General features: G+C 42.2%; 1 protein-coding gene across 1 annotated transcript; it reads left to right on the top strand.

Moving 5' to 3' along the window:
- Positions 1-12047: 12047 nt before the first annotated feature.
- Positions 12048-38629, top strand: LOC124259211. The gene is made up of 4 exons (XM_046693308.1): positions 12048-12116; positions 13337-13602; positions 36852-37097; positions 38095-38629. Exons 2-4 carry the CDS (start codon positions 13452-13454, stop codon positions 38328-38330), a joined length of 633 nt encoding a protein of 210 aa, XP_046549264.1. The 5' UTR covers positions 12048-12116; positions 13337-13451; the 3' UTR covers positions 38331-38629.
- Positions 38630-72089: the final 33460 nt, after the last annotated feature.

The raw sequence follows: 72089 nt of genomic DNA on the forward strand, positions 1-72089 counted from the left end.
TTAGTTTGGATTTCGAAGAGCATAAATGAGCAATCGGTGTAAATTTTACATACTTTTGTAGTCCAATGATTGGTAAAGAAAAGAAACAAGAACCAATCCAGCAAAACAGTGAAGTTTTAATTCAGCTGATCATGAAAGAAAGATGGAGTCAAATTGGAAAGTCAGTAACGTGTATGACCACCGTTAGCAGCAACACAAGCTATGCAACGTCTCCTGCAACGTGTGCGCTCGAGCATTGTCCTGCTGGAATGTGTGCAGATCTTGATGTTGGTTTAAGAAGGGAACGACGTTGTTCTGAAGAATGGTGTCACGGTAGTAAAGGGCATTCACTCTGCCACGACAAACTACCAGAGCGGTTTTTGTGATGATAATTGATCCCTCCCCACACCATAATGCTGTCTCCACCCCACCGATCTGTTTGCACAACACAGTCCTGATGGTAACGTTCTCCCCGTCGACGCCATACCCGTAGACGCCCGTCAGCATTTCGCAAGTGAAAACGTGACTCGTCGGAGAACACAACACCATGCCAACGTCGTATCAACCACAAACGATGCTGTTCAGCCCATCGTCGGCGTTCAGCTAGTTTTAACTGATTTTGTGATAATCTAGTACTTTTACTGTCCTTCGTTGGCAGGGTTCTTTATATTATATGTATGTATTATGAATTTAGAACTAGTTTTAGTCACGAAATGGCTGAGATATTGCCGATGTGACTTTAAAATTTTAACTCACTCACTCACCCATTCATCACTAACAAGTTGCAGGCACATTAAATACTTGACAAGAAAAATAATATATATATCTCCTTGAGTGGTGTATAGTTTCAGAATTGTCTGAAACAAAAACTTGCCCAATTTACATCGTTCAGATTACTTGGTATTTTAGAAAATAATGGTATCACATGCTATGTAGAATTTACGTGTAATAATACTTCCCTTCCACTGATCTTATTTCTTTAGATGGAAGGGACTTCTGTTGAAAATGTTTGTTGAATTACAGTTGTGATGGCATTTCACTACCAATTAACTAAAAGCCATATGTGGTTTATTTTCTAAAGACAAAAATGGTTTATAAACAAAATAATGTCGATGTTATTTGGAAAATTTTAGCTTCAGATTTCAAAATCATCTAGGTGTACAAGTTCAAATCATGTCCATGATAATAACTAATAAGTGTAATATTTCTCTTATCAATATAAATACAGCAGGTTTTCAAGTTATTCAAATTCTAAAAATATCAATCATGAGGATTAGGTTTTGACAAGAACAGTTACAAATAGATAGATCATAGTATCATGTCATGAAATTAATTTTTATTTTGGTCAGTTCTCCAGAAAATAATAGCTTTATTATTTTCCACAGTCCACAGATGCTTCCAAGATGAATTGGCGTCTGTGTATATTTTGCCAGAAATACACAAAGGATCCTGTTATCCTGTTCGTGCCAATGCTAAGAACCAATCAGGAAACGGTTACGCCACAATGGCTAGTAACTTACAAACCTTTTCTGAACTTGGACAGCTGCCAATGGGTAAAAATTTGAGTTGTTTTGGAGGTGTTCCGAATATTGTCACCACCTTTGAATCTCACAGAGCACGCTGGCACAAGTCATGTAGTCTCAAATTCAACAATAACATGCTGCAGAGGGCAAAGAAAAGACGATTATCAAATCAAATCAAAACTTGAAACTTGAAACACTGAATGCGGTGACTGCCTTTCCCCATCACAACATAGTGAAAGTAAAGTCGTAAGAAGTTCATCTCATGACAGGAACAAAACTTCAGATAACAGCAACCTTTGCTTTGTTTGTGAGCAGTCAGGACTGCAATCAGAGTTAAGATGTGTATCAACCTTTCAAGTTGACAAACGTGTACACGAATGTGCTTTAAAGTTGCAAGATAGTCAGCTGTTAGCTAAGCTCAGTACTAGGGATTTGATGGCACAGGATGCAAAATATCACCCTGGATGTCTTTCCAATTTATACAGAAAAGCAGCCCAAAGCGAGGAACTTATACAGTCAGATGATATCAGTCATTCCCAAAGACTTAAAGAAGGTCTAGCTTTTGCTCAGCTTCAACAATATGTTGACGAATGTAGACAAGAAAATCTTCCTGTACTGAAACTGTCAACACTGTCTAAAGTGTATTCAAGCTATTTGAAATATCATGGCCTGAAATATGACATTCACATCACAAGACTGAAGACTGACTGACTGACTGAGTTTGGTTTTACGCCGCTTTTAGCAATATTCCAGCAACATCACGGCGGGAGACACCAGAAATGGGCTTCACACATTGTACCCATGTGGGGATTCGAACCCGGGTCTTCGGCGTGACGAGCCAACGCTTTACCCATTAGGCTACCCCACCGCCCCACAAGACTGAAGAACACGTTACTAGATGAGTTTCCAGATCTCCAAGCCCATTCAAGTGGAAGGAGTTTCTTAGAAGTGACAACAACAAAACAGAATTGTTCGAATTTCTTGGAAAAGAAGCCATGAAAATTAATACTGACAAACTGATCATCACTACTATGAATGAAACAGTTCTCTCAAATAAGCCATATGATGTTTCAGATCTCTCACCGTGCAACCATGAAGAAGCAGACACCAGGATGATATACTGCACTTGTCAGAAGCCAACAAGAGAGGATTCCTGCGATTTATGATAAGAACAGTGGACACAGATGTTGTGGTGTTAGCCATTTCATCAGCAGCAGTTCTTGATATCTCAGAAGTATGGCTTGCCTTTGTTACAGGAAAACAGTTTCACTACATACCTGCGCATGAAATAACCGCTTCATTTGGTCCAAGGAAATCACTGTGTCTCCCTCTCTTCCACAGTTTCACAGGATGTGATACTGTATCTTCCTTCAGTGGATGTGGTAATGGTTTCATCTAAAGGAGGCAACTGATGCATTTGAATTTCTGTCCAAGCACCCTGATCAAGTTACAGATTCTTTGATCAGCACAAATGAACTTTTCACAATATTGATGCATGATAGAACAAGTGACCATGTGAATCTGAACGAAGCAAGAAAGTACATGTTCTCTTCGAAGGGTAGAGCAATAGAAAATATACCTCCAACATCTGCAGCTTTCAAAGAACATGTTAAGAGAGCAGTTTATCAGGGAGGACATATATGGGGACAGTCAACCATCCGTTGTCCTGATCTGCCTGATCCATCTAAATGGGGTTGGCAACGCAATGCATCCAACATTGCTGAATTTACATGGAATCTAAGTCTCTGACGGCGTAATTTTGAGTGGAAATTGGCGGCTATCTTGAATTTCAATGCGTCTTTATCTGTATCTTATTTTCATACATATTATATTGTATTTCTCCAACAGTTTCAATACTTGGAAATGTGTACATATACATATAAAACAACATTTCTCCAAACGTCAGGAAACGGACAAATGCTATTATTGAACTAATGATGAACTGCAGGCCACCGGCGGAAACATCAACCCAGTTCAAGTAAATATGAAACGTCAATACAAAAGAATACCGGACCGGATAAACACTTGACTCGGCATAGAGATAAATGCAACTGAGCTTGTCTTGCCATTCCACCTGCAATAAAATCCAAATCTGCAAAAGTTACCTGACTATATATAAACGTAACAATAAGGATACTTTGTGGGTGACTTCTTTATTATATGCAGGGATGTTTCGGAACAGAGTCTTATACTGTTGTCAAATAAGCATCCCTTGCCATTATTCTTTTCTCCAACTTCTGAAAAGCCAGTCAAAGAGATTATACAAACATGATCAAGTTATATACACTACAGAAGCTATCAGGTTCAAATTCGTTTGATAGTATTACCTTATGGGCTTCTTAGAAGGCTTTTTACAATGATCTTTGAAATTAATGCCTCTCACGGATGTGGTGTTGTTTAAGGTTATGGCAAGTTATTTAACTATACTCAGTTGTTATGGAATAAATGCATGTTGACATGCACCTGTGCAATATTATTCGGAAACCGAACTATGTCTGAAGAGTCACCATGGTTACACTATGATAAATACCCTCAAGATTTGAATGATATTATTGCATCGTAGAAGAGAAGTTCATTTTGGAGGACGATGACCAATGCCTTGTTGTGCTTACTGGTGGCTACTCTGCTATGTGCGACAGGTTTGATTCCTTTTCATATAATAATGTGTTAGGTGGTTTATTCCCGTGTTAGACATATGTCAGTTCATATTTCGGGTTTTTTTCTGAAAAGAAGATATGAGGATAAAACTATTACGTTTTCTTGTAAGGGCCTCATACGATTCTTGTTTAAATATTATACGACCTGGGTTGCACATCTCAAGATGTGAGCAAGGTTTTCAAGGCCCTTCGGTCAGGGTTATATTCTCAGTGATACATACACACAGACATGTGGGAAACCTATTGTGGAAATGGATCTTTGTCCTTTTCATTCTCATGGTATTGATTTTCGTTTGTATCCTTAACAATAAACTTTAAAGTGACACCACACCGTTGATTGGTGTACGCTTTGGGGCAGCGTGGCAGCCTCTTCATCAGTGCCTAGTCTTTTTAGATAGTTAATACAACTATCTGATAACAGATTCTCATGACCGCGGATATTGTTGTTCCTTAGATTTGCAAACCAATTCTTATTATCAGAAATATTCCCAAACCAATCCAGATGTACATCGCCGAGGCTAGCATTAAACATAGAACCTATCGCATTGTAATTATGATATTTTAAAATATGTAATCAAACAGAAATAGTATATAAGAATCACTGACTGTCATCTAAAGCCACCAAAATGTAACCTTTATGACAAGCCGATGGCCATCTATTCCGAAAGAGTTACTGATCCCTGCTTGAGTGTCTTTACCTGTTCGGATATGAAAGTCTTCACTAACAATTTGTATCGTATATTCCTCGCACAATATTCCACTTGTCTGGTGCATCAGGAGTAACACTAAATAACAACTACAGTACACTTTCCATAATCGCATGAATTCCCTGCTACACGCATAATCATAGTATGATTCCGACTATATCATGAGCATGTAATAATGAAGCACAACAAAAGTGGTAATGCATGATGTTAAAAAAGAGTTGAGTGTATCCTGCCTGAACGGTTGCATTGTCGGTGTTTTGTTAAAACGGGACACACTTTCTAATCTCGCAGTAATATGACCGACTGTGGTCTCTGATTTTCAGTCGTCTATTCATGTGAATTTCGTTACTGGTTTTGGCTTTTACGACCAATATATTTTGTTTCGATAGATGATCGAGGCTAATATTTCTCTGGCTTTAATTTCATAGCATTGTAATAAATGGGGATTAGAACAGAGTTTAGATTTAAAAAGGTTGCAATGAATGGTTATCATTTATTAAAATTAAAATCTCCAGAATACAACCAGCCCAGGTCATCCACAGAACAGACCCCACAGGAATGTAAAACAGCGGCGAATAGACTATTTGTTTGTTTGTTATTTAACGCCGCACTCAGCAATATTCCTGCTGTATGGCGGCGGTCTGTAAATAATCGAGTCTGGACCAGACGATCCAGTGATCCACATCGTCTCAACTGAATTATTAAATTTGTCTCAAATGGATGCATATCAACTTGCTACTGAGGGAGACTTTATTTGATACTTAACATTCTCACCACATTGTGACAGTCCACACAATGCCAAGGGGCAATTTTCTGTCAACGTGTATTCAACATCACTTTCACTCTTCCGGAACGTTAGCACAATAATTACCAAACACACAATGAGTAGAACAACGTCTCCAGCATGCTTGACAACGGTATAAGCATCTATACCGAAACGTCGCTATCATACAATACAGAAGTTGATCATCAATAAAGACTTGTGATTCCTATTACTTACCACTTCGAGAATGCCTCCCAAACAGTTCAGATGCACGATTGTTCGAAAACAGTGGAAGTGCATCTTCATGTCATTAATGCTACATATTAACATAATAACCTTGAGCACAAAAAGTAGTCCATCCGGGGAGATTTGGAACAACACAGTTGCGTTGGAAAGACATGGGATGCCTTGTGTGTTAGCCAGGAGAGAGGGTATTCATCATATTCAAAAGGTTTTCCAATTATTTCATATGGAGCTGATGTTTGGGGTACCCACTATTGTAAAACCATTGAAAGAGTACAAACTAGCTTCTGCAAGCGAATATTAAGGTTACATAAGAACACATGTGATGTTATGACACTTGGTGAATGTGTTAGAGTACCACTTCAGTATAATTATATGCTAAAGCTAATAAAATATTGGTGTAGAATAATTCAATTAGATTATAATCGTTTATCTTGTCAGTCTTACTTAATCCTGAAAAACATTGACGATGTGGGTAGAACTACTTGGGCCTCTCATGTGAGAAACATTTTTTTTCAATTCGGTTTCGGAATTGTGTGGATAGGTCAAAGTATTGGCAATGTGAAAATGTGTATTTCTATTTTTAAACAGCGATTATTTGACTCCTTGTGCCAGGAATGGCACTGTATTACTTCACAGTTGAGCAAGTGTCAAACTTATTGTCAATTGAAAACTATGTTACATGTTGAGTCTTATCTTTCAATTGACATTCCACAGCATTTAAGAACTGTTCTCTGTAATTTCAGGGGTAATAATTTCAGGTTAGCAATCGAAACATAAAGGCATTGCAATTTAACTGCTAGTGAAATATTTTGCTTATATTGTCATAGTAAAAATTTATTTCTTGTTGAAGATGAATTTCATGTCTTGATGATCTGTCAGCGTTATGAAGCCGAAAGAAGAGAATGTCTTCATTACAGCATAAGAAATAGCCCTTCTATGGACAATTTTGTTACAATTATGTCAAGTACTGATAAGAATGTAATATTAAGTTTGGCAAGTTTTTGTATAAAGTCTTTAGGATAAGAAATACAACAAATTATAATTAGATCCTCAGTATATATATGCTGAAATATTGTTTGATAGTTTAGTGTAGCATCTCTATTGTTATTTTACGAGAGCTTTTTTTTGCCTCGTCCGTAGACAGATACCTGTAACATGAACAGCATGAATACACTTGTTAAAACCCTTTTGTAATATGGACATACTCTGTCTGTCTGTCTGTAAAAGGTTTTTGTTCATTCCTAACATCTTGCAGAAATTAATATCTTACATAACACTCCGCCGAAACTTGGTCGTGCAGTAAACGTGCTTTCCTGTGTGATATATGATTCCGACTACATCATGAGCATGCGTTTCTATGTATCACCCTCAAATAGGGACGTTACCAGGTGCCAGTCGTGCAGTAAACGTGCTTTCCTGTGTGATATATGATTCCGACTACATCATGAGCATGCGTTTCTGTATCACCCTCAAATAGGGACGTTACCAGGTGCCAGTCGTGCAGTAAACGTGCTTTCCCGTGTGATATATGATTCCGACTACATTATGAGCATGCGTTTCTGTATCACCCTCAAATAGGGACGTTACCAGGTGCCAGTCGTGCAGTAAACGTGCTTTCCCGTGTGATATATGATTCCGACTACATTATGAGCATGCGTTTCTGTATCACCCTCAAATAGGGACGTTACCAGGTGCCAGTCGTACAGTAAATGTGCAGTCATGTGTGACATGGTGTTTGAATTCGTCGGAGTCGTCAACAGTGAGTAGTTAGAAAACACATAAACAAGATAAAAGTCAAGGTTATATCAGTTATTATACATCTTTTAAATGGGGTTACATGTGTAAAGTTGTAAACATGTTATTATAGAATGAAAACGTCATCAAATTTCCTTTCCCATCACAAACAATGCTAGTGTCATCGCCGGGCGTGGGACGCGAATGCGAATTGACGAACCGAAAAAGACAAACCAGCTCGGACAATATTCTGCGTTGCAGTGATATCTTTTTAATTTCACTACACATACTTCGACTTTTGTGAAGCAGCCCACTAAACATCTGACAGGAAGAAAGCACATAGAAATATCTGAACACTGAGAGTATACAAAGACATATCTGTTGACATTTAGCGTGTGCGTCAAGGGAGAAACTTTCTATTTATTTTCTCAGATAGCCTGAGACGCCAGCTGAGGTAAACATATACACATTGCCATTTTACGTTTATATTTGTACATGGTAGATTGCAACAACATACGTTCATCAAGATATACGCTCATGTTGGCAGTGTAATGAACGTCTGTGTTCGGGAAGACTGAATTATTCACTATTTGCTTTGGAGAAGACCTACCCTATTAAAGATTACAAACATAGATATCTGGGTTGGAATTGGTCTTCAGAAATCCATGATTGTCTTAAGAAAGGACTAACATTATCGACAGGTCAGGCTCGCTCACTGTGAATGACTTGTATGTTTTTGTTCTTTTGTGTTACCTGCATGTATTTGTTTAACGTTCACTTGTAGACAGGTTCAGTTGTTTGCAAGGAAACAGGATATTGAATTTTCGGATAGCATCAAACATCCCCCTGTGCCTTAGGCCTGGGCAGAATCGTTCTCCTAAACATGCAGTGTCAGCTCCAGTTGTGGAGTACAAACTGTGGGATCCTTTGTAGTTTTTCTCTGCATTCCAAAAGCGTCCGTCAGTCCATGAAACCTTCGCTGTTCTACATGCACTTTGTTTACTTAACTAAAAAATATTATTGCTAAATATAATTCCTTTTCTCTGATTTTCACGGAAACGCCTTGAAAATGTACACATTACAACGTTCCCCGTTTAATGGACAAAATGGATCTTTAGTAAGCATAATGTTGTGATTTTGATGTAATTTGCATAAATGAAGCACGGCGTCAAAGCGACAGTCCGGATATTTCAAAAGCTTGTTTTCATTTGTTTTTGTGTTTTAGGAAAAACGACCACGTCCAAAAGGAGGAGTTGCAGTATATGTAAAGAATAATCTTTATGTGAGATACACAATGTCGATCAGTGGAATATAGAGGCTTTAGAGGCACTGTGGATAGATGATAAGTGTAAAGTAAACAATTATGTTCTTGGCATCTTCTACCCGGCAGACAAAAATGAGGCTTGTTGGGAGTTTACTGACCAATCTGTTGGCAAACGCTGTTGAAAATAATTCACAATAATTGCTGGAGACTTTACGTTAGATATTTTCACTGAAAACAATTGTTAGGTTATAGTTTGGAAAGTATTATATTGCTAGTCTCACGAAATCTCGTAGGCGAGATTTATATCCAACATGGCGGTCTCCATAGTAACTAACGAATACTGAGGAAAGATAATTGTGTTCTATCTGTGACGTTACAACGATTATTAAGTATTGTTATGAAGTGTGCATCGTTAGGTATCTAAGTAATTGCTAGGGGTCAGCGGACGTTTCAGCTGTGTACGCAAGTATTTTGGCAGTTGTAAGCCTGTACAGAATAAATACTCACGATTCTTCAATACGAAGTTGTTATTCCTTCTCGGATCTAACAATCATTAATATCCCAGCTGATAACGGCGTATGGACTTTCACAGACTATAATTGAACCTACGAGAATCACGTCTAATTCTGGCACTTTGATTGATTTACTATTCGTGGCAAATATAATTGGTATTCAGAATTCAGTGTTCTTGAATCTTGCTTGCAGTTATCGCACCTCTATATTTTTAACTATAAAAGACAAACACCAACACGTGTACAATACAAGAGGAAATTGCATACATATTTTTCGGCTGACACTATGGTATAAAAAATGCACTGTGAGTTTTCCAGTTTGAGAACTTATTGGTATCTGGAAACGTCAGTGTAAGTGTCAGCCGAAACATTAGAGTCTCCACCTAGACTATAAAACAGCGCCATGTTTTGCATGACCTGAGTGTCTGACGGACGTTCACGTTCTCCGAGTCCAAACATTGCGAATAACTAAAGAAGGAAACATAACAATCATAACAAATATAGAAATATGGTATCATCACAAATTAATGTTGATTCCTGCACACATGACACAAGGGCAATGGTACCTACATACTAATATTTGTATTACGTCAATATTCAGCTCAGTAGCTCAAAGGCGCTTTGCCTTCCCTCGATCATTGGCTGTCAATCTCAACGGCGCATCGTATGTTCAATCTCAATTCCCTGGGGGGCCATACAACTGTTGCAGCCATTAGGCGCACCAAGTTAACGTGGCTTTTCCGTCCTTACGAGGTACCCATTCACAGCTGGGTGGACTGGGACACATAGTCACAGTACTTTGTCCAAGTGTTTTGCACGTTGCTGTACACGCAACTAGGTGTTTGCACGTATTCATGTGGCCACCATCTGGTCATATGCCAACGGATTCGTGGGTTCTTTTAAGTACACAGGGTTGTGTACTGTGCACTAGGGGGTGTTACAACACTGAAAGAGTCTGCACATAAAGTTGACACCAAGGTTTTTACAACCGGTCGCAGGTGGGCTCGATCCCGGCACCTTAAGCTCGCTGAGTCACTAGCCTGGCACCTTAGACAGCTCGCCCAGCACACCTCTCTACCTGAGAGGTCTTATGACAATGGAAATGGCTTTTTTCGAATTATAAGGTTGAATATCACTTGATACTGATGTTAGTGACTAAACCGAAACGTCGCATCTATTGCAATATACCATATATTGACTGTACTAGAAGCCTCCTCTGATGCAGGGAACCATATGGAAATTTCCAGCAACTTATTTATGTGTATATAAGGGCAGCTAGCTATTGCCTCGCATCTCACATTACATCTCAAGTCACCAGAAGACCATGTTTGTGTGTGATAATCATACCCCGTCTCGCCCCAGACGCAAGTTGGAATACTGTTGCTCAGAGGTGAATATTACCATTATTGGCTTTACTGCTATGATCACTGCTTCTGTATAGTATCTCCGAATTTGTCCTGCCACATGATGTTTTATTCACATGCTGATATCTCTCTAGTGATTTGTACATTTGGTGTACTCTGTCCATTTTAGTGTTCTTTGTTGGTTTCACAGTATTGATCCCTAACGGGCTGATTCCCGTTAACTATTTAGTTTCAGCTTGGGAATCAACACGTAATGCAGTGCTTTGAAGTGTTTATCTACAGTGCATGACTGTTCTACTGTTTCCTAATGATTGTTTACATACTCCGATATATAATCTTTAGGGGAAGGGTTTACAATGATATCTCTGACCAATATCAAGAATGAGAACGAGTTCATAAGGACGACAAGAGGCATTGGTGTGTGTACTGGTAGCTTTACTCTGTAAATATAGAGTGAGTGAGTGAGTTAAAATTTAACGTCACATCGGCAATATTTCAGCCATATCGTGACGAGAACAATTAATTTTATGCATAGTAAGCAATGGTAAACTATAAAACCTGTCAACGAACGACAGTAAAATAACTAGATTATTACAGATTCGAATTTAAAACTAGCAATCAAATCTAAAACAGTCTAACTATAGATGACAATACAAGGTAAAAACAGGCTATATATTGCCAACAACTGAAGGTAGATCACCACACTAGGGACCATGGGGACTTACACTGTAAATATAGAGTCAATACAGAAGAATACTCAGTCCTAACCGGACTAAACACTGGGGAATTTCAGTCCACCTTGCGGAATCATCGACTAAGTTCAGAAAATCGAAAAATATAGAAACGCGACAATAAAGATACTTTATGGATTACATCTTGTTTATCATATTATGAAGCGATCTGTCAGTACAGATTCCCATTGTAAAGCTAGCGAGGCGTGCCAGTATTGTTACTCCCCTTCGGAAACTTTAAACGATCATACAGAAGTGATCTCGCAGATAATGTTATATACACTTTAGATGCTATACGACACAAATTCAATATTTGAATAATATTGTCTTCTGGGCTTCTCAGAAGCCTTTGACAGTAATGCGTGTTATTGATTGGAAATGACATGTGCTGTTGTTTAAAGTATCCTTCAAATAGTTCAAAATACTCAGTTGTTATGGACTGAATGCGTGTTTACATGCACCAATGCAATATATTTCGCAAAAAAGGAACTATGTCTGCAGAGTCACCATGGTTGCACTATGACAAATATAATCACGATTTCAAACATACTGCAACACAGAATAGCAGTTCATTTAGGAGGACGATGGACAATGCCTTGTTGTGTATATTGGTGGCTTCTCTGCTGAGTGCGACAGGTTTGATTCATTTTCATATTTGACATTTTTGGGGTGTGCATGTTCCCATGTTTAACATATTTCAGTTCATGATTCGTTCTCCTGTGGAAAAGGTGCATGAGGATAAAAGGATGCCTCTATTCCTTCAGAGCTTTCATTCCAGAGAGCGTCATACGGATATCTGGTGTCATCACGAACAGTGACACATAAACACAGACATGTGGGAAGCCTACAACAGACTCGTATGATTGTGCATAGGGATTGTGGACCGTTGTTTTCATTGTCATTTTGTTGAATTGTGTTTGTGTTCTTAACAGTGAACGTGAGACCCCTTACTGGTGTGCTCTCTGGGGTTGCGTGGTAGCCTGTTCTTGTTAAATAGTGAATGCAGCCATATGACCATAGATTCTCATGACAGTTCATTTTGTGATTCTTTATACGTAACTAAGCAGTTCTCTATAACGTCTTGTCTGAGGCATTCACAAACGCATCACAATAGAAAATGCCGCCGCTTGCATCAAATATTGAACATTAGCAGTTCAATATTAATACTGAGAATATTTAATCAAACATAAATTATTAGAATTGATATCTAAGACTTGACGATGCCAATCTACACCGAATGAGGTATTAAGCAACTGATCTCTAATTGAGACGGGTTCCATAGTCTCTTCAGATGTGAAATTCTCCACTAACAATTTGTATTCTTCGCACAATATACCACTTGTCTGGTATATCGGGTGTAACAGTAAATCGAAACCACAGTACACTATCCATAACTGTAAGAACTATCTGCTAAAAGCATAATCCATTGATGATTATCCGTGCATGTGATAATGATGTTAAATAGTGATAGTACATGGTGTTCGCGATAAATTGAGTGTATCCTGAATCCACCGTTGCACTCGTCATAAAAGCATGCTCAGGCAGGACTGTTGTTTACCTGAAAAAAAACCCACGGGAACATATAATATAGCTGAAGATAGCCAAACCTTTGGAACGTTCACTTGACTGCATTCATTGTTCCCTTATTTTGTTCATGCCCACTTACAAAAAAGTCATTTCATTGGGAAATCTTTTTTCTTGCTCACACATTTGAATCCATCATTGTCTTTGAGCATAAGGGCTAAATATCTGTTTCGTTCCACAGTTAGGCTAACTTGGTTTACTCACTTTCATACTTCCATAGCTATTGAACAAACAGGTCAAAGAACGTCATCCTTCAACACAATTATTTTCAGATGGAAATTTAATAACTAAGTTCTCTCGGCCCAGGTGTGACTCTTCCGAACCTGGCACTGAACAAGCCCACAGAACAAAGCTCAACTGAAGGAGAACGGACATCTGATCGGGCTAATGACGGCAACAGCAACACCTTCGACAGTTCCGGAAGTTGTGCCCACACGGCGGACGTTCCGGAGCCATCCATTGACAGGGTGGCAGGTAGATCTCCAGACGACCTTCAATGTTATAAGTGTCTCCGTCACCAACAGGGGTGACTGTTGTCGTAAGTAAAACAACAATAATGTCACTCTTCAAAGCAATGTGAAGAGAAATAGGGTCGAAAGTGAAGCCTCGTTAATTAAGGCACCCTTAAACCTCTTCATGGAAACCCCATTCATCCGGACGGTTTTTACACTTCCACTAAAGCACCTGTAACGTTAAATACTAATTGATTCAAGTCTATATTAACCTCAAACATATTATACGAAGCAAGTACATCATGCATGATGATGATGATGATTTCCACATTTGGTAATTAAGAGGTAATTAAAGCAAGAATGAAATAATAACATAATTCTGTCAAAAATGCACAAACATTTCTTTTAGACTGAAAAATCTTAATATGAAAGAACTGTGGATGAAAAACGGACAAAATGCTTGTCATTATTTATAAGCCTGCCGTTATATTCCAACCATATACAATTTTACAAGCATGACACCTGCTTTTCCTATTCACCGAAAACATGCAATTCATTGTTATCTACTGTAATCCGAAAGCTTCTGGTGTAAGTCAATGCACTTCACGTACGTGTTTACTATTTTGTAAGGAAATCATTCTTCTCTTGGACTTTTGGTAGAATTGGTCTCCACTCTCATTCATACTCAGGAAGCGATATTCCTTCACATCCGTTATTGTATAGCATTTTCTAATACAATTACCTCGCGTTGAACAGAGTGAGTTGTATAATTGAAGTTTGTAGAACATTCCCCCTAACTTTCATCCAGACGCCAGATTAAACAACTTCACATTGGAGTTCCATACTGGACCAGCAACGATTCTGGTCTACAACTCTGTTATTGGCATGAAGACTCTGTAGACAGCAATCTGACGGTAGACTTGACCTGTGTCATCCATACTGTAGGACGTTAAGTCAGTATAGTCAGGTACAGATCCATTTCAGTTTCGGGGGTTTTAGTCCAGTCATTTTACGGCCAGTTAGTCTGAACCTTAAACAAATTGCAACAAAAGCAAACTTTTGTTTTTTAGACTCTAGAAAGGTTGACCCTGAACATATAAAAAGTATAGAAAAGTATAATGAACAGAATTCATATTTTTCACAGTTGAAGTGATGACATATAAATTGTCTATTTGAGCGAATTCGAAGTAATGCATGTGACCCTTCATAAACATCAAGCCCAAAGCGTGTTGACAGATGGTAAAATATGGTTTCATTATACATGTATTCAGTAGAGTTTTAGACAATTAAAATAATTAAGTTCTGTACAAAATATCTATTTTGTACCAGCGTGGGTCTTCATTTACTGATTTTGTTTCCAAGTTCCAGTATGGATGACTGATCACAGTCCACACATGATTCGTATCACTGATTATGAATAATTCAAAGTACAGTCACCTTGATGAATGATAACTTTAGTCAGTCCCACATACTGTGTATAACATGAGGTTTTTTTATCAATTCAGTCCTCAAATTGACACTAAATCACTATTCATCGGTGAATAACAGGTCTTGCACATCACCTTCAAAGTCAGTTTGTGCAGAGTTGGTGCAGCTCACTCCCCGACATTCGCCACACCTAGTTGAACAGTCCAGTCCATGATTTCTACAGCTAGATGAACAGTCCAGTCCAAGCTTTCTACAATCCGACTTGCAGTTGCATCTGATAACACGAAGGAGTTGAGGTGGTGCAGGTGGCAGTTGTGCTTGAACTGGAACCAGTTGATGTTGACGGAGCTCACATCCCCAGTCCTGTGCGACCATATCAGATGCTCTCTCATCTTTCCATACTTGTAATTGAAAGTACACCCGCAATGAATGCTGCCTGGCTGCTGCTGTAGTTGGAAGCAAGCTGTGAGGCTGAACAAATGTGGTGCTGGATGACACTTTCTCACAGAACCTTAGATGACGCAGCTCATCCAGACTTGTACCTGTCCCCCCACTGTACAAGCTGATCATGGCTTGTTCTCCAGCTGCAATGGCTTCTTCCTTTGTGGACCACTTTGTGAATACCTCATCTTGTTTCTTGAAATGAGCATCAGATTTCAACTTTTTTAGAGATTTTTTTTCAGATTTGAGAAACCGTCTGAGAATATCTACCATATCCATGTACTGGAACCACAGGCTGCTTGTCCTCGATTTGTTTCTCGATTCTTTTCAGGACTGCCATGTTGAAGACGTCTGTAGATGACCGCTTAAAAGCTAGAGGTCTTCAAAAAGATCAGATGCTTCTTGTAGGTCTGTGTTTGTAGTTCATGTTGGACCTGTCCAGTGATGGTCTGCAGCTGATGTCTGGGAGTCAGTGTCATCATCTTCATAAATCCAAGGATTGGCAAAAGTCTTTGTCACAAGGAGAGCGTTTAATGCTGTATCAACAAGGAAATGGGCACGGATAGTTCTGGCCGTTGCTTTTCCAGTCATCATGTGAGTCACAGCATTGGGAGAATAGATTGTTTCAAAGACGTCACTAAGGCCTGATCCTCCCATCAAATGGCCGACGCATCCAAGAAAACGTAGTCCTAGTCGCAATACTATTGCTTGCAGTTCTCTATCAGAAGGAAGACTGGAAATGATGGTTTTGGCTTTCCACCATAGCAGCTGATCAAAGGTTAGGAAAGGAGTTATTTGTACTTTCTTGCTTGGCTGCAGATGAACTTCAAAGTCGAAAATATGCATGTTGAATCGCTTGGGCTCATGTCAATCACGGGTAAGAAGGTGACAGTTGTTGCTCCTGGATATGTTCCTTGGTGCACCGCTTGCATCATTCCTGACCATGAAGATAGTCGAGATTTCAGTGGCCAGGATAACTTCCAAAGTGTGTCTAAAGGCGAAGCTGGATCATATGTGATTAGTTGATTTGTAGTATGTAGATCTTCATACATCAAAGTGGAAAGGCCATTCCACTCAGACTTGAAAAAGTGAATTCCAATCCGTCCAATTGCCGTTATATCCTTTGAGGGAGCACATGTCCTTGGTATTGCTTTGTTGATTTTCTTTCCAAGAGTGGTTGTTGCTATTATGCCTATTCCATGAAAGGTATTGAAGCCATCAAGAGTCCGAACATTGTGGTTAACATTATCTGCCACAAACTGAAGAAACTGCCCAGACTCAAAACCAGATATATCTGTGCCTAGTAGTAGACAGGATGAGAGTCCGGGACCAGGGTAATCTAAGGCTTCATTTAATAGATAAAGCCTTAGTTGGACCCTTACCATTACCATCTACTATAGAGCTTTATTTCATAAAATAAGACTTTAGTTGGGGATTTCAAGCAAAATGTCCCAAAGAAATGTATTCCCCAAGGGGAATTGTGCCTCTATCACACGAAACGGTGGGATACGAACTCCACCGGATATCTTACCTCTATGTCGTGTTGACGGGAGGTAATACTGTACCGTACGGTACGATCAATAATTCTTCTCTTACAAACCCCCTCCCTGGCCCATCCCTCAAGTAGTACAAGTTAGGTTCGTCTGCTTTGATGTCCACCTTATCTATATCGTAAGTTTTGACCGACCATATTGGGTCAGTAGCCCGTTTCCGAGTGTCACCTTCGTGTTCTCCCGGTTGATATAGATACCTCACTAGGGTCCTGTCTGGTATCTGTTTTTCCTTCCCACGCAAAGGAGCAGCCGGTTCAGCTATCACTGATTTTAATTTTATAGCGTCTGCCGGCTTCTTACCAGTGAGTCGCGTGATTTCATGATTTATGGCAGACACCACCTTAGGGAGCCGCGCTACCCATTCGGTGTTGGGTTTATTTAGGCTTATTTCCTGAGCGTACTGATGACCGAATAAACGCTCAGCCAAAGTCCTATTGAATCTCTCAACTATGGCTTGACTGCGATGAGCCCCGACAGCACCACGCCTGACCTTTGTATCGTGTTTATCCATCAGGTGTGACACGGTACCCATAAACTCACGTCCGGGATCAACTTGGAGCTCTGATGGCCATGTCAACGGACTGCGTTTATATATGCGTTCGAATCCTCTAGCTACCTGGGAAGAATCTTTCGTCGTCAATGGTTCAGCTTCCTTATACCGGCTGGCTACATCCACGATAGTCAGGGCATACTTGTAGGTTTTACGTCTCACCCTGTCGTGAGGTAGGAACAGCAGATCTGCTTGGTGAACACTATTAGTTATGTTAATACCAAACTTCCTTCTAGGCACGTATCGTGGTGGTGGCAAATAGATCTGCCAAAGTGCTTGTTTTTCAAGCCACGCTTTGGCTTCCTGCGGCGGTACTCGTGCCATTTTAGTCAGCTTATCTACAGCGCTAGCTCCTTTCCAGTACCCACGTGGACTATAGTAAATAGACTCAAATTTTTTTCTGGTTCCGTGACATGTCACTATTTATTTATACCTATGTTCTTGGTTCAATTTTCTCATGCCCGTACGCGTACGTGTTTATCCCATCAATGGCTATCCAACGTTTAGTGTCCATAGGTGATAATGATGTTTTATTTATAGTCAACCCGTATATCCTATGCCCATCACTTCTAAGTGTGTTCATTTTATGTTTAAAGGTACGGGTCTTGAACAGGGCTTCCTTGAATCTGGCGTGTTTGATGTGTTGTTTCACCACGTACTTCTTAACACCCTTAGCTTTCCGGATCTCACTATTGTCGGCCTTCAGTATGGAGTACATCTTAGGCCTCAACCCTATGTACTCGGCTATGGGCGTGCCAGCACACTCGTCCTTCATCTTACCTAGGACCTTTTTATTCACCGTGCTGTGTATGGCATGGTCCTTGGGGTAGTCGCTGGTGTCGTACAAATCGAGGTGTTTTTTCATGTCATCGTACACGTCCTCGGTTCGAATCTCCATCAGCAGGGAATCTGTGTCAGTGTATAGCACTTCACACCTGTCATCGTACTGTTTCTTCAGCTCGTTGTAGTAAAAGTCGTACATCAAGTGTTTGGATAAATCGAGGATGCTCATCCCAACGTAAACAGGCCGGTTGAATTTTATGTGACTTTTCTTCATGTGTATGGCAGCCAGGTCGTTATCGAATATCTTACTACGGTTGAATGCAGGGTTAGCGATCAGCTTCCTGAGTTTTTCCTCCTCATTCGACCGAACCAGCTTCACGTCCACGCGTTTCCTCAGGTTCTCCATCGTCTTACCGAATACCGAGTTGTTCATGAGCTTATACAAGTTTTTCTCAAAGTCACTGGTGGCCAGCTTTCGCAGGTCCGTGTTCATTCTGATGTAAGGCTCCATCCAGGGGCTCTGATCGAACTTCAGCACTCTATGTATTTTGGTCAGCCTCATACCCAACGACAGGTACAGCTGCAGGTTGCGATAGTGAACTATGTATTTGGTCTTATTCATTAAGTTAGGCACGAGTTTTTCAACACCCGTCACCCGCCTATCTAACAAGTTATGTTGGTATTCAGACATCCAGTCTGGGTTAACCCTCATACGTTCGGGAGCTAGCGGATAGCTGTTGTGTGACGTGTGTAATGCCTTGGGATACTCCAAGTCTACTTCGAGGATATAACCTTTGTTCGAATCCGGCGCGATGCTCATAATATCGAAATCGGATGATACCCATTTGAATCCCCCCCTGTTGGTAGATACTGACTCATGGCCCATCCGTACAGGTTATTTGCGTCGAGATAGAGAATGTGATTGGTTGGTTTGCTAGGGTCGTAGCCATTCACGTATTGATTATTTGCTTTAGCGTATCGTTTGGTTGCCATGGAGATCCCACCTCGCAAACCTTTCTCAATGAATAGGTGCATGTCATAATCTGTAAGCAATTCCAACTTAACTCCGGTCTTTTTAAGCAAGGCATCCCACGACAGGCCTGGGCTGGTGTAATACCATGCTGGATCTAGTTTATACTGTTTGATACATGTCCTCCTAAATGTCTCAAACACGTCGGCTAATAGTAGTACATCCATCTTCAAGTACAGATCGTGATAGTCACCCAGGTTTTTACAACCAAGTTTATTCCATACATTAATAGCGTACGAGTAATCGTCTTCGGATATTTCCGAGTCTGTCAGATTGCTGTAAAATTCTCTGATGGGAGGTAGTCTGGTCTCGGCGAACTTAGTCCAACTATCCATGTACTCATAGGGATACACACCTTTCCTCATAAGCAGAGATCTAGTCTCGGCGTCTGTGTATCGATCGGTGATAGGGAAGGTATCGTTGGCTTTGATCAGGCTGGCTAATGACGACAATAGAAATTGACACGAGTCAATGAACCTAAGTCCGTCTAAGCTGAAAGAGAGATATTTCTCCATGTTGTTGGGGATGCACGTTATATTACCATCGATTTTCGCGATGGCCTGCATGATTAAGTGAGAGTCGTACCCTCTCAAGTTGTGAAAGACAACGGGAATGTTTATTGTTTTAGGGTTGATTCTAAGCTTGAGATTACATTCGTTATGAGCGGCGCCTCTATACTTACCGGTTATGTGACAGTGATCTCTCACCGAATCACCTTTCAGTGGTGAGTCACACACGTGACAGTTAATGCTACGGGAGTGAGCTAACCTGTCGGCTTGGGTCATACGCATGGGAGCGATTCTATGCAACTTTTCCCTAATAATTTCTTCTTCTTCCTTCAAACACTTTAGAAACCTTTCAACCGCGTCGGGACCCCTGTATACTACGGGAGATTTCGTTTCACCGTCACAACGGACGACTATGTATCCAAACCCACATGCTTCATGCTCTTGTGTTTTGTATGTGAAGCTCTCACCTATGGGTAGAGCATTGGGGTTCCCCCCAACAACCCCGCCTGTGGGAGCCGTAATTGGTTTGACCAATGCTTCAAAGTCGGCGTATATGATATAAGGAACAGACATTTGGTGCTTGTGGTTGTAGAATTTTAGGATATTGTCACCTTCCTCGGGCATGTCGATGCGTATAGCCGTCTGTCCCACACCTTGACAATACTCCTGGTGGGATTCTAATAAATCAGCTCGGCTGAAACCGTGCAGACATCGCACACAAAAGTGTTTTTTCCCATTGTGTTTCGACTGGTCGTGCAACAACCGACTGAAATGTTTTATCCACGTGTAGTGATACTTTTCACCTCGTTGGATCATAAATATATTGATAACACGTTTCCCCACCAACGAGCTGAGCCTGTGTATTATTGTTGTGTCGTCTTCGTGTCCAAAGACATTTATAGCTAGATTATTCTGTTTTTCTACTTTAGTGATCTGAGATATGGTGGTTGGTTCATCTATACCATCCCAGTTGAGTCCATCGTCTTGGGGATAACTAGAAGGCCTGTTCGAATGAGTGTCAGCTGGAAACAAGGCTGATCTGATAGCTAATCTCAAGCAATCGTTTCCTCTATTCTTAACGTTTACTATGGCCTGTTTTTTTCTTATAGTAGGGGGGCAAGTCTAGGTATGATCCGCCTTTGAACGGCACGTAGTTAGCTATGTCTAGATAGACAATATCGATTTTATCTACAGCCCACCCGGATCCCAAGTGTGTGTAGCGTTCTAGGTATTCCTGTATCTGCTGAAAACTGGTATCGATCGATGTGTTTATAGTCTCTATCTGGGTCACGACCTCTTGTACACCTCGGAAGTAAGGCTGAACGTACTCGGTAACATCCCCCACGTTCTTTTCGAGTGTCATTTTAATTGTGATTTGAAATTTGATACTTCCAAGACTGGCTAGTTCCTGTTTTATTTTATCATCTATCAGGGGCTTAATATCTGAGACATCTATATTCCTATCAACGCGCATGCGCCAGCCTCTTAAATACTTACCTACAGCGCGTTCAGTGCGTACGAACTGTATAGTATTCATAATTGCGTACACACCTAAGGAATTAATGTCTAATTGGGCCGCCGTAAATGTAAAAAATCATATATCCTCTCCGTTACCCCAATGAACTATTTTTAGATGGGCTGTTTCGATCCAGTGCTCACACTGTTTGATATAGTATTTCTTGAAGTTTAGCAGGTATTCCGATATACTTGTAAAACAATCTATCTGGTGTTGAGTCGTGATGGTCCCCACACATACGAAGGGACGAGTATACTTAACACCATCTTTAATCCATACCATTTTCAATATTACCTGAAATCTGAAGTTCAGTTTATCTTTGAGTATGTTTTTTTACCTGAGATTCGATGTTTTCACTAGGATCAAGTTCCACAAACATATCTATACGTAAGTGTGTAATAATCTCTAATTGGGGTCTATCTTGAGAAATCGCCTACGTTCTTTTATGTAGGCCTTTTTATTCTCGTAGATGAGGTGATGTCTGACTACGTTCGCCCCGTGAGCTTTACATAAACAATAGTGTCCTTTGACTCCTATACCACACACAGAACACGAGTAGTTGGGACTTCCCATGTGGAAATAACAGTACCCATGAGTACCGCATACCCTACCACAGGTCTCGGTCTTCCCCATAAGTATGTATTCGCATCTATACATGTTTAGCATACTTATATGTGTATTAGTCTAATTGCTTCACAACCAAAGCAGTCGCCGCTATACCCAGCGCTATGAAGGTCAGTTCACGGTCCATTTGTCCCTTGGATGGTGTGTAGTACTGAGCGAGTGTTGGCTTCTGTAGTGGCTCCAATCGTTTACCAGTTAATAAGTAGTATTGTCTCGCTGCGTCGTCGACATCGTGGAATGTTTGAACGGCATGGTTTTCACGCCTGAGTTGTTCGTTAATGTAATCGATCCGCTGGAGGCGTTGTTTAGCGTACTCGGCCTGTGCTATTTGTAAGTTCTCAATAGCGAGATCGTGCCGCTTCCTCTCCGCCTGTATTTCAGCCGCGTGTGACTCTCGTAGTTTAGAGAAGAGGAAATTACTCCCGGAAAATGCCAGGGCATTCACTAACGCACCACCGACCATCATAGCAATCGTAGCCATCCTTATATTTATTTCATAATATCTTCAGGTATTATTCCTTGTTTTACTAGGATGTCTTTTGTGGCCATCGCCATACCAAGGTTCATTATTAGCATACCCATATCCTGCAGGTTGAAATCTAGCTTGATAGTTGGTTGTTTAAGCACCATTTTGGTCAACCGAGCGTATCCTACGGCTAGACTGGCGACCACGGTGGCGTGGTATGCGTCGTTGACGAACGTTTTCCCCTCAGACATTATGTATATGATATAAAAATATATATTTTATTGCATGATATGTGGGTTGACCTCTAATTGTGGGTGAGGGTTTCCCTCCCTGGGATCCCTGTGTCGTGTATATAACCACGAGATAGCCACGGCAGCAGTTGCGCATACAACTAACAAGAGTCGCTCCGGGTGAGTCACCCTGATAATTTTATGTTGGTTACACCACCGTTTTTTACCGGCAGCTACTCTCTTAGGATTCTTCTGCCTGGTCACCTGTGAAGGGGTCACCTCCAGTTGTGAAGGGGTCTCCTCCAGTTGGGGGTGTCTCTCCCAGTTGTGGGGTCTCCTGTGCAGCATCCATCTATACTATTATTATTATTTTTCCTCTCAAATTGACAATGCTTTGCCGTGATAATCGCCGCCGTAACCGGGGCTAACAACATACCGTATTTGTGATACAGCTCGCAGCTAATAGAGCTCAAGGCGTGTTCGATAAAAGGGTCTTTCTCTAGGTCTTCCCACAGGTAAAGTCGGCGCTCCGGGGGGATGGGAAGGAAGTATGACGCAATACCAGTGTATATCTGGGTCATAGCCGATCCTATTGTTTTTGTCATTTCTGAACCTAGTCTAGTCTCGTATTTAGCGTACAGTTTATCGATTTCTTCGGCTGACATTTTGTGAATTTTATCCGGAGTGTACTCCCCAAAGTAATGTTTGGCTTTGCCACCAACAGCCAACGCCACCAGTTTCTCTCGCTTATCATCATCCACCTGTGGTGATTGGGGTACCAACAGTTGCTCTAGCAACTCCTCACACTCCATCCTATAATATGATAAGTAAGTTTTAGTTTTAACAATATAATATACGATATAAGCGAAACACAGAGAAATAAAGGTTAAGTTGCACACGACGAGCACTTCAAATACCATAACTATAACTAAATGCTAAGTATTTATACTAAGCATTGCTAAGCTTTGCTAAGCATTGTTAAAAATTTACTAAGCATTGCTAAGCATTGCTAAGCTAAAACACACTATAGGCTACTGGTTGGTCTGTCTTGAGCACGAGCTTAGCGTGTTTAGTTTCAGCGAGCTGTTTCTTCACCCGTTCCCGTTCTAATTTGCTCATCACATCGTTCTCTCTCAAACACTCTTCGAACGAATCCCTGTCCTTGCAGTGAAATAAGGCAACCCATCGCGTCTGCTCCCTGAGGTCTTTCAACACCGAGTTGAACTTCTGCGTTAGCACCCAGACGCTGTGCTTTGCGTGTCGGCCTGAAAATGCCAGGTACGATAGCATATCTCTCTTTTTTGTTATCTCGCGATTAGCGCTGCAGTCGTCCAGTATGAACAACGTCGACTCCTTTAAATTTCATATGGTAAGCTTTCAACCAGTCCTGTAGACGTGGCCCCGGATCGACTCTGTGTACGTCAGGGTCCGTCATCACCCAAGGTCTTTCCGTGTACGCTTTATTCATGCTCAGAGTAGGACACATGATAACGATGTGGTCGAACACATCCCTGTAGTACCCTCCAACATATCCAACACGAAAACGGTCTTCCCACAGCCAGTCTGCCCGCACACTATGGCGCAGTGTGGGTCGCGGGCAAATCAGTAAATGGCTTGCCGCCAGGCAAATCAGTAAATGGCTTGCACGAATCTCCCATTGTCTATATTAAGTTGCGCATCCATAATAACGCATAGATATAATTTCAACTTGCCAGCGGGTTGAGCCTTCTTGGTAATCTGGATAGTAATTCCTTCGCTACCATTGTCTATTCTACGGCCGCTACCGTAGTTTATCGTCATCCGTGGATCGCATGTCCAACCACAGCGCTGCACTTGTTAGTTAAGTATTCACCGATTTGCACGGATGATAGGTCCAGGTCTTTGGCTATATATGGATGTTTGCTCGGCAGCTTTTTTATCTCATCCCACTGCTGGTACGCACGCATACCATGACTAAACAGCTGGTTGGGCACGCCCTCGATGGTCACTTCCACCTTTTCGATCTCTGGGTTGAAAAACTTCTCGCTGTCCCTCCGGAACGGTTCGTAATCCTCCACGGGGACGACCAGGATGCCTTTCATCGATCGCTCCGGCACGTTCAGGTTGATATTCCACACAGTGTCGCTCTTATCCCGCACGATAGATCTATGCCTCAGTATACGATCGTACAGGATGGCCACATTACCCGAGTACTGGCTTCGAACCTGCCTTGCCAGCTCCGGACTAGTGACCATGTCGAACTCCAGAGAGATGTTGTCTATGGTATAACTAGCTTCATCGCCGTTCGGCGTACGCACTACTTTGCTGTAGTCGTTAAACGTGAGCTCGTATTCAAGCCTATCACCCAGCGCGGCTTGGTAAAACGGCGCGTGTTCCGTGAGCAACTCGAAGTCGAGCGGCACGCAGAACCGGTTCCCGTACGCTTGAGCGATGGCCTTTTCACCGTCCGATAGCTTGTCTAACTGGTCTGCCGTGAAGGCATACCCAATGCGCGACCTGGTCGATTTACTGATACCTTGGTACACGTCGTTGACACGTTCTCCCTCGCTTTTCCAGAGGTCCTTGTAGCAGTGAAAGACGTCGCTGTCGTCGATGCTAAGCACCTCGTTACCGGTGATCTTGATGGTCGTTTTCTTGATGATAGCTCTACCTACGTTCCGCACTAGCTCGCGTTTGTCGTTGTCGGAGGTCAACGTGATGTTGAACGCCAGTCGAACAGTGCCTGGTACAATGAGGTCATTCGCGCCAAGGTTTGGAAATCTAACCAGCAGCGTTTGATTCTGGTCTATCTTGCTGGGATTGTTGGTGATGGTCACCGACTGACGCACGGCTTTGACACCTAGTGGCTCTCTCGATCTTCTGAAAGGATCTAGTTTTCTACCGTACATTGTTATATAAATGAAATATATAAGTTTTAATACTAAATAATGGCCGAGTATATCCCTATGGAGGATATGTGGGATAATAGTGCCCTGGATGATGTTTCATCCTCATTAAGTGGTGAACTCGTACAGCCAACTGTCAACGATTATTACAACGCAGTTGAAAATAGAGAAGACATCAAACCGTTGGGGAGGGACTATTCCAAGTTTACAGTCGATAATAAGGGCACGCTATGATTGAAGGCTTACCCGAGATCGATCTCATGAATAAGCGCACGAGAGAACCGCTTGCCTTATCAACACTCACCAGTCGTCATGGTAGTAACTTTATCCGTGATGAACTAGGCTTCAGATTATTACGGCGCGCCGCGACCTAAACTTCCTCCTAAGACCGTCCAAGATCTGCAAGCAGCCAGAGTCAATACTAGGAACGCTAAAGAAACGTCAGACAGTATCGAAAAAATATTGGCTACGTATCATGATAAACCCTTGCCGGGTCTCGAATTTCCTCTGAGAGAACTGCGAGGCTTAGACGAAGCCTTGAAACATGTACGTGGAGAACTCGTTAACAACATGGGTAAACTGAACGAAGTCGATGAGCGCATCGCTCGCGAGAAAATAAAACTAACCGAAACTGAAGACGATGATATGAAACGTCGCATCGAGGAGAGAATAAAAAACTTGGAAGACGAGAGACGGACTCGGTTGGAATCCGCTTCCTCGAACCGGGAAGCCCTCCGATCACAGATCAGTAGAGTACGGGAAACCATCGATCGAGTCCTAAATGAAGACACCACGCTAGCTGATAGGATCCGAATCCTGTTCCGTGAACAAGGCATCACCATCACCAGCATTCTGACTGCACTGGGCTTCATCATATCAACCCTGGTGGTGTCACTGAGTGGGGGTACCCCCACACCCCCAAGTGGTGGCGGTGGTGGCACAGGTGGTGTTAAAGAGTGGATTAAAAAACTAGGGGAAACTCTAGCTAAACTGGCTGGTAAGGCCGCCGAAGCCCTACCCGGCATCCTGGGTAGCATCGTCTCGTGGTTGCTGAGTGTTTTAGCTAAAACTGCTACGTGGCTCAGTCAAAACCTGTGGGCAGCCATCGTCGCAGTAGCTGGTTTGGTGTACGTAGCGGCTAAGGAATTTTTAACCAAATGAGCCCCAAAGCCACCCCACCAACCACCATGGCTGTTTTACGATCGATGTGCTGTGAACCCACAGTGGGTGCAGACTGGGGCTGTAGGTGTGTGTGTTGAACCCTAGGTTCCGGGGATGGCGCCACTATACCCGTTTCACCGGTCGTGGGTGGTGGGACGTGGGGGACATTGACATCGAGGTTGACGCTCAACTTTTGACCCGCCGTGGCTACAATTATTTCGTTGTTGTAGCCCACCACTTTTTTAACTCTCAGTTGCATATCGCTCGGAGCCATGTACAGTCCCACGTCGAACACGTAGTCGACTTTCGACCTGGCGTATTCCAACACGTCTTGGTAGCGTTTGATGGCACTCGGGAGATCAACCGGAGCATTGATAGCATCCTCTACGTTGACAACGAACTGTTTCTGAGCGTCGTAAGCAGTCCCCTTACCTAGTATATTGGAACGCGTTTGCGTCTGCGCACCCAATAGTGCCCACACGTACGTTCGAATCGAGTCATTCAAGCGTTCGGTGCCGGCACGAGTATACCCTTTCGATTCCAACATGAATTTTTTTCCAGTCACCCCTCTGCTCGAACCTCCAAACTCGGTAATCCTTGCTGTCGTCGAATGCCATATAACGGTCATCCCACTCGTTTGTTGTGACGTAAGCATTCGCATACGTTTCACCACCCCATTCTTTCAACTTCTCGCTGGCTTCCACGAGAGGCATGTTGTGAACGATAGGAATACCCAATCCGTGGTTCGGTCCCGGCAAACGCCAATCCGTTTTAGTGTCGATTCCGAATTCGTTGCAAATACGTTCGTAGGCCCGTCTATCGTACTGGTTGTTTACTGCATTCCACGCTTTTTCCTGTGAGAGCGGGGCGCTGATCTCTTTGAGGATACGCCTGACCTGGTAGTACACGTGAAACGTGAACACAGACTGACTCAGCGGTCCACGCCGAGTGTCGGATACACCACACCCCGTTGTAGCGCACCACACGGCGAAGTTGAGTTGATTCTGCCAGAACTGCATCGGGTTGTTGAACCAAGCGTGCACTATCTTAACGTTAGTCACCGAAAACTTATACTTATCGAATACATCTATGAACTGGGCGTCGAAATACAATCCATCAGCGACCACGATCTTCATGTTTTAAAACTATTATATAATGAGTTTATATAACATGTACATAACACTCCCAGGAATAACGAGCGGCGAGGCCGTTCAGCTGACGCACGCGATCGATAACACGTCGGGTCAACTCGAAATAGCACTGTGCGATATAACCTACCTACCGCGATGGACTAACATCAACGCTAGCAACAATAAACTGTTCGTAGGTGGCGCTAGCAACAAGATAATTGATGGTTACTACAGCGTGTGCTCTCTAAGCGATGAGGTATTCAAACCATTGGGAGCCGAACTCAAGATGAACGACTCAAACGGTACAGTGGTGTTAATCAACAACGGAAGAAACTCCTTGAGGCTCGGTCGACCACTGGCTAGAACACTCGGTATGCAGCCTGAAGAGATAAAACCAACGACTACCGCCACAGGCACGAAGTTACCCGACCTAGTACCGTACCGAGAGCTGTGCATTCATCTCAACCAGGTTAGCACAACGGACAATATTCAAGGAGGCCACCCTTCAACTATACTTAGAGCAGTGCCGGTTAAAACGGAGAAATACAACGACGGCAGAACCGAGTCGTTTTCAACGTGGCAATATAAGAGGTTAACCCAGGGCAATATCCCTGAGCTGATAATATCGGTGTTAGATATAAATCATAATCTCGTGAATATAGGATACCTCAGCGTAACGCTGCACATAAAATGACCAGCGCACAAGGTCCCGGAATGAAGTTGAAAAAATGCACCAATGTGGGGATCTCCGATCTCGGGGACACACGCGGATTCGACGACCCCGGAGTAGATGGTAAAGTGTACGCCTTGCAACTTAAAAACAGCATTTACAAACGCGTTGAAGTTTCCGGTGGTACTAGCAACCTAAGTGATATAGTAGATACCTCAAGAGCGGTAGTCAACACTAAGTACACCCTTGTCACCACCGGGGATGATAACTGGATGATATACCCATACGGAGGCAAACTGTTCGACTTAACCGATGTTGAGAGCACTACCGTCGCCCGAAACAAACCATATACGCTCGTTTTCACCGATGATGACAAGTGGTTGTTATTACCGGGTAAAGTCGACTGGTTTCTCAATATTAGGCTCGGCTCCCCCTACGTGTTTACGGATAACAAAGACAACCACCTAAACAAAGTCGTGAACAACGGAACCCTGCTCGTGGCTTACATCCCGACTCAGAGACGTAGCGTAGTCATCAGCCCACTCGCCAGTATGGCAGCCCACATGCTATCGAGTAAAGCGGGGATACAAAACGTGGTATTGCAGTTGGTGTCTGAATTCGAAGGTGTGGTCAGGATCCTGGAGAGTCTACCGGCGAACTCAACATTGATCATCCAAGTCTACCTAGGGGAACCATCGCGGGATAATGTAGAGATCGTGAAGGGGGTCAAACTCCGGTGGGGGAAACAACAACAGTATCACGTTTGCAACGTTTACGTGCGGGTGGGTGTCGACTCCAAAACCAGTCTGCAGGGTGTCACCGTGGTCGTGGAAGACACTATATCACTAACCAAGATCTTCCTACCCGACAACATACACTTCATGGGGGGTGAAGTGCACCCCTGAATTATTATCAGAAAACCAGTTGGAAATTATATCGTAATAATATAGCAATGTCTTGGATTCACCCCAACACTACGATTAACGACTTAGGGGACACGGAGGGATTCGATCAGCCTGGTGAGGAAGACACCTTATACATCCTGCACTTCAAAGACAACGTGTATAGGCGGGTGTCGTTATCGGATTTTAAAGAGCCTGAATGGTTACTCAACTTAACCCTCACCGCACCTTATATCACCTTGAGACAAGATGGTACTATCTCCGAGATTAAGAACAACGGCATAATTATAGGAGCGTTCGTTCCGCACCGCAAAATTATATTAGCAGCAGGAGAGTTAGTTTCTGAATCTCATAATATATATATCGCACCAATACCAAACCACTCGGGCAACATGGTAACTTCCAAGGAGAGAGTGAAGACATCAATCAAATTACTTGATCACCAAGAGGTCTTTAGAAATGTAGCGGAAAACTTCACATTCATAATAGAAGTCTATCTCGGAGATGCCTCGTTTCCTGGGACTCGTAACATTATAGATGATATGTTGATACGGTGGGAAGACAGGGCTAGTAACCAACGTTGTCTTATTATTAAGGTATCGGGAAACGACCCTGTACCAAGTCTTGATGGGGTTCGTCTCCTTAATGGACGTAGAGCTAAGACCCCGCTTTTTTACACGCACGCTGATCTAAGTATTATCGGCTTTAAGTACATTAATCGAAGGTTAAATAAAACCCAATTAAAATACATTACGGGATTGAACTATATCCCTGAACTAGTACCAGAACGCTAGATCGGTTATTAACTGAAAACCCAATTAAAATATCTTTTGCAATATATATTATAGGATGGGACTGTACCCAGTCGTAGAGGAAGTAGCGAAGACCTTAGAAACCGTCGACGGGTTTCGCTTGAGGCAATTATGTGACGTAAAACGTCAACTACAACAAGACCGCGACACACGGGCAGCATTGTACAAGAAGTACCATAGAGCTTTCAATGCTGTGGATGGGGTTGATACCACCCTTATGGCTACCAGTATGGGGTTAGGGGCAGTAGGTGTGGGGTTGTTGACCACCATCGTAGCCGCACCCATAGTGCTAGGCATCGAAATAACAGCGGGGGTGTCAGGGTTGGTTGGATTGATGTTTAAGTTTGCGTCACGCAAATTACACCGCAAAGCATTGAAACACGACGAAATTAGAATTCTAGCTGAAGCGAAGTTAAACACAGTAAGCGACCGTATTTCAGCGGCACTCACTGACAACAAAATCTCAGAGGAGGAGTTTCGTTCAATCCTCTCTGAACTCACAAAATATGACAAAATGAAACAAGAGATTCGATCCAAGTCTCGTAAGTCTGCTATAAGTGAGGATGAGAAAAAAAAAGTACATAGAACAGGGGGTACAAAAAGCCCAGCAAGCCTTTATAACGAACACCAAAGAAATCCTAGGCGATTCACGTTAAACTGTTTCGTTGAGGTAAACATGGTATAGTGTCATAGCGGCACGTGGACATAGATAAAATGAAAACGAACCTACCTTGTACTACTTGAGGATGGACCAGACAGGAATTATTGATTCCAGACAACGTGTCACGTGATGTGTGGGTGCGCATGATCTACCCGTTAAACTGACCTACTTCAGCTAAGTCCGCGGTAGCTCAGTCGACCCATTATGTATAGTCTACCCAAACTGTGCATGTGGAGTTCGTATCCCACCGTTTCGTGTGATAGAGGCACAATTCCCCTTGGGGAATACATTTCTTTGGGACATTTTGCTTGAAATCCCCAACTAAAGTCTTATTTTATGAAATAAAGCTCTATAGTAGATGGTAATGGTAAGGGTCCAACTAAGGCTTTATCTATTAAATGAAGCCTTAGATTACCCTGGTCCCGGACTCTCATCCTGTCTACTACTAAGGTCAATGAGTGCAAAATTTAAATTTTTTAAAAAGTGTTTTATTTATCATTCTCCATCCATACAATGAACTCAGTTTACAATATATTGATTAATAATGGTACCACAGGATTTCCAACTGTCGATTTCATGAAAATGCAGGAGGAAAAATTTCGTATTTTTGCAAATATCTCCCTTATGGAGCGACTTTTAGTTTTTGCGTGAAGAGCTACTTTTTACAAGCATTTTTGCTCAAAATGCAAAGCAAGGCTGAATCTTTTCCTTTTGTTGACAGAATTATATTCCAGGCAAACTGTTTAGATCTCAAAAATCGCATATTAATCGCATAATTACTTCAAAGGTTAATGAGTGTGACAGGAAGCGATAGGCATTTTTACATGTATGCCAACGAATGCTTTTATACTGCTTCACATGCATGTCAAATGAAACTGCTTTCATTCATGCAGTGAGTTGGATTAATGATTTTAGCAACATAATTACCCACAGAACAGTTCAGGAAATCACAGGAACAGGTGGGAACCCTATCCGAAAAGGTGTCAAATACATAGTATGAAGATGAAGGCGAAAGTGGAAAATATATGCATACAAGCCATGTTATGTGCTATGACTGAAGGATCGAGGCTGTACTAAAAGACTTTGCTATCACATGTTTGGTTTTAGGAATCTTTGTGCCAGAGGATTTTGTTAGTTGACGACACTACTTGTACTTTTTTATACAAAAGGTGCAGTGTGTGTGTACCAAGAGAGGTCATCAGTGGCGGTATATACCTAGCACTGGTGTAAGTTTGTTTCTATTCACAGGCCAAGGTTTATCATTTGAGCTTTGTATTATATGTCAGGAAACCAGTCAGTCTAAAAATACGCTCTACAACCAGACAGAACTGGGCATCTCATCCATCTTTGAGGCCACCCAGCTCAGACACAAATTGAAACATTGCAAAGTTCGGTCATCTGTAGACAGGCTTTCGTTCCTCTTTGAAGAACCTCCTGACGGCAACCCTAATCTAAAATGGCACAAACTCTGTTATTCAGCATACACACATTAGGGAAAAATAAATGTAAGGCTTGCCAAGGAACAGTCCAATGCTTCACAAGGAAATGAGCAGACGGGTCTTTCAGATGAAGGATACCGCTTTTTACGCAGGGGTACTTCAACAGTGAACTTGACGTTGTGTATTTTCTGTCACAGCTCCGAAAGCAAGCAGAAGACGAGCCATGTTTCTAACATAATTATACATTCTAAAGTGTGCACAAATGCAAAATATGTACACAAGGTCTTTGAACGTATTATAGACGTAAATGATTTAATAGCAGCCGAATCATGCTATCACATCTAAGTTAATTTCTGTGGGATGCCAAAAGGGCAGAAAATGACAGCAAATGAGCTGATATGGCCATGGCTTGGTTGTGTCAGGAGTTATGTCACCGTGCAGAAAATGGACACATATTTGAATTGTCTGCTGTGTTCATTAGGTACAAAGAATTAGCCAGTGAGTCAGACTCTATCATCCCACCATCATATTTCAGTAGACAGGGGACTTCAAGGGACCTTTATCAAAGTGCATTGGGGTCACTTATGAATTTGTTGTTCTTGTCACTGGAGCACGTTGCTCTGAGACTCTGCAGTGATATGTCAGATCCGGGATTCAAATGTTGTGACGTCAGTGAAGAAGTAGAGTTGGCCAGTGTACCTCCTTCTGAAGAACGTGAAATAGGCGTGTATCTGATGTTGAACGGATTCAGAACACAGGTGTTCGTAGTATGGGGCAAGACATGGTCTACAGTGTTTGCGGGGACAAGGAAGCACCACCTAAACATGTTGATATGGGTATGACCCTTCACCAATCAACATGAACAGTCAAGAAAACTAGTTGAGCTATACCATATAGAATGCTTGGCACATCATCAGTTACACCCGGGTTCTCCAAGCACTAGATCCACAAACTGGGGTAGTGTTTTCAAGGAACTTGGTCTTTGGGAGATTTTCTTTTTCTTTTTTCTTGGGGGCAGGACACACTTTTCGTGAGAACATCAAGCAAGATGGACTTGGTACCTTGGTGCGAAGTGCCCTGTACTTCTAACCCTTGTGTTCATAACCCGTTCAACATCAGATGCGCCTATTTCACCTTCTTCAAACTCATTATAAACATGACTTTGGCCACCAAGTAAGATGTTCAGAAGCATGTACACTGGCCTACTCTGCTTCTTCACTCATGTCACAACATGTGACATGATATCACTGTGGAGTCTCAGAGCAACGTGCACCTGGGACAAGAGTCCACAATGAACTTGTTCCCTTTATCAAATGATAGGATGATAGAGTCACTGGCTAATTCTTTGTACCTCATGAACACAGCAGACAATTTAAATTCGTGTCCATTCTCTGCAGAGTGACGTCACTCCTGAAACAACCAAGCCATGGCTTTATCAGCTCATTTGCTGTCAGTTTCTGCCCTTTTGGCATCCCACAGAAATTTACTTAGACAGTCAATATGATAGCATGCTTCGGCTGTTATTAAATCATTCACGTCTACAACACGTACAAAGGCCTTGTGTACATATTTTGCATTTGTGTACAAATCCACTGTTGAAGTACCCCTGCGTAAAAAAAAGCGGTATCCTTCATCTGAAAGACCAGTCTGCTCATTTCCTTGTGAAGCATTAGACTGTTCCTTGGCAAGCCTTACATTTATTTTTCCCTAATGTGTGTATGCTGAATAACAGAGTTTGTGCCATTTTAGATTAGGGTTGCCGTCAGGAGGTTCTTCAAAGAGGAACGAAAGCCTGTCTACAGATGACCGAACTTTGCAATGTTTCAATTTGTGCCTGAGCTGGGTGGCCTCAAAGATGGATGAGATGCCCAGTTCTGTCTGGTTGTAGAGCGTATTTTTAGACTGACTGGTTTCCTGACATATAATACAAAGCTCAAATGATAAACCTTGGCCTGTGAATAGAAACAAATTTACACCAGTGCTACGTATATACCGCCACTGATGACCTCTACTGGTACACACACACACTGCACCTTTTGTATAAAAAAGTACAAGTAGTGTCGTCAACTAACAAAATCCTCTGGCACAAAGATTCCTAAAACCAAACATGTGATAGCAAAGTCTTTTAGTACAGCCTCGATCCTTCAGTCATAGCACATAACATGGCTTGTATGCATATATTTTCCACTTTCGCCTTCATCTTCATACTATGTATTTGACACCTTTTCGGATAGGGTTCCCACCTGTTCCTGTGATTTCCTGAACTGTTCTGTGGGTAATTATGTTGCTAAAATCATTAATCCAACTCACTGCATGAATGAAAGCAGTTTCATTTGACATGCATGTGAAGCAGTATAAAAGCATTCGTGTGGCATACATGTAAAAATGCCTATCGCATCCTGTCACACTCATTAACCTTTGAAGTAATTATGCGCTTAATATGCAAATTTTGTGATCTAAACAGTTTGCCTGGAATATAATTCTGTCAACAAAAGGAAAAGATTCAGCCTTGCTTTGCACATTGAGCAAAAATGCTTGTAACAAGTAGCTCTTCACGCAAAAACTAAAAGTCGCTCCATAAGGGAGATATTTGCAAAAAATACGAAATTTTTCCTTCAGCATTTTCATGAAATCAATCATTTTGAAATCCTGTGGTACCATTATTAATCAATATATTGTAAACTGAGTTCATTGTATGGATGGAGAATGATAAATAAAACACTTTTTAAAAAATTTAAATTTTGCACTCATTGACCTTTGAACCCAATTTGTGACCTAATTAGGCATTTTTGAGCTTAGCAAACAACAGATTCGTATTCAGCACGAAAAACTACCCCAGAAAATGTTGTTTGCTTGCTTTTACTCAAAAATGCCTCATGCATCCTTAAAATCCACATTTCTTAGAAATTTGACTAGTCTACTAGGGAAATGGTAAAACTCTTGAAGTATCAGCGATGATAACCCTGTCACCAAAATTGTTCAATCAACCTCCGCTTCATGTATGGGACACTGTATGGTGATTCGTCTTTCAGATGTTTCTTCATTTCCTCAATCAGGTCACAGACTGTTATTTGCTCGCTGTTATAAGCTTCAATGTATTCTGTTACATGATGGAAGGCTTGGGACTTTGATGTGTCCTCAGGTCTGCCGACACGGGGACGTTTTGCAGATGTTGGGTTGTCGTCAGTTATTGACATGGGAATTTGCTTGAAGATCCGAAAGTTAACACTGCCTACATTGTGATACACAGCATCCACTGCACAACAGTCTCTCCCATACTCAAGTCTTGACAGCACAACCATACCCCAGTCATCATTTCTTCTGTAACAGACGCTTCTAATGGTATCTTGGAACTTGGTGTCAGTGCGAATGTGGACCATGTGCATCATTTGCTTCTTACTTCCCACTTGGCCGCAAAATAAACAGTCAGTCTGAAAATCAAACTTGCTGTCCACTGAACGAAGTTCGCGTTTCTGGGTTCTTATGTCAGTGTTGTCTGTTGACTTCCTCCTGGAGGCTGCTATGTTGTTCGGGTTGACATAGACGCGTCTACATTCTTGATGAACAGTCTGTCCTTCAGTTTCTATGTCAGTGCTACGACTTCTGCTTGCCTTGTTGATACTTTCTGACGAAGTTTAACAGTGGGCTTTCTATCATCAATACTCTGGCTGCAGAGAACAAGGCAATCCATTTGTTTCCCTAAAATTAAAAATATGATACAGAGCTACGATTATTTTCATTTTTTAAAATAAATCTATTCAGATATAATAGTATTTTAAGTATAGAAGTATAGATATAAGTATTTTATGTCTTGTACACACCAAAAATAACTCTAAAAGGAAAGAGGGAAATAATTTTGCGTCTTTAGAGCCATTAAATGCGAAAAACTTGGTATATTCCTTCAAAATCGATTTTATTTAATTATGGCGGACACGCGTTTCCATAGATTTAGAATTCAAGCAGAACTCCGCTTCACAGAAATAAATCATTTATACAAATTGAAAAAGATAAGAAATTAAAAGTCTATCATGTTTAACATTATATTATATATTATAATATGTATCTCACACATAATATATCTAAAATCTACTGATTTGTGAATCTTTATTCCACAGGCTTCTGTTACGCCTGCTCACAAACTAACAATGATCAAAGAATTATGTCAAATTTGATCACTGTTTTTGCATTGCACGGACCTATGAAGGATTGTATACATTTTATGAATAGAAATAACTTCATTTTCATTGAACATAGAAAATATATCTACCTGTATGATCAGTGCCAAGTGCCGTCCTGACATGTTATTTACGTTCAACTGGGCTACAGTTTCCCAGCAAGGTCATATATTGAATGCGGCAAATGTATGACCTTCGTAATTTTGGGGGGCTCTCAAAAAAATTATTTTGAACTTTTGATATGTTATAATGTGGTGTCAACTAAATGTCTTTTGATAAAAATACTTTTTGTTGCAATTTGTTTAAGGTGTTTTGGTATTCTGACTGGACTATTTTACACTAAGTTAATATCACTTCTTATTCCATCCAGCCGACAGATTAACCAACTTCACAGTTGAGGTCCACACGACTGACCCGATGACCAACGACAACTCCGACCTCCATCTCTGTTACTGGCATGAAGGCACAGTAGGCAGCGGTATGACGGTAGACGTGATCTGTGCCGTCAACGCTATTGGACGTTACGTCAGAATCGTCAAATACAATCCCGGAAATAAGCCTTTAACGTTGTGCGAAGTTGTGGTGAGGGGAACATCTTTGCACAACACATGCAGCGGTAAGGAAATCCAAACGAATGGACAATTGTCTTCACTTGTACTTGACAAAGCAAATTCGGTATTCTAGCGTTACTAAACTTGAACCATATAACAATCAATCCTGAAGTGACAGTATAATGGTTAAGACAATTGGTCCTGGTATCATGGAACCTACGTCAAAATATCATTATCTTACCTCACACATAAATGTCGCTTTCTGATTGGCTGAGCGCTCTTCTATTATTTTCAATGTACCCCGCTTACAAGCGAGTAACATTTCAATGTACCCCGCTGTCAATGGCAACTCATTTGGTACTTAGTGGTAGTAATTCTTTATCTCGAATAACATTGAATCACGTATGATGTACGGAAATTACCGATGTTTTGCGAATGCAAATCGATGGCAGGGAGATAACTCAAAATCTGTTTTTCTTGTCAGCAAAATCTAGCGATGGCTACAAAAAGATTTGTACCCGTACTTCGAACAATTCAAAAGTAACATTAAGGTGTTCGGTAAGATAACATGTTATTCACTGGTCCCTCGGGGTCCATGGGTTGATGTACCCTCGATGTTTGTTTATGTTCCCTGAGCCCAAAGGGCGAGGGAACATAAAACAAACATCGAGGGTACATCAACCCATGCCCCCCTCGTGACCAGTGAACAACTTATAATATTTGAAGCCAACATAACAGAGCTAATGTAAAAGTTTGTATGTTTGTGTGCATGCGTGCGTGCGTGCGTGTTCGCGAGCGTGTGTGGGAAGGTAATAATCGCAATTCGCGTGGGCAGTCTTTCATTTTTAACAATTTTAAACGCATAACGCAATAATATTTACAGTGAGTGAGTTAATATTTAACGTCACACCGGCAATATCTCAGCAATATAGTGACGAAAACAATTCATACTATAAACAATGAAAACATTCTGAAGAGTCTATAATATTTACATGTTATTTTTAATTGCACATTATATATATGACGTATTCCTTCTGTCACTTACATTTGAATATACTTCAGAGTCATCTGTCGTGTTCAGTCGTCAGAGCACAGGAGCCAGAGAGCCTGACTACATCATCGCCGGTCATGAAAACATCGGGAAACTCGACTGTGCCAACATGTGTCTCAGAAAGGCTTCTTGCAACGCCTTCAACGCAAGGTCTCCGTCCGTGGGCGTGGTCAGTTGCGAGCTTCTCGCTGTGAACCTTAACCCCGTCAGTGATGCATCATGGGACATATATGAGATTTTTATTTAAGTGTTATGTGCTTGAAGAAAGGTAAGGCCTACAGGCTGCGTGCAGCAGAGGGCGAGTGTTCAGCTAATAGCGGAGTGAGTGGCATGTAGGCCACCTTCAGCACGTACCACTGTTAAAAACTCTAGTGTTGGAATATTTATACGCAAACTGTGAGGCCGATGACACCTTGAACTGTAGAACAGGACAGACGTTTCCTTGTTTAGATGACATGATTGCGTACATACACTTCCTTTCAATTTTCTATTCATATAATTTTCATCAACACAACTCCCAATAGAGTTTGTTTCGATAGAGACTTATTATTCTCTGGTATGAGTGAGTGAGTGAGTAAATATTTAACGTCACATCGGCAATATTGCAGCCATATCGTGACGAAAACAAGCTATACAATAAAAAGTAGAAACATTTTGAAGATTAAAACCTGTCTACGATGGACAGTAAAAAGACTAGAGAATCACAGTTATAAATATAAAACTAGCGCAAAGTTAAAATATTCCAATTAAAGAAGACAATACAATATAAAATACGGGTTATAGATCGCCAACAACTGAAGGTAGATCACCATACTAAGGCCCATGGGGACTTAAATTACTTTTGCCACCTGCATGGACCCTAGCTGGATTTACACCATCCCTTCAGCCATTGGAGTTGATGCTGAGATTTAGCCATACTTTAAAAACACAAACATACTACGATTAAAAACCTGGTACACTTAAACTGACTTGAAATGTTTGGGACTTACGTACTCTCTGGTATGAATGTCTTTCTAATTTCCATAATTTTGAGGTCATTAGACCAGACGTGCTAGTTTGTAAAGCTTATATTATTGGTACAATTTGATGGTGATTTAGTCACAAAACTAGACCGCTCACTTCTGCGTTGGGATTGCGATATGGACGTGGCGAGCACGGATATCAACCCTGGTCCCAGTAACACTATCAGATTTACAAGGTACGGTACATCTGAAATATCACGTGACTTTATGGCATCACCGGAATGTGTGTAGGATGACCTTAAACGACGCTTAGAGAACTCTGATGACGCAAAGTGATATTGACACAGCTTCAGACAAAAACATTCACGTGTTAGGACCCGTTTGAATGTCTGCATGCGAGCAGAGCAATGCTTATTCTATGGATGCCATTGTCGATCATGCCACTTTTTCACCCTAACATAAATCACTAAAGGTGTTACGTAAATTTCATACGAATATTTCTTACGGAATCATTAATTAAGATGATAAAACGATTAAATATGTTGATGAAATTGAAGTGTACGTTTTGTCAACTGTACAGATTGTTCTTTAACTTACTCTAAATAGGTATGACTCCAAAAGTAAACAAAATGTAATGTTTTATCCCAGTGTTTCATTGTGTGATTGTTGCTTGTAGATATCTCAATGTTGCATGACTGCCTAGGCCATGTTTCCAGAATAAGTTTAACTTTTCTTTTCCTTACATATCTGGTGCAAAGATTTTTACTGTTTTTGTCATCTTTGGCGTTTAATAAAAATTCAGTCTTTGGATTTAACGTAAGTTACAACGTAATAAACGTCACGCTGTAGAACTGTAATATGGTAAAGGTGTTTAACAGTTAAAGCCAAAATATATTCATTCCCATTTGGTGTGATTCCATGGCGTTTCTTGAAAGGAACATTTTATTTTCAAGTTTCTGATTTTAATCTCTCATACACTATAAATGTGGTATGCGTGGTTCCGTCAATTCTGCATTTTGAATAGGTATCATGTGGCGTCAACAGTGTTATGCATGCTTTACTGAGTACACATTCTATTTGATTTTCAGATGAATTAATTTTATACTTAGTCGAAGTTGGAATCAAAACAAGAACAAAAGAGTTCATTTTCTTGTGGTTTATGTTGATACTACTAGTTACCCATGAACGTAACTTACTTGGGTGTTCCTTGGTACCCTACTTCAAACAAGTGCTGCAAGTTTAATACTGTTCACTGAGTGCTGAAAAAGTATAAACTGTTCATTCTCATGTTGTAGTTTGGAAAATATCTTTCTTGGACTGACGTGATTTGGTGTGTGTGTGTGCGTGTGTGCGTGTGTGTGTGTGTGTGTGTGTGTGTGTGTGTGTGTGTGTGTGTGTGTGTGTGTTTGCACTGTCCTCTCTGAATTGTGCAGTTTCGTTGAGAATGACTGTATAACGTCTGTATTGAATTGAAAACTTACACGAAATCTTTCCTTAAAGCGCGTGGTTATCAATTTGACGAAGCAGAAACCTAATATCATTGACTTATTTGACTAGCATCGGTCTATGCAGGGTCACACTACTCAACTGAGCACTGGCGCAAACAGCCCATAGGAGCAAGCAGTTCAAGTATAGCGCCACATGTCGCAACACGTGGTTATGAATGGACAAAATCGAGAGTTTGAAAAGCTTTGAGACTGTGGTAACAATGAGGTTCAACCCACAATGCAGACAACAAAACTCCGAAGAAAAAAAGTCATTGTCAAAATCAGAACATTTATTAAAGCACATTTCGTTTAACCAATATCAAATGTGAATGTCTTTGAAAATATTGCGCATTGTAACAAATCATCCACATCAGCAGTTAATAACATTAACACAGTTGTACTTGTTTATTAACGCATGTTATGGCCTGCCTTTAGCATCCCTCACCAAATGAGCGCACGTAAAATCAAACATATTTATATCTTTTTGCTTCCGAATATTGTTGCAATTTCCAATGTTGACTTCACGACCTGCCCCTATGCTTAACTGTGACGTTGCAATCTTTGTTGAATAAGAACAAGATAACTTGAGCATGGATCTTTAATCTTCTGAAAATTGGGTTACATTTGAGTTATGCGTCACTTGTCATTTAGGGGAGAATTTATTGTTAATTGTTTATCAGTAATGTCACATACTTCCCCTTAAAGATATGCTCTTTACAGTAAACATTTGAAAAAAGGCATTAAGGCAGTTGTACAACATTAACTTAAAAGTCTCTGAAAAGACAGACTGCCTCAACACAACTGAACAGCTTTTCAGCTTTGGGTAACTGAAATATTACCACTTAGAGTCTTCCGGGAAATATGAAGAATACACAACTTAAGTTTCAACTTTTAAAACTGAACAAAGTCTTTGAATCTTGATGGAACTGTAACTTGTCTTCCACTTGAGGTTCTTGCAGCACTCTGTCCTCTAACATCGACTACTGGTCGGTCTTCACCTCCACTCGACAGCGTCGTACCTGAGCTACGCCTCGTCTCTCCCTGTTCTGGGGCAACTTTTGCTGAATGATCTGCCACCTGTGGTTCAGTGTGTCTCGGGTAAAGGTCAACTGGTGGACTCATCTTCGGCTGGCTCAGGTGCAGGTTCTCTCGACTCTCTCAAGTGTTTTCTGTTTCTCCTCAAAATTCTTCCATCAGGCATTTTCACTTGGTAAGATCTTTCACCAACCTGTTCATTCACTACTAACTTTTGCCACTGTAGGTTTCTGTTATAAGGTTTGATCCGTACGACATCACCTTCTCTCAGCAAGGGCAATGAATGAGCTGACCTATTGTAGTACTTGGCCTGTTTTGTCTGTCTGGCAGCGAGCTTGTCAGTGATGTCATCAGCTGTACTCGGTCTGAGCAAACTCTCAGCTGTTGGTAGGCGAGTTTTCGTCCTCCTGTTGAATATTCTTTGTACTGGTGATGTACCGATGCCTTCTGTTGGTACATGTCTCCAGTCCAGCAATGCAAGGTATGGGTCTGATTGAGCAAGTTTTGATTTTTTCATGAGTCTCTTAACAGTCTTTATCGCACTCTCAACCTCGCCATTTCATTGAGGGTATCTAGGGATCTAGGAGAAGAGGTTTCATGCTGAAATCCAAAACTGGAGGCAAATCTGGCGAATGCATCCGAGTTAAAAGGGGGGCCATTATCTGTAATTATTTGGCTTGGTATGCCATGTCTTGCACAATGAGCCTTGGGTTTCTCAATAACCTCTGTTGCGTTCTTACCACTCAAACGGTCTACCTCGAAATAGTCGGAGAAGTAGTCCACAGTAATAAGATAATCATGCTCATTAAACTCGAAGAGATCACTTGCAATCTTATCCCATGCTCGGGACGGTAAATCATAGCTTAGAAGTGGTTCTCTCCCCTGATCTTGTTGAACACTATTGCAGATTTCACATATTTTCTATATGATCAGTTAAATCTCTTGTCATGTTTGGCCAATACACAAGTTCACGTGCTCTTCGAATAGATCCTTGAATTCCAATTTGGCTGGAGTGTATTTGTTCTGTGATTTCAGCCCGCATACTTCTGGGAATGACCACCCTTTCCCTTTAAAGATCACATCGTTCTGAACTGATAGTTCTTCACGGAAAGTGAAATAATCTCTAGCAGCATGTGGCAAGTCATCTTTCTCTTCAGGCCGCCTTGAGTAATAATCTTTTTCAGGGTTCTCATTTCATTGTCAGACTGTGACTCATGTTGAATCTTGCTGAATGCAGTCTCTCATGTCCGAGACAGAAACATATTGTATCATGTCAATAGACTCTGTTTCAATTGCTGTTGCTGATCTCACATCCATTTCAAAGATGGCATCCATTTCAACACTTCTTGTGGTCCTTGTGCAAGGCAAGTGTGCTTGACTAAATGTGTCTGTAAGATACATTTGAGAACCTTTCTTGTGGACAATAAGCAAGTCAAACTTTTGAAGCCTGAGCATCATTCTCTGGAGACATTTGGGTGCACTGTGCAAACTCTTGTTCATAATTGACTCTTAACGGTTTGTAGTCCGACTCAACTTCACATTGAATTACAGTCTCAGCTGTATCATCAAAGTACTTCAAGAGTGGCGGTTCGGATAGAATATGCTTGATCCTCTCCAGAGACTTTCCTTGCACATGTTCATCCCAGCGAAACTCAACGTTGTCCTGTAACAAGGATCTCAAAGGTGCAGTTACTTCAGATAGTTTTGGTGCAAACTTTTGGACATAATTGACCATTCCAAGAAGTCTCTGTACACCTTGTTTGTCTGTAGGAGTAGGCATCTGTGCAATCGCTTCAACTTTCATGGGATCTACTTTCAATCCATCTCTTGTAAGAATATGTCCAAGGTAAGGGACTTCAGGTTGTTTCAGTTTTAGCTTTGATTTGTTCAGTTTGATACCCTTTTCTCTACAACGATCCAGGAATGCAACCAGTTTCTTGTCATGATCTCTCTCTGCTTCAGTATCTGTCAGACCAACACCAAATATGAGCACATCATCATGAATAGCTTTTACACCTTCAAGCCCTTCAACAGCATTATCCATTCTTCTTTGGAACTCTTCAGGCGCAGGAGATATTCCAAATGGCATGCGTAGCCATCTATATATACCCCAAGGCGTCTCAAATGTGGTGAGTAGACTGCTTTCCTCATCCAGAGCGATGTGCCAGAACCCATTCTTGGCGTCGGCTAGAGTAAAATATCTGGCATGTGATAGTTCGGGCAAGATATCATCCATGGTGGGTGTCGGGTAATGATTTCGTTTCAAGGCTTTATTCAGCAGTTTTGGATCTATACAAAGACGAATCTTTCCATTAGGCTTTGCAACAACAACCATGGCCGATATCCAGTCTGTTGGCTCTGTTACAGACGTAATCATTTCCATCTTCACAAGCCTTTCAAGTTCATCTTTTAGTTTGGGTTTCATGGCTACAGGAACTTTCCTGCAAGGTAGTTGAACTGGGGTTAGTGATTCATCAAGCTCCAAATGTAGTTCCCCATCCAATTTTCCTTCGCCCTCAAACAAATCTTTGTATCAACTTTTCTTGTATTTCTCTTCTTCAACACTTGCAATCTGTTCTCTGCTGTCCATAGCCAGAATATATTCTTCCTCGACCTCAGAGTCGTCACTATCTCCATAGCCCTGAACAGCATGGACCTTATCCCTGTACTGTTTCTTCTTTGTACTTTCTGTCATCGAACACTTTCTTTCAAAGTGGTTCTTTCCTTTGCAGTTCTTGCATGTATGACCAAATGCTGGGCACTTATCCCGTCCAAATATATGTTTCTGTCCGCAGAACTTGCATTCCCACAAATTTCTATCCTGATATGTCTCTTTTGTCCCTGCTATTGGACCCTTTCCTATCATAGGCTGTTTCATTCTGTTTTCGTAGATGATCCCTTCTACTTCTAATAGCTTTCACTTCTTCTGATTCTGATGTACTGATAGATTTCAGCTGTTGTGTTGCTGTCTCATGTGCCCTACATATGGAGACACACGTTTGCAAAGTGAGCTTAGATTCCTGTAAAAGTCTCTTTCTAGTGTTCTGATCTCTGATCCCCATAACTATTCTGTCACGGATTAAGCTGTCTTCTTTATCCCCATAATTGCAAGTTCTAGCCAGTGTACGAAGTACAGTGGTGTATGTGTCAATGTTCTCTGAGGATTCCTGATCCCTTTTATTGAAGCAATACCTTTCAAATGTTTCATTTGTTTCGCCAATGCAGAATTTTTCTAACTCATTCAACACCTTTTCATCATCTTCCTTGTCTTTTTCATTGGCAAACACAAACCCTTCAATGAAAATCAAGAACATGTGACCCAATACATGTCTTCAAAGTGGCACACTTGAATTCTTTGGATTATTTGACAGTCTAGCTGCTATAAGATAATTGTGCCAGCTTCTTTGAACTTCTTAAAGTTAGTGGCTAAGTTCCCTTTCAAATCTAGTTTCTGGGGCAAGGGAATATTTACAGGCATATGCAGAATTTGTGGGGTAACAGGTGCTTGTTGATCTTCGTGGTCTGACATGTTGTGTGATTCAGTGTCGATATTACGTCATTTGACAGAGTTGAACATGCAGCGGTAAGATACTGATTTCCGTCATGCATAGATTTGTGCACTCGTGCATACATTAGATTAAACAACCAGTGTCTGGCGAGTATCAATAAACAGTGATTTCATTATCAGAATGGTTACCGCTTCTGACACCATGTTTCGTTGTGTCTTTGTTGAATAAGAACGAGATACTTGAGCATGGATCTTTAATCTTCGAGCGGTTACATCCCGAGTAGCGTCCCCTGACGGGAGCCTTCGTTATTGACATTTAGGGCAGAATTAATTGTTTATCAGTAACGTCACAGTAGTCACCACATTTTTTCTGGCAAATACCAATTTTGAAACTGGTATAATTACAAAAACCGAACACACTACAATAAAAACTGGGCAAGTAAAGGCATTCTTACAATTAAGGACCTGTGTAACGAAACTGTTTTTTTATCCTTTGACAAGTTGAAGGAAATATAAAGTATTAAAGGCACATACCTGGACTATTTGCATGTTTTGAATATACTTCCCGAATCTTGGAAATATACAATTAGACACTCTAGAAACATTCCAGTTTTTGATTTACTCATAACTGAGTGTCATTTGACTTTATTGAAATCTTGCAAAGGCTCTAGAATTTTTATGACGCCTTGATTTCCGATGAAGATTTACCTAAAATGTGTCTTAAATGGCAAGAATCTTTCGCTAATGTTACTTTTGATTGGAATCAGATTTTTACGACTTATAGAAATGGTTGAAAGATGTCAAACTACTTGATTTCCAGTACAAGTTTTTACAGGGTATTATCTATACTAAAAATGAACTATTTACAATGAAACTTGTTGACAATTCTGTTTGCTGTTTTTGTAATGAACTGAATGAGAATATTTGTCATGTATATTGGGAATGTAGAGAAACACAAACATTCTGGAATGAACTTGAAGTTTGGATAAATAATCATATTGAGAATACGACTAAAATAACAAAATATCTTGTTTGGTTTGGAACTTTAAACACAGACAGATTATTAAACCATATTATCCTAACTGCCAAAAAAATATATCCAGTTATGTGGGATTAATCAACACACTCCAAAACTTCAAAGGTTCCTGTTTGTTTTGAAAGACATTTTCAATGTGGAAAAGTTCATTGCAATTAAAAATAAAAGCCTCCAGAGTCATGACACAAAATGGAGATCTATATTCCCAACCTAACAATGAAAATAATCTCAGTTTGCTATTTCAATGTGAAAATGTGCATTTTTGTGTATTTTTGAACTCTATCTAACAAACTCAAGAATGTGAATTGGTGCTCTAATGATGTACCCTTGGGAACAATAAAAACATTCTAAAAAAATATATATATATATTTTGAAACTGGTAATTGCCACATTTGAAACTGGTAATTAGTAGCATCTGTACTTTACTGAGAAAGTGTAATCCCAAATATAACATGTGTTACATTTGCAGAGGTGTACGATACCACGCAGAATCCACGAGTTCCATCTAGATCTAGTAAATAGTCCAGAGAGTTCAGTCATAAGCACGTATGTTTTCTACAGTGTAATCTCGCAAGTCTCGTGAGATCTCTCCGTTTACAAACATGGCGACGTCACCGGTACCTGCGTACTACGTCACACAACCTCCACACTCCTGCCACGTCATACGAAAAGGCTAATGAAGGAGAGCAAATAGAATAAGTATCTAACTGCAAACGTAACGTATTTACAGTTTAAACCAGTAACGGTGTTCAAAAGAATAACAATAACGCTAACTCAACAAATCTTAATGGGCGATCTTTTTGCTGCGAGGGGCGATAACTCTCCTTTTGAAATGATGTTAGCTACGGCCCAACTTCTCACTTTCCTTCTGGTTCCCGACTCAACATGCGCTGCGACAACTTTCAACATGTAAAGACAGAAGAATGAGGACTATTTTAATGGATATACAACTTCTTTATTCTGTATAGGCGACGTTCCGACAGATTCTAATGTCGTTGTGAAGCAAGTGGTACATATACATGCGATGTTTGGACAATAGATGAGGGATGAGGTGAAATGAGTTGTTTATACAATAGAAGAGGTTGATAAGACAGGATTAAGTAGGTTGATAGGAAGCCAGTAAAGAGTGAGTGAGCGAGTATGGTTTTACGCCTTTTTTAGCAATATTTCAGCAATATCACGGCGTGGGGACACCAGAAATGGGCTTCACATATTGTGCTCATGTGGGGAATCGAACCCGGATCTTCGGTGTTACGACCGGACACTTTTACCACTAGGCTAAACCACCACCCCGCCAGTAAAGAAGATGTATTTGGTTGTATACATAAGAGATTAAGGAATTTGATGGGCGGCCACTAGGGAATGATATGCATAGGTTGTTTACATAGGTGATAAAGGGACGTCGCCTATACAGACTAAAGACATTGTGTCCATTAAAATAGTCCTCATTCTTCATCTACCCATCTTTAAAATGCCAATCGAAGAAATGTAAAGACAGAGTCAAGCTTACGCGTTGCCCTGCAGCACCTTCATTGACAAACGGTCGTTTACAACGAGATACCTTTAAGTGACACATATTTTGCGGTGATTGTTAGTTTATAACAGTATCGATTGTTTAATGTCGTGCAATACTTAATCAAGTGCAATACGAATTGACACGATAGGATGTAACGGGGAAAACGCCATGAAAATTCGGTATATTGTCACGGCATTACCTACGTCAAGCACCGGGCAGTGTAAGTCTCGGGTAACTTAACATACATGAAATAGTGAATACTGACTTTAAATATCAGCCCTTGTGTTATTTTCAACGATAATCCTCAACTAAACCAAACAAATAGTTCTCATACTACCACTGACCTCAATCGGAGATAAGCCTTCATCTGGAGTCAAGGCAGCCGGAAGGCCGTTGTTGCCCATGTATAATTATCATACATCCCTGACTTTATTGATAATCGAAAAAATACCACACAGAATTTAACAGTTGGATAAAAATATAAATATTAAATTTTGATTAGCAGTTCTTCACACATCTGATTTCATTTTGTTTAAAAAAATTCTGAAACTAAATTTTCATAGTATACTTAATGTACAATACACCTATCATCCAAGTATTTAGTCTGTTGCAGAAGAGATACCAGTCATCATTGTTTGAAATACAAGATTTACCCACAATATTCTATCCCTTATAAAATGTCTCCATCAGTCAGTGCTGTGATTTATTAATATGTGTTAATTTATTTATCCATTTCGTACAGTTAGTGAGCGAGTGAGATAGTGAGTTTAGTTTTACGCCATACTCAGCAATATTCCATCTACATGGTGGCAGTCTTTAAATAATCGGGTCTGGACCAGACAATCCAGTGATCAACAGCATGAACATCGATCTGCGCAATTGGGAACAGATGATATGTGACAACCAAGTCAGCGAGCCTGACCACCCGATCCCGTTAGTCGCCTCTTACGACAAGCATAATCGCCTTTTGTGGCAAGCGTGGGTTGCTGAAGACCTATTCTACCCCGGATCTTCGCGGGTCCCATTTCTTACAAAATATTGTAACCATTTAAAGCTCCTAAAATAAGTAGTAAATTATAGAGACTTGTCTAAACAAGCAGCAGATCATACTGACTGCCCCAGAAGGTGTGTATGAAACTTAAATACAATTAAATAACAAATGTATTTGTTTTTGTTTTGGTAAAATTATGTTGACAATATATTTTCCCTGACAGACCATCTAACTAGCTATAGCTTTATATTCTGGTTTTCATTCTCAAAAGCAACTGCAGCATTATGTGTTTAGGAAATAACATGGCATAGAAAATGTGTTTAAACAAAGTATTGTTATGATGACATAATTTTGAAAGTAACCCCATACCCATTCCACGTAAATATGTCTGTGCGTTTATTTATATCTGTACATATACAACAGATAATGCATATGAATTATGAGTGAGTGAGTTAAGATTTAAAGTCACATCGGCAAAATTTCAGCCATATCGTGACTAAAGACAAGTAATAGAATAGATAAAAAATAGATTTAGAATAGATAAAGGTAAATTTTAATAAAACCTGTCAGCGAATGACAGTAAAACCAACTAGAATATTACAGATATGAATATAAAACTCTAAAACAGCTTAATTACTGAAGACAATACAACATAAAAACAGGCTATATATTTCCAACAACTGAAGGTAGATCACCATACTAGAGACCATGGGGACTGGCAGTACATTTGCTTCCTGCATAATGGATCCTAGCTGGATTTACACCATCCATTCAGCTATAAGCAATTTTAGACAATCTAACCAAAATTAAAATGACATATATACTGCCATTAAAAAAGTAGCAAGTTTAAATTGACTTTGAAAGTTTTGGGACTTACGACATATGTATTATGACTGATTAAAGGTCATGAATGTGTAATGTAAGATTAAAGTCCACATGCACCATCAAGCAAAAATATCAGATACAATTACAGATACAGATATATATTTATGTAGAGATGAAGAAAGATCGAGTTTATTGATGAATTTGTTTGAGAATTTGAAAAATCAGTTTCTAGCAAGAACACATAAAAAGCAAGGTCTAAATAAGAAAAAATTGTGTCCTGGGACACGGATGCCCCCGCTGACATTCATAAGGCATATAAACATCAATAATTGAACAAAATTCACGAACAGGTTCAATAAACATCTATGCAACTATGAGATGCACACTTTTCGAGTCCCAATGAAACACATGCTTAATCAATTCTGTTGAGCAGTTTTTGTGGAGAAGTGGATAGACTTAATCTCCTATTTCACTATCATCAGAGAGAAATTCAACAAAATTTATCTAAGTTCAAATGTCTCTAAACATACAAAAAACTATAAAATACAAAAACAAAATATGAGATGCACACCTATAGAGTCTCTATAAAAGACATATGTAAGCTAAATGAATTTTGTGCCGTGGTTTTTTAGGAGAAGTGGATAAAGTACACACCCTTTTGTATGGGACGAACAGGATGAATAGAACCAAATTCAACTAAATTCAAACATCTGTAGAAGTGACAAAATTAAGAAATTGGATGAACAAGGTATGAGATGCACACCTGTAGAGTCCCAATGAAACCCACGCAGAAGCTCAATCAATTCTGTTGAGCAGCTTTTGTGGAGAAGTGGATAGACGTCATCCCCTATGACACGATATTCAGAGAGAAATTCAACAAAATTTATGTAAGTTCAAACGGCATTAAAATTGGAAAAATAAATAAAATACAAAATCAAAATATGAGATGCACGCCTTTAGAGTCCCTATAAAGCACATGTGTAATCTAAATGAATTCCATAAAGTAGTTTTTGAGGAGAAGTGGATAACGTACACCCCCTGTTGGATGGAACGAACAGGCTGAATAGAACAAAATTCAACTAAGTTCAAACATCTGTCAAAGTGACAAATATAAGAAATTGCATAAAAAATTATGAAATGCACACATTTAGAGTCCCTACGAAAGACATGTAGAAGTTCATTCAATTCTGTTGAGCAGTTTTTGTGGAGAAGTGGATAGACTTCATCCCCTATTACACTATAATCATAGAGAAATTCAGCAAAATGTACCGAAGTTAAAATGTCTCTAAACTTACAAAAAACACACAATAAAATACAAAAAAAATAAATGAGATGCACACCATTAGAATCCCAAGAAAGCCCATGTATAAGTTCATTGAATTCCACAGAGCGTTTTTTGTGGAGAAGTGGATAGATTACATTCCCTGTTTCGTACATATGGCGGGGGCATAACAATAAAGTATGACCTTGCTATGAGCGTTAGAATCATCTAAATATAGTGAAGGCAAACTCAATTTAGACACTGCAAATCAGTAATATGTTAACCATTTGATGTTTATAACACTTAACAGTGCCATTTAGTATAGAGAGACTGAAATTTTTCATTAGTATGTATATATTGTCGTTTATTTATACGATGACAAATTGAAGTTGGAAAGTACCCTTGAATATGTACTTAAATAGTATAGCTTCTTCTGTGTCTGAAAAATATTATTTTCTTCTATTCAAATTTTCAGAAATATACTAAGCACATAAAGAAACTGTGCATTGTCAAATTATTATCCCAGTTGATAAGTACGATAACAATGTCAAAGGTATGGGATCATGAGACCATAACAAGTCGGGAGAATTTCAATTGAAAAGTCAATCACAATGACGTCACGAGTCCACAAGCGGGACAGGGGTCAAACTACCATGTCACAAGCTCAATAACGGGTATGTTCACCATCGGCATTGAGAACAGCACTGCATCGACGACGCATAGAGCCTATCAAACGTGCAAGGAAGGCTTGTGGGATGTCACGCCAGATTCTCTCAAGTTCTGTTGCAAGGTCAAGGAGGTTATCTGGCGGATGAGGAAGACGGCATAGGCGTCGATCCATCTCGTCCTAAACATGCTCTATCGGGGAGAGATCCGGTGAATTTGCAGGCCAAGGCAGTAAGTCAACGTTGTGGTGTTGCAAGAAATCCATAGCAACCCTTGCCGTATGAGGGCGGGCATTGTCCTGTTGGAATGTAAACCCAGGGCCATGACGTTGCAGAAAAGGAATTGCCACAGGTCGAAGAATCTGATCCCTGTAGCCCACACCAGTTAAGTTGCCCTGAACAATCACCAAAGGAGTTCTTTGGCGTGCTGTTATTCCACCCCAAATCATCACGGAACCACCACAAAGCGATTCCTCCCCAAGACACAGGCCTGTGCATAACGTTCTCCCACGCGTCTATAGGCACGTTGACGTCCATCACTATGGGAAATATTAAACCTGGACTCATCTGTAAAAACAACATTTCTCCACCAAAACAAGGGTCTGCGGACATGATTTCGGCACCACCTTCGGCGAGCTTGTCGATAACGTTGTGTCAGGATAGGCCGTATGCCGGGACGTCGTGGTCTGATCCCGTGATGACGTAAACGTTGTCGAACTGTGTTGGGATGGATACGGCGAAGTCCTGGGATGGTTTCACTGCAGTCTGAAACCTGTGGCGAAGAGGGGTCACCCTTATCCATCTGTCCTGTCTTGGCGTTGTTACACGTGGACGTCCAGAACGTGGCCGATCGATGACGTCATTTGTGTTCTGGTAGCGTCTCCCCAGTGCAGAAATGGTGTTCCGGTGGCAGTGGAAATGTGCAGCCACTTGTCTTTGAGACATTTCCCAACGGACCATCCCAATGGCCTCATGACGTTGTGCAGACGTGAGCCTTGGCATGCTATGCGTTTCAATAGCCGTTTAATTTCTTTAACGATCGCAAGGGCAGGGGTTGAGCTTTCCAAAGTGACAGTATTGTGTGGCATTCATTTGCTCTGTTTCTCTTTCCCGGAATGCACGTGCAACAACGTATTGCACGTCTCAAGGACGAACCCACTGACGTCACGGAAAGTGGCACGTGCATGCATGTTGGATACATGTCACTAATCTCTGAGCTTAAATCCTTATGTGTCTACACAGGTTTGATAAATTTAGATTTTAATTTTTTGTATGCACAGTTTCTTTATGTGCCTAGTATATATATACTGAAGTTATCATAATTAAAATGCAGACAGTTATTGTAGAAATTTGCAACATATATCCACCATTCACTCATAAATCATCGTATACATAATGCACCATAAACCCCAACAGATATTTAAAAAAAGATAGATTTCAGCTATATCAGTCCATTCTATTATTAAATCGTATATGAATATTGTATTATGATATGTAGGTGATGATAAACATTATTCGTTGGCGACTGTTTCTTTTACAATTACCTGAACATTGTTTTTCACTTCTCTTTGTTATATACCTGTCAAATATTTGTGTTGTTGTAAAAACTCCCAATATATTCGGGCCGACGAAATTCACACGTTCTTACAAGACCATCACATCTTATGTACCGCATCAGCTACAGCTGTAATGAATTGCATGAATATATATTAATTAGCCATAATACGAAAGAGGTGAGGTGAGGTGAAATTGGGTTTTACGTCGTGCTTGAGAATATTTCGCTCATATGACGACGCGCATGCGTGTGTATGTGTATGTGCGCCTGCTTGTACTAGCCCAGACTTAAGCTGGTTTTATAATGCAAGCCCACTGAGATACCATGCCGCAGTGAAGCCTGAATACCCCACTCTGACACAGTACACTCCGAGCCGACCAGTCCTTGTTGTACCCATTAATGCCAAGCGCCAGGGACCAACAAGTACCATATTTCAACGTCTTTTGGTATGACGCGGCCGGGGATCGAACCCGCGACCTTCCGCACTCCGGGCGGACGCTCTAACCACTACACCATGGAGGCGGTCTAATAATACGAAAGAGATTTAAGTACGTATACAAAGAAATACACACCAGGTTAAAAGTGTGATATTCATACATCTAGTACATTTTTTAAAAGACTTTCATTGCAGATTGCTAAACGTCAACAACACGACAAAACATGACCTGTTTGAACGATCAGCTGATTCCACCGCCTCGCTTCAAACGGCCATCTGGTGTTTCATTATTGCAATATAAGCAATCATAGTTATCACTGATGTATCATGGAATCACGGAACAAATATTTCAGGACATAACACTTGATATATCAGCGTTCAAGGGAAAAGATATGCTGTCCATGCACCAGCGTGAAAGATACCGGTGAAGTTGAAGGCTAACTGTGTCAACATGACATGTGCTATCAGTTTGAGGTTGGACCGTCCGGATCAGCGCACTTAGCGGATTAGTGAAGGGAAGATACATTTAAAAAGATCGCCCATTCGTGTGCGAGTCTTCTCTCTAATCCTCCCATCTCACCTCCTCTTTGGCGGAACATTCTGAAAGCGTTGATCCGAAATCTACTCCTTGGATCCCATCGGCCATTTCAGCAAACATACTGAGGTCCCTGGGAACCGAGTATGCAGCCGCTTTTGGTCCTTTACTGGGTGCTGCCTGTCCCAGCACTATCGATGTCCTTTCCGGGGGAACCAAACGAAGTGCCCTCCAGTCCTCAGTCATGTGTTGTACGCATCCGCAAACGTTGAAATTGATTGCGGAGAGTCTATCCAGAAGGAATTTGGCATCTGCTGTGCCCAGGTTGAAATCGATAACAAATGTCTCATGCCACAACCTGTGAGACTCAATGATGTCTAGCAGCTTCTTGAGTTTGGTCCACTCTGGATAGACCTATGCGTCCGACAACTGGAGGATCACAGCGATGCAACAACTGAAGGAAGATGTTCATCCTATTTTCATGTCTCTTGCCCAGACTTGGCTAAGTCCAATGCCCTATGGTACTCCATCCTCACTGGACAGTCTGCTAGATACCAAAACCAGGTCACTGCGACTCCGCCCTCGAGCTGCTGACTGGGATTGTGAAGTTCAAGATTCAGTAGGGCCTTCAAGTCCAAGGTTTCACTCAACAGCCTCTTTGCCACTAGGGGGTGAAAAAAAGCTGGCTATCAAACACCGGTATGGGTTTTGAGTAGATGAGGTTGCTGTACCAGTGACCGGTGGCCTGGTGATCGGACTGAAGAGGCAGAGCCTGGTTGCGAATCTGTATCCTGCGCTTATACTGATTAATGGCGGCTGTGGGTCCTGGGGCTCTGGGACGCAATAACCCTATTCCCTCCCCTTTCTGGTGAAGCCAGGTGCTGGTGACTGCGACCCTTATCCCATTGGCCCTTTTGGCTACTCCTACGTTCATCCTTGCTGTTTGAGGCCACTGCACTCTTTAGTCGTTGCCCTTTCTGCGGTGGGATGCTATGGGTATCGTTTATCGTACGGCAGGACCTTTCCTCGTTAATGGACATCTTGTATTCCCAAAGAGATTAGTAGTAGATATAATGATAGTCCGAGACCAAGTCCAACAAAAAGCCTCTGCAAAGCTTTATTTCACAAATAAAGCTTTTGTTAGGCCCTTAGATCTCGCCCCCATTGTATCTACTACTTTTGAACCCCCAGTTAACTTCCCGACCCCACGTGACACAATAGTGTCGCATGTGGCACTACTGTGACACTATGACCGCGATCCTGATCACATGGCACTACGTCGTGTGAAACAGTTTAATGTTTAGTACCCCTTGTCCTATGTACTTTTTTTTTTCTCTTCTTCACTGATAGCAGACTTACGAGACTTGAGCCGGATTTCTTGTTTCATCTTACGGTACTTGTCGAGTTCAGAGAGGATTGAACGAGATTCCTCCTCTGAGATCTTACTGTCAGTGAGTGCTGTGGAAATACGCTCACTTACAGTGTTCAGTTTTGCTTCGGCCAGAATCCTGATCTCGTCGTGTTTCAATGCCTTCCGGTGCAGTCTGCGTGACACAAACTTAAACACCAATCGAGCCAACCCTGACACCCCAGCTGTTATTTCGATGCCTAGCACTGCGGGTGCGGCTATGATGGTGGCCAACAACCCCACACCTACTGCCCCTAACCCCATACTGGTAGCATTAAGGGCGGTACCAACCCCATCCACGACATTGAAAGCTCTATGGTACTTCTTATACAATGCTGCCCGTGTGTCGCGGTCTTGTTCTAGTTGGCGTTTTATGTCACATAACTGTCTCAAGCGGAACCCGTCTACGGTTTCCAGGGGCTTCGCTACTTCCTCTGCGACTGGGTACAGACCCATCCTGTGTACATATAATATATTCTAAAAAATATCTTTAAAATGTGCGTAATTTACTTTTTGCTCAGTGTATTTGAAGCTTACAAGTCTTAGACCCTTGTACAGAGAAATAGGGGAGAGGTAAATAGGTAACTGTGCGCCCACATGAACATTATCGAGGGAGCCTCCTAAGGAGTGTATTGAGGGGACTATAGAACCCGTTCAGGGGTCCGGTTGTATGACGATATGGCAATGTTCGCCCAGGCTTAGGGCGTCATAGCGTATTGTCACCCCGGGTAAAAGTTGCTGTTCTACAGGATCACCCCCCATGAAGAAGACTTCTATGGCGATTGTGGAGCCTGGTTTCACCTTCATACGGTCCAATTGGAAATTGGGGACGTCAAACTTTAACTCATCCTCCAAGCCTGAAGTAACTAACATGTTACCCGTGTGATCCCCCATTAGTTGAGTACTTATACCATACTTCGGAACGAAAGCCCCGAACAAGATACCATTGTTCCTAATTTCAGAGATATGCCTATCTTTGTCAAACGAGATATAAAGTTCGGTGAGGGTCATGTTGAGCAACCATTTGGGTTCTATAAAGTGGTCTGGCAGACGCCGCCGCACGTACACACCGTTTCTTAAGTGCAGGACGTACGAGGTGTCTTCCTCGCCGGGCAGATCGAATCCCTCCATGTCTCCTAGATCGTTAAGTGTGGCGTTGGGCCGATGCCGATTGGACATTGCTATAATACTATTACGAGATAGTTTCCAATTGTTTTTCTGATAATTTCTCAGGGGTGCACTTCACCCCCTTGAAGTGTATGTTGTCGGGTAAGAAGATCTTGGTGAGTGATATCGTGTCTTCCACGGTCACGGTGACCCCCTGCAGACTGGTGTGGGAGTCGACACCCACCCGCACGTAAACAGTGCAAACGTGATACTGGTGTTGTTTCCCCCACCAGAGTTTGATCCCCTTTACGATTTCGACTTCATCCGGCGATGGTTCCCCTAGGTAGACTTTGATGACCAGCGTGGAGTTCGCCGGTAGGCTCGCCAGGATGTTGACCACGCCAGCGAATTCAGACACCAACTGCAATGTCACGTCTTGCACTCCCGGTTTACTCGATAGCATGTGGGCTGCCATACTGGCGACTGGGCTGATGACTACGCTACGTCTCTGAGCCGGGACGTAAGCCACGAGCAGGGTTCCGTTGTTCACGACTTTGTTTAGGTAGTTGTCTTTGTTCTCCGTGAACACGTAGGGGGAGCCGAGACTAATGTTGAGAAACCAGTCGACTTTAGCCACTTGTCGTCGTCGGTGAAGACGAACGTATATGGCTTGTTTCGGGCGACGGCCGTGCTATCAACATCTTCTAAGTCGAACAGTTTGCCCCCGAACGATTGGGATACCGCCCACCTATCATCACCGATGCGGGCTAGGTCGAACCGAGTGTTGAGTGACGCTCCTGAGACATCTACTATGTCACCTAGGGTTCTACCGATTGAGGGGACTTCAACGCGTTTGTAAATGTTGTTTTTCAATTGCAAGGCGTACAATTTATCATCTACTCCGGGGTCGTCGAATCCGCGTGTGTCCCCGAGGTCGGATATCCCCGCATTGATGCGTTTTTTTCAACCTCATTCCGGGACCTTGTGCACTAGTCATTTTATGTCCAGCGTTATGCTGAGGTATCCTATATTCACACGATTATGCTTTATATCTAACACTGATATTATCAGCTCCGGGATGTTGCCCCGAGTTAACCTCTTATACTGCCACAGTGAAAACGACTCTGTTCTACCGTCGTTGTATTTCTCCGTTTTCACCGATGGCTCTCAGTATCGTGGAAGGGTGACCCCCATGAATGTTGTCTGTTGTGCTCAGCTGACCGAGATGAACGCACAGCTCTCGGTACGGTACTAGGTCGGGTAACTTCATGCTTGTGACGGTAGTTCTTGGTTTTATCTCGTCCGGCGACATCCCGAGTGTCCTCGCCAATGGTCATCCGAGCCTCAAGGGGTTTATTCCGTTGTTGATTAACACCACTGTGCCGTTTGAGTCGTTTATCTTGAGTTCGGCTCCCAAGGGTTTGAAGACCTCGTCGCTTAGCGAGCACACGCTCGTTATTCCTGGAAGTGTTACGCACATGTTAGAGTATATATACCCATTACATAATAATTTAAAAAATGTACAAGCCGGGAGTGTTTTACCCTAAACTGGACATAGATTTCCCACACATGAAGATTGTGGTCGACGCTGCTGGGATGTATTTCAGCGCTCAGTTTATAGATGTGTTCGACCGGTATAAGCTTTCGGTGACTAACGTCAAGGCAGTCCACGCATGGATCAACAACCCAATGCAGTTCTGGCAGAATCAACTCAACTTCGCCGTGTGGTGCGCTACAACGGGGCATGATGTGACATTGACCAACACTCGGCGTGGGCCGCTGAGTCAGTCTGTGTTCATGTTTCACGTGTACTACCAGGTCAGGCGTATCCTCAAAGAGATCAGCGCCCCGCTCCCACAGGACAAGGCATGGGACGCAGTAAACAACAAGTACGATAGACGGGCCTACGAACGTATTTGCAACGAATTCGAACTAAACCCGAAGACGGATTGGCGTTTGCCGGGGCCGAACAACGGGTTGGGTATTCCCTATAATGGCGGGCGGCCCGTGAAAGAAGTCAGTGATGATTTACTGAAACGAGATATACTACGCCAGGACTTTGCTTTGTCGAGTAATGAATGGCGAGATGACCGTATGAACTTTAAAGGTGGTGTTGCTTTTACCGTCCAGAAAGTGGAGCAGTCAACCGCGGACGGTTGGAAAATGTTCATGCTGGACACGTCGAGAGGGTTCACTTGTGCCGGTGTAACCAGATTGAACGAAGCAAACGCGTTCCAACATCCTCGGTAAGGGGACTGCTTACGACGCTCAGAAACAGTTCGTTGTTAACTTTGAGGATGCTATCAATTCTCCAGTTGATCTCCCGAGTGCCATCAAACGCTACCAAGACGTGTTGGAATACGCCCGGTCGAAAGTGGACTACGTCTTCGACGTTGGATTGTACATGGCTCCGAGCGATATGCAACTGAGTAAAAAAAGTGGTGGGTTACAACAACGAAATAGTCATAGCCACGGCAGACCAAAAGTTGGGCGTCAACCCCGATGTTAACACCCCCACATCCCACCACCCACACATACTGGTGCGATGGGTATAGTCGTACCACCCCCAGAGCCTAGGGTTCAACCCACACACCCACAGCCCCAACAGCAGGCGTCCAATCAGCAGCACATCGCCCGTAAAACAGCGCTGGTGGTTGGCGGGGTCGCGGTCGGGGTGGGACTCATTTGGTTAAAAATTCCTTAGCCGCTACGTACATCAGACCCGCTATGGCGACGATGGCTGCCCACAGGTTTTGGCCGAGCCACTTGGCAGTTTAAGCCAGAGCGCTCAGCAGCCACGAGACGATGCTACCCAGGATGCCTGGCAGGGCAGCGAGTTTAGCCAGGGCCTCCCCGAGGGATTTTAGGTGTTTTTTTATCCAGTCTCTGACGCCACCAGTGGATGTTGGTGTTGCTGTACCACTGCCGCCGGTAGGCGTCAGCGACACGACCAGGGTTGATATGATGAAGCCCAATGCCGTCAGAATGCTGGCGATGGTGATTCCTTGCTCGCGGAACAGGATTCGGATCTCGTCAGCTAGCGCAGTGTCCTCATTTAGGACTCGATAGATGGTTTCCCGTACACTACTGCTCTGGGATTGGAGGGCTTCCCGGTTCGAGGAAGCGGATTCCAACCGAGTCCCTCTCTCGTCTTCCAAGTTTTTTATTCTCTCCTCGATACGACATTTCATATCATCGTCCTCCGTTTCGGTGAGTTTTATTTTCTCGCGAGCGATGTGCCCATCAATTTCGTTCAGTTTCCCCATGTTGTTCACGAGTTCTCCGCGTACACATTTCAAGGCTTTGTCTAGGCCTCGCAGTTCTCGAACAGGGAATTCGAAACCAGGCAAGGGTTTGTCATGGTACGTGGCCAATAGTTTTTCGATGTTGTCTGATGTTTCTTTAGCATCACCTTCACCGCTGAGCTCGGCCCTGATGTTTTGTAGATCTTGGACGACCTTCGGGGGAAGCTTAGGCCGTGCGCCACCGTAATCTATGAAGCCTAGTTCATCACGGATCAGTTGACTCCCACCAGGGCGACTGGTGAGTGTTGACAAAGCATACGGTCCTTTCCTGTCTTTTTTCATGATATCGACCCCCGGGTGAGCCTTCAATCGCAGCGTGCCCTTCTTATCGATGGTAAACTTGGCATAGTCTCGTACCAACGCCTTGATGTTGTCTCTATTTTCAACTGCGTCGTAATAATCGTCGACGGCCGGCTGTACAAGTTCAGAACTTAAGGGGTTGTTCGTGAATGTGGTGTCATCGTAATCCACATCACCCATATCATCCATCTGGATGTCCTCATGGCCGCCTTCAGCCATTATTTATATTAAACTATTATATTTCATCTATATAACAATGTATGGCAGGAAACTAGATCCTTTCCGAAGATCAAGAGAGCCTCTAAGCGTCAGAGCCGTGCGCCAGTCGGTGACCATCACCAACAATCCCAGCAAGATAGACCAGAACCAAACGCTGCTGGTTAGATTCCCAAACCTGGGTGAGAATGACCTCATTGTACCACTCACGGTTCGACTGACGTTCAACCTCACATTGACCTCCGACAGCGACAAACGCGAGCTAGTGCGGAACGTAGGTCGAGCCATCATCAAGAAAACCACCATCAAGATCAGCGGTAATGAGGTGCTGAACATCGACGACAGCGACGTGTTTCACTGCTACAGGGACCTCTGGAGAAGCGAGGGAGAACGCGTCAATGACGTGTACCAAGGCATAAGCAAATCAACCCGGTTGCGTGTGGGATACGGCTTCACGGCAGACCAGGTAGACAAGATCTCGGACGGTGAAAAGGCCATCGCCCAAGCGTACGGGAACAGGTTCTGCTTGCCGCTCAACTTCGAGTTGCTCACGGGACACGCGCCGTTTTACCAGGCCGCGCTGGGTGATAGGCTTGAATACGAGCTCACGTTTAACGACTACAGCAAAGTAGTGCGTACGCCGAACGGTGATGAGGCCAGTTACACCATCGACAACATCTCTCTGGAGTTTGACATGGTCACTAGCCTGGAGCTGGCCAGGCAGGTTCGAAACCAGTATTCTGGGAAGGTGGCCATCCTGTACGACCGCATACTGAGGCATAGATTGGTCATGCGGGATAAGAGCGACACTGTGTGGAACATCAACCTGAATGTGCCGGCGCGATCAATGAAAGGTATCCTGGTTGTCCCCGTGGAGGATTACGAGCCGTTCCGAAGGGACAGCGAGAAGTTTTTCAACCCCGAGATTGAAAAGGTGGAAGTGACCATCGAGGGCGTGCCCAACCAGCTGTTCAGTCATGGTATGAGGGCATACCAGCAGTGGGATGAGATAAAAAAGCTACCGGCTATCAAACAACACCCACACATAACCGAAGACCTGGACCTATCCTCCGTGCAGATCGGCGAATACCTGACCACCAAGTACGCGCTATGGTTGGACATGCGATCCCCGGATGACGATAAATTGCACGGCAGCGGTCGCCACATCGACAACGGTAGCGAGGGGATAACAATCCAGATTACCAAGAAGGCTCAACCCACGGGCAAGTTGAAATTATATCTGTACGTGATTATGGATGCGCAACTTAATATAGACAACGGGAGATTCGTGCAAGCCATCTATTGATTTGCCCCGCGACCCGCACTGCGCCATTGTTTGCGGGCAGACGGGATGTGGGAAGACCGTTTTCGTGCTGGATATGTTGGAGGGGTACTGCGTACACGGAAAGACCTTGGGTGATGACGGACCCGGACGTACACAGAGTCGACCCGGGAACACGTCAGCAGGACTGGTTGAAAGCTTATCACAACAAATTTAAAGGGGAGTCGACGCTGTTCATACTGGACGCTAATCGTGAGATAACAAAAAAGAGAGACATGCTATCGTACCTGGCCTTCTCCGGCCGGCAAGCAAAGCACAGCGTCTGGGTGCTAACGCAGAAGTTCAACTCGGTGTTGAAAGACCTCAGGGAGCAGACGCGATGGGTGACCTTATTCCACTGCAAGGACAGGGATTCGTTCGAGGAGTGTTTGAGAGAGAACGATGTGATGAGCAAATTAGAACGGGAACGTGTGAAGACGCTGAAACTAAGCATGCTAAGCTCGTGCTCAAGACTGACCAACCGTGGCCTATAGGGTGTTTTAGCTTAGCAATGCTTAGCAAATGCTTAGCAAAGCTTAGCGCTTAGCAATTAATTGTTACAGTTCTATATGATTGGTGTTTTTGAAGTTCTCATCGTGTGCAACTTAACCTTCATTTTGCTGTGTTTCACCTGCATCGGGTATTATATTATTAAAACTAAAACTTGCTTATTACATTATAAGATGGAGTGTGATGAATTGCTAGAACAACTGTTGGTGCCACAGGATCAACTGTTGCCACAGGTGAGTGACGACAAGCGAGAGAGACTGGTGGCGCTGGCTGTTGGTGGTAAAGCCAAACATTACTTTGGGGACTACACTCCCGATAAAATTCACAAAATGTCAGCCGAAGAAATCGATAAGCTGTACACGAGATACGAGGCTAGACTCGGGTCCGAGATGACAAAGACTATAGGGTCGGCTATGGCCCATATCTACACTAGTATTGCGTCGTACTTCCTTCCCATTCCCAAGGAACGTCGCCTTTACCTATGGGAGGACCTTGAGAAAGACCCTTTTATTGAACACGCCTTGAGCTCTATCAGCTGCGTGCTGTACCTCAAATATGGTATGTTTTTAGCCCCGGTGACGGCGGCGATTATCACAGCAAAGCATTGCCAATTTAAGCAGGGGAAAAATAATAATAATAGTGTACAAGATGGATGCTGCCCAAGAAATGACACAGGAGAACCCTCCAGAGGAAACCCCACCCCAAACCCCCATGGAGGTGAACCCTCCCGAGGTGACCCCTACAGTCACCAGGCAGAAGAACCCAAAGAGAGTAGCTGCAGGTAAAAAAAGGTGGTCTAACCAACATAAGAGTAACACGTAGAGCCGGGCTCCACTCCTGTTGATTGCAGGCGCAACTGCTGCCGTGGCTATCTCATGGTTATATAATAAACAACCACCCCGGGAGCCCCGAGAGCAACCCCCACAATTACAGGTCAACGCAATATCATGTTATAAATATATATTTTTATATCATACACATAATGTCTGAGGGGAAAACGTTCGTCAACGACGCATACCACGCCACCGTGGTCGCTAGTCTAGCCGTAGGGGACGCTCGGTTGACCAAAAAGGTGCTTAAACAACCGACTATCAAGCTAGATTTCAACCTGCAGGATATGGGTATGCTCATAATGAACCTGGGTATGGCGATGGCCACCAAGGACATCCTAGTAAAACAAGGGATCCTACCGGAAAATATTTTGAAGTAAATGTAACTATATATAGGATGGTTACGATCGCCATGATGGTCGGCGGGGCGTTAGTAAACGCCCTGGCATTTTCCGGGAGTAATTTCCTCTTCTCGAAACTACGAGAGTCACACGCAGCTGAGATACAAGCTAAGCGTAAGTGCCACGACCTGGCTGTTGAACGATTACAAACAGCGCAAGCTGAGTACGCGAAGAAACGTGTACAGAGGATCGATTACATTAACGAACAACTCAGGCGTGAGAACCATGCCGTTAAAACATTCCATGATGTCGACGACGCAGCGAGAGAATACTACCTACTAACCGGTAAACAGCTAGAACCACTCCCTCCTAAGCCCACAGTCGCTCAGTACTACACACCATCCCCGGGGCAAATGGACCGGGAATTGATCTTTATCACGCTGGGTCTAGCAGCGACTGCGTTGGTTGCAAAACAATTAGACTAAGTACTCATATAAGTATACCAAAGATGAGACCCACCCCGTACCAATGCGAATACATACTTATGGGGAAGACCGAGGCCTGTGGTAGGAGATGCAGGACTGAGGGGTACTGTTGTTTTCATATAAAGAGTATCAACTACACGTGTTCTGTGTGTGGTGTCGGGGTGAAAGGTCACTACTGCCTATGCAAAGCTCACGGAGCAAACGTAGTCAGACATCATCTTATCTACGAGAAGAAAAAAGACTACAGAAAAGAACGTTGAGGCCTCCTCAGGATAGCAGTGTAGTGGCCCAATTAGAGACTGTGCACACCTAGGTATAACAATGTTCGTGGAAGTTGAGCCCAGGGAAAGTCGTTGCCTGAGAAGCTGGCAGATGGATGTGGGGGAAAGTATAGATATCAGTGTCCTCAAACACATGATTGTTAGCGAACTATACAAGGGGTGCTCATTTACAATCATGGTGAAAGTAGGGTTTGATGTACCGTGGGCTGGGCACACTTGGAATTACTTTGATGGTGGACGAGTAGATGCGCATGGAGAGATAGATATACTTGTTGACGACTCGTTGCAAATACTACAAAACACCCTACTATGCTGCGCATGTTCTGGGTGGGTCGAGGGTATAATCGATAGGGTCTATCTAGATATTTACTAAGGATTTTATAGCGCCTCTATTTTTTATCAAGGTTGGAAGAGTTACCTCCCTTGCCGGTGGCCCAATTAGAGATTGATATACTTAGGTGTGTACACAATGTCTACTACTCGGGAGCTCAAGCAGATCGCGAGACAGCAAGGTGTAATTGGTTACTCTCGGATGAGGAAACTTCAGCTGTTGAGATTCCTTAACATACAACCCCTTCCCACGGTAAAAAAACTAAAACCCCAAGCAAATGAGCTAGGGTTGACGGGTTATTCCCGCCTGGGGAGAGCCGGGTTAGCCACATTATTATCACATGGCCCCGTAGCAAAGCCCCACACTGTAAAACAACTCAAACAGGAGGCACCGATTTGGGGTTAATAGGTTATTCCCGTATGAGGAAGCCACAGCTTGTAGAACTATTACGGCAGAATAGAGCTATTGACCTAGAGTTCATGCGCACTGAGCGCGCTGTAGGTAACTATTTGAGAGGCTGGCGCATGCATGTTGATAGGAACATAGACATCGCCGATATCAAGCCTCTAATCGCTGATAAAGTCAATGAGGAACTAAACGATTTGGGAAGTATGAAGTTTCAAATCACAGTGAAAATGTCACTCGATAAACAAAAGGGCGTGGGGGGAACCCCCACTGGGGTCATTGAGTACGTTCAGCCTTACTTCCGAGGTAAACAAGAAGTCGTGACTCATATCGAGACTATAAATGAGTCAATCGATACCAGTTTTCAGCAGATACGAGAATACCTAGAACGCTACACACACATGGGGTCCGGGTGGGTAGTGGATAAAATTGATAATGTCTATCTAGACATAGCTAACTACGTGCCATTCAGAGGCGGGTCGTACCTAGACTTGCCCCCCTACTACAAAGCAAAACAGGCCATGGTCAACGTCAAGAATAGAGGAGACGATTGCCTGAGGTTAGCTATCTGGTCAGCCTTGTTTCCAGCTGGCACTCATTCAGACAGGCTTTCTAGCTATCCCCAAGACGATGGGCTCAACTGCGATGGTATAGATGAACCCACCCCCATATCCCAGATAACTAAAATAGAAAAACAGAATGATATAGCCATAAACGTCTTAGGGCACGAAGGCAACAAAACGATCGTGCACAGGGTCAGCCCAGTGTTGGGTCGCCACGTTATCAATATATTCATGATCCAGCGAGGTGATAAGTATCACTACACGTGGATAAAACACCTCAGCAGGCTGTTGCACGACCAGTCGAAACACGTTGGGAAAAAACACTTTTGTGTACGATGTCTGCATGGTTTTAGTCGACTCGACCTGCTGGAATCACACCGGGGGATTGCCAAGGTGTGGGGCAGACGGCCATACGAGTCGACATGCCCAAGGAAAGTGACAATATCTTAAAAGCGACAACCACAAGAACCAAATGTCCGTGCCTTATATCATCTACGCCGACTTCGAAGCCTTGGTCAAACCCATTGAGGCCGGGGGTACCCCCAACACACAAAAAACACAGGAGCACGAGGCCTGTGGGTTTGGATACGTGGTCGTCCGATGTGATGGGGAAACGAAAGCTCCCGTAGTGTACAGGGGTCCCGACGTGGCTGAAAAGTTTCTAAAGTGTTTGCAGGAGGAAGAGAAAAGTATTAGGAATGCACTATACACAGTCGCTCCCATGCGAATGACTCAAGCGGACCGGCTAGCTCACGCCTGCAGCACTCACTGCCATGTGTGTGATAGCCCACTGAACGGTGATTCGGTGAGAGATCACTGCCATGTCACCGGTAAGTATAGAGGCGCCGCTCACAGCGTGTGTAACCTCAAGCTTAGAATCACCCCCCAAGACAATAAACATCCCCGTGGTCTTCCACAACTTGAGAGGGTACGACTCTCACTTGATCATGCAGGTCATCGCGAAAGTCGACGGCAACCTGACGTGCATCCCCAACAACATGGAGAGATACATCTCCTTCAACTTAAACGGTCTGAGGTTAATCGACTCGGTTCAGTTCCTCCTGTCATCACTCGACAGTCTGGTCAAGGCCAACGATACCTTCCCAATCACCGACCGATACACTGACGCCGAGACTCGACCCTTCCTGATGAGGAAGGGTGTGTACCCCTACGAGTACATGGATGGCTGGGCCAAGTTCGCCGAGACCAGACTGCCTCCCATCAACTGATTTTACAGCAACCTGACCGACTCGACAATCACCAAAGACGATTACTTGCACGCGATTAACGTATGGAATAAACTGGGCTGTAAGAATCTGGGTGACTACCACGACCTGTACTTGAGGACAGATGTACTCCTGCTAGCCTACGTGTTTGAGACGTTTAGGAGGACCTTTTTTTTTTAAGCAGTATCAACTCGACCCTGCATGGTACTACACCAGCCCAGGTCTGTCGTGGGATGCATTGTTGAAAAAGACCGGAATTAAGTTGGAATTGCTCACCGATTATGACATGCACCTATTCATTGAGAAAGGCTTGCGAGGTGGGATTTCCATGGCTACCAAACGATGCGCGAAAGCAAATAATCAATACGTGAAGGGCTATGACCCGATAGTTTGTCCATCAATTTTAACAAGAGAATTAAAATTGAATCGGTGTAACGTCAGCCATTACGTCTTCTGCTATGACGGTCATACACTAAGTTTTTTTCATAACTAGAATTTTTACGACAAATAAAAGGGGGGTTAAAAAAGGAAGACTGTATTCAGCATTTTTGTTTTTTTTCATGTATGTACATTTTTTCAAACGATTGCTTAGAAATGAATTCTGCAAAATCAGAACGGTGGTAGTAAATCTTATGAATGAAAAAAGTTGTTCCCATTAGTGACTTAATGAGGTCATGGTCGAATTCAACCAATCAGTGACAAGTGAAGTGATATGCGCACTAGTGCACGTATTGAAAATATAACTTGCCTTATGTTCCATCATATGGATAATATAATTATGTTCCAAATGGTCTCTACTAACTGATGTTAGTATGTTCTGAGGAGGAAAATACAAATGGATATGGTTATGTTCTAACATGGTTCTAAGAATCAGTTGGTCATGCTAGGCCAGGTGCATTCAACTTGATTTTGCACAACTTTCATTTTCTCAAGTGTTTCCTGTTGGGTTTTGATCGAATAGCTCTCCATATAAAAATTAAAATATAATTACCTTGAGTGTAAATGCTCAGAAGGCGGCAGCTCATGGGTCAGTCTGGTAGACCTATTCATCTTGGATGCAGTGATCCCTGTACCTATGGCTCAACTAGTTGGAAGTCCACTGGCATATTGCAATGTCATAATGATATACCGTGGTGGGTGGGGAGCTGGGATGATGAACTTCTTCCATGATACCCCCAAAACAACGCAAAGGCAATTTAAACCACATTAAATCTGATGATGATGACACTGTCACATAAATAACAAGTCTGATAATTGGTCTCGATTTTTGTGATTTCCGTCGATCGCATTTCGTTAAATGGTTGAAATAATGATGATGCGGCGAAAACCCTTGATTCACATGGCGTGGTCTTGTCATATACATACTATGATAAAACAGCTTTCATAACTGACCAATTGGACTATCTCTGAATACTCTACGATTGGCTGATTTTTATCATAAAGAGGACATGCCCCAAGTAGTTGCGAGTATAAGGTCCACCTCATTCAGTCTCTCAGATATCGCATGCTATTGGCACCTGGCAAGTATCAAAGACACAAATCTATTTGTGATGCTCTTACAGAGCTCCGCGCAGTGTCCGGAATCTTGCTCTGTCACCAGGACAAATTTGTGAAAGGAGTAAATATTTTCAAATTATAAAGGCGTTGTCCAACTTTCGTTGACAGTTTCAACAATTCACTGTTGCAGTGTTAAAGTAAAAGAATTAACTTTTGTCATGATGGTTATCTGTTTAGGACAAATGTGGCAGAGTTATGAACATAAAGGCAGAATGGAAACATGGTCAAAATATGTCATGGATGCCAGAAACACCAGACTTCAGCCCGCGTCTCTAACCGAAACGCGGGATTGTCTAACAAGCGGGATCGGATTTGGAAAGGCTATGTCTCCATTTACCTGGAGTTGGTACTATTTTTCAATAAATGTGTTGAACAGGGTTAACATGCAGACGTTATTTTGTTACCCTTGTAGCTGATCTTATTTGTGTTGACATACCAACAATATGTGAAGAAATATTTAATTATAGCCCAAATCTGCTAAAACGTGATGAATGTTACCTTGACCTTTGACCTTGAAGATGTTTATCAACCAGAGTGAAGGACAACAAGAACACTTGTACACACGTTTGGAAAGCAATATTTAGTTGCATAAAGGCATGATATAATGCATTTCTGTGATACATTTTAAAATGCATTGTAACCATGGAAACGTGCCGAATCCCATGTGTCTAAACAATTACTGGTCTCAAATGGATTTTGTCAGAAAGCTGAGTCTGTGAGGTGTCTTATGATACCAAATACATGGTGCTGTACTTATAACGTACTCAGGAGATACGAAAGATGCGAGATGAAACACAGAATAGTAGGAATAGCAACAAATCGAAATAATATGACCTTTATCTTTGACCCTGTTGTTTTTCATGGTTCTGTGTATCAGTGCTTGGATCAGCAGATGAATTTTAAACAATGATAAAATCCCTAATCAGAGTGAAGATATACTCATTTCTATATAGTCGTCATGTTCTCTAAAAAAATAGCATGGATACCATGGAAACGCCCCAAAATGACATGTTGGTGACACTTTCAAGTCTGGCAACATTGGCCTTAAAAACTACAGATACCAGTAGGTAGACCCATCTCCTTTATCTTGCCAGCTTGCTGGAGATTGCCACTATTCTATTAGTGCATTTAACCGCTGTTGTACGTTGTGCAATCATGTTTCACATGCTATATATTGCACGTGTAGAGTCAGTGGTGTGCTGGGGGCAGTGGGGTAGCCTAGTGGCTAAAGTGTTCGATCGTCACCTCGAAGACCCGGGTTCGATTCCCCACATGGGTAAAATATGTGAAGCCCCTTTCTGGTGTCCCCCGCCGTGATATTGCTGGAATATTGCTAAAAGCAGCGTAAACCTAAACTCACTCACTCACTCAGTGTGTGCAGTGGTGTGCACTAGAAGGAATGTACGAGAAGCCTCCTCTGATGCAGACAACACAATGGAAATTTCTAGCAACTTATGTTTGTGTAAAAAGGGGGGCTAGCAGTAACCTCTCATTTCACATTTCAGTATTGTATTAATTAGTGATCTTAGTTACTTTTAGTTAATTACAGCACTTTTCTCTGTTGTATGTTGGTTTCAGACATAGTTCTCTTACCGACTGATTCCCAGTTAACTATTTAGTTCCAATTTAGGAGTGAGTGAGGTTAGTTTTATGCAGCACTCAGCAATATTCCAGCTACATGGCGGTTCTTAGGAATCAATACGTAATAGATTGCTTTTAAGTATCTCTCCCTATATAATAGTATGTAATGAATCGTCAATACAGAAGAATGTCCAGTCCTAGCTATAGCCGGACCAAACATCGACCAGGTTCAGGAAATCAAAATCAGCAAACATACCTGACTACACAAACGCGACAATTAAGATAGTTAATGGATAATAATCTTTTGAATCGTGTTGTGAAGCGACCTGTCGGTAAAGATTCATTATTCCATTGAAAAGCAAGCGTGACGTGCCAATATTGTTTCTCGCCAACGTCGAAATGCCAGTTTAACAGATTATACCAAAGTGTCCACGCGGATAATGTTAAATACATTTTAGATGCCATAGCACACAAATTCAATATTTGAGTAATATTGTCTTCTGGGCTTCTTGGAAGATACCTTACAAAGGCCTTTGACAGTAATTCGTGTCATTGATTGGCGATTAATGCGTGTCATTGATAGGGAATGAGCTGTGCTGTTGTTGTAAGTCGTTCTAGAAAATCAGTCGTTATGGGCTGAATGCGTGTTCACTTGCACCTAGGCAATGTGTTTCGGTAACAGAAACATGTGAAGAGTCGCCGTGGTTACCCAATGACAAATACCCTCAAGATGTGATTGATGTTGCAACACAGAAGAGACATTCATTCAGGAGGACGATGGCCAATGCTTCGTTGTGTATACTGGTGGCTTCTCTGCTGAGTGCGACAGGTTTGTTTCATTTTCATATTTATCCCTCGCCATGATGTGGGAGGTGGATGTAGGTTGGAGCTCCATCCGTCCGTCTGTCCGTCCGTCCGATATGATGGGGACAGATTTTCGAAAAAAAACCCGTTGTAGATAGGGAAACCAAATTTGGTATGTGTTTTCAGGACATGAATGCCTTGATGGAGTTCGAAAACGTGTTACAAAACCGTGTTACAATTTGTTAATGAGTTATAGCCCTTGTCATGCATTTCTTGAGTTAGTACACGGTATCCCATGGGAACACATTTTTCAGTAACCGTTTAGATAGGAAAATCAAATGTGATGTGTGTTTTCAGTGGAGTTAAAAACAGGAACCAAATAGGAACAGAACACTGTGTCGGGGGATATTGATGACCATGTCTTCTTGTTCACATTTTGGGGTGTTTTTGTTCTTGTGTTAAACATGTTTCAGTTAATTATTCGTTTTTCTATGGAACGTTACACGATTCTTGTCTAAATGTATAATGGAGTTATAGAACTCAAGGTTTTTATAGCTGGTCGGTCAGGCCACACACACCCACTGTTTAAGGATATTTGATGTCATCACGGATAATGACACATTAACACAGACATGTAAAAACTCTACAACAGACTCTTAAGATTTTGGCATGGGAGTTTTGTTGTTTTCTTTCTCATTGTGTTAAAGTCCATGCAGGTAGCAAAGGCACTGTAAGTCCCCATGCTCCCTAGTATGACGATATGGCTGAAATACTGCCGCTGTGACTATAAACTTTAACTCACTCACTCACTAGTATGGTGACCTACTTTAAGTTTTTGGCGATCTATAGCCCATTTATATATTGTGTTGTCATTTAACAGTTTACTATTCTGTATGCTCCCTAACTAGTTTTAAATAAAATGTGATGTACAACTTGTTGTTCTGTCCTTTGGCGACATGATTTTATAACCTTTAAATATATTTCATACTTTTGTATTGTTATACTAGGTTCTCTCGTCACGATATGGCTGAAATATTGCCGATGTGACGATAAATTGTAACTCACTCACTCACTCATTGTGTTAAATTATGTGAGTGCTCTGTGGGGCGCCGTGGCATCCTCTGTATCGGTGCCTGGTCTGGTTAAACAGTTAACACGGACAATAGATTCTCATGACAACGTATTTTGTGCCTCTTTACACGGAGCTAAGCAGCTCTCAATAACAGTTTATCGGAGGTATTCCCAAATCCATCAAAATGTACAAAGCCATGGATTGCATCAAATAACGAACTTACCGTAGTTCAATTTTGATATTTGAAAATATATAATCAATAAGAATTAGTATCAGTTAATACAGCCATATGACAATAGATTCTCATGGGAACTTATTTTGTGCCTTTTGTGAATCAATAAATAACTTTGACAGTTGAAAGAGCATAAAAGTATGAAGTCGTGAGAAGTCCAATTTCACTCAAGGTAGTTTTCATGCTACGTGTTTTTATTCGCAGAATATGTGTATTTTGGCTAAATTGGAGTTCAATCGCCAACAGCTGAAGGGATGGTATAAATCCATCAAGGGTCCATGCAGGAAGCAAAAGTACTGTAAGTCCCCAAGGTCCCTAG

This window comes from Haliotis rubra, unplaced genomic scaffold (genome assembly GCF_003918875.1).
Source record: "Haliotis rubra isolate DU_JTF1 unplaced genomic scaffold, ASM391887v1 Scf713, whole genome shotgun sequence".
Lineage (NCBI taxonomy): Eukaryota > Metazoa > Mollusca > Gastropoda > Lepetellida > Haliotidae > Haliotis > Haliotis rubra.

What these genes read in the sequence shown, in the direction of transcription:
- LOC124259211 (XM_046693308.1), top strand. Translation starts at nt 13,452, where the DNA reads ATGACGGCAACAGCAACACCTTCGACAGTTCCGGAAGTTGTGCCCACA. An exon ending in CAACAGGGGTGACTGTTGTC is followed by an intron (nt 13,603 to 36,851) that starts GTAAGTAAAACA and finishes TATTCCATCCAG; the next exon opens with CCGACAGATTAACCAACTTC. An exon ending in TTTGCACAACACATGCAGCG is followed by an intron (nt 37,098 to 38,094) that starts GTAAGGAAATCC and finishes AATATACTTCAG; the next exon opens with AGTCATCTGTCGTGTTCAGT.